At 39.6% G+C, this 61,766-nt stretch overlaps 1 protein-coding gene across 7 annotated transcripts; it reads right to left on the bottom strand.

The window, feature by feature from the left end:
* Positions 1-26,822: 26,822 nt before the first annotated feature.
* On the bottom strand, positions 26,823-50,412 carry kiz (kizuna centrosomal protein). 7 transcript variants are annotated; one of them, XM_034858348.1, is made up of 15 exons: positions 50,152-50,412; positions 49,495-49,557; positions 48,833-48,995; positions 47,630-47,704; positions 45,587-46,184; positions 45,230-45,503; positions 42,217-42,336; positions 40,969-41,133; positions 39,811-39,961; positions 37,695-37,851; positions 37,188-37,250; positions 35,873-35,962; positions 34,858-34,927; positions 27,938-27,984; positions 26,823-27,133 (listed from the first exon to the last, which is right to left on the bottom strand). In XM_034858348.1, exons 1-15 carry the CDS (start codon positions 50,229-50,231, stop codon positions 27,030-27,032), a joined length of 2,220 nt encoding a protein of 739 aa, XP_034714239.1. In that variant the 5' UTR covers positions 50,232-50,412; the 3' UTR covers positions 26,823-27,029. The 7 variants fall into 7 exon arrangements, 6 of the variants coding, with proteins under 6 accessions (XP_034714239.1, XP_034714241.1, XP_034714242.1 ...); XM_034858350.1 differs by having other exon boundaries at positions 48,833-49,012; XR_004654825.1 differs by lacking the exon at positions 37,695-37,851.
* Between the last annotated feature and the right edge of the window lie 11,354 nt (positions 50,413-61,766).

A 61,766-nucleotide genomic window follows, 5' to 3' on the forward strand; every position in this document is an offset into this window, starting at 1 on the left:
GGGGGGTGGGGGTGGGATCAGGTCTGAAGTACACTAAGCCACCAATCCTTATTTACGGTGATAACCTGGTATTTTATCATATTAATATTGTAAACTAATGTATTCATTTAGACGTATTAAATAAAGTAGGGACTTGTATATTTGGCTAACACACACGAATGCGTTTAACTGTATAATATTCGTCATTGCGTCCACTTTTACGTTTTCTTTATTCTTTTGTAAGTTAAAAAAAGGAACAAATGCGTGATGGCTGCTGTATATGTTTCAAAACCAAGTGAACGTTAACAATAAATAACTTGAAGTGTGAGAGCTATTCCTGAAGAAGTAATTTTTTAAAAGGGATCTGTTTTGGAGTGCATTTTCATTATGTTGTGATTGAGACCAAATTGAGCAGGAAAGCAAGGTCGATGAGGGAGCCAGCATTGTTCAGGTGACATTTTGGAGGGCTGCCTTTCATGGAGGGTGTCTGCAGGAGTCTGAGACCGGGAAACCACCCTTTTAAAATAAAATGCCAACATCCCCCAGCAAGTTTAATAGTGAAATTCATTTATGCACTGATGTATTAATATTTTCCCCTTTTTTAAAACAATATCCACGAACATAATGATCTTACTGTGTTTATTAGGCCCAGACCTTCGCCTCAATGCAATTGGTCAATTTAATTGTAAATGCAAATATATTATTTAAACTAGTGGATTACATGGCTTATTATTATGATGCTGCTTTGACGTTAATTACACTGTAATCATAGGGCATCATATTATTATTATTATTATTATTATTATTATTATCGTTATTATTATTATTATTATTATTATTATGCACAGTTGTTATTTTGTCATGTATCAAAACAAAAGTTTTCTAACATCCTTTACAAAAATCAAATGATAAAAAAAATGCTCCTTCATTTAACTTGAATTTATTTTATTTAAATTCCTCGCTTTTTACCTAAAGTGAGTTCGAGCGTAGCGTGAGTCTGGATGTGAGTGAGTTACTATTTTGATTGTATCATTGATGAAATGAGAACATGCTAGTGTTAAATATCCTTTATTTTACATAACATACATCACAACCATAATATAAAGATCTAACGATTGTTAAAAAACGACAAATTCGCAAGCGTTTCTGTTTATAGTGTTATTATTTTAACAAAATACCAGTTATGTCCACATTACTTTCTGATGCTTTGAAAAAGCAATTGTTCATGTAATAACCAGCAGCGAAATAGATTTTAAAATTTTCACACACACACACACACACACACACACACACACACACACACACACACACACACACACACACACACACACACACACACACACACACACACACACACACACACACACACACACATATACACAGATCAGCCTCATTCTGATCAATCTCTTTAGAAGATAAGATGAATGATTTGTGCAAACAAACTCCAAAGTGTTTAAGGTCATCACTTAGCATCAGTGTCGGTTCCCCTTTGCTTCTGCCCTCCAAAACCTTTTTTACACCTCGCAGTGGCTGATTATAGGATCTAACATTTCATTTCCTGTGGTCATTTAAACACGTTTGGAAATTACTTCTCAATCCCCTTGCTGATGACAACCTGTGATGATGATGATGATGATGGCTATCAGTGTGTCTCAATGGAGACCTTGGAGAGCCCCTATTTCCAACCCCTTCACATACCTGGCAGCTGTATGTATATATGCTATCATCCCTACACTCAAAGGAAGCATCAGAGCCAATATGCACCTGACATTTGGAAATGAGCACGACAACTCCATCAGAAGGGAGTTTGATAAGAGCATTTAAAAGAGAAATGCATTCCACAATATACACTTTCATACTGCAAGGTGTTCCTGATAGATTTAGTCTCTAAATTGAGGGCATGAATGAGCTGTCAACAAAGATTTTGATGTTGTGCCACATGAAATAAAAGTGGAGGTGAAGCCATTCTTTTCTCTTTTCAATAGGCGTAGTTATGGCGCACTAATAGGCTATGCTTGGTAATCACTGGCCATTGTGCCTGGTGCTTCTCTCGGTTTGTTGGGGGGTACCTCTCTTTGTCAGGATATATGAGACAGGCTGGACACTGTAATTGGTGCTGGTATCATCATTTTCTGTCTGGAAAGTTTTTAAAGGCTGCAGCCAGGACTAGTGTCACTACCATGCAGAACATCCACACCCACAAACATGTGCACATACATACATAGAAAAGATGTTCGTGCATACACAGCTCTCATTCACATATAGAAATAAAGCAACCAAATAAGTCATACATCATATAAAAACCGCCTCCCATAATAGAGAGCAGATATTTCCATGAGAGCTGGAAGGAGTCTCTCACTACCTCAATGCCATGTATACTGTTAGCATACAGCATGAAGCAAAGCATAATCTGTTTCACTGATGTACATCATTTTTTAGACTCTTCTTCTCAGGTAATTGCAGATTGCACTGCATAATGTGAATGTAGAAAGAAGCCTTGTCTGAGACTCTGCATTCAATTCCCTCCAACTCCCTTCCTCCCCATTATTCTACTTAATATGTCAGAAGGTCTGATCGCAGAGAAACCTTTTCAAGTCCTATTGATGTGTTCCTCAATTGACCATGGCGACCTAGCAACCTAGAGAGCGCTAATTGGCAAGGGCTCAACATTATTGGCTGCATAGTTTACACAGAAACATAGGCCAAACATATAATCCTTATCATACATTTTTTTTTAAAGTTTTGCCAGTGTACAACAGGAGAGGGAATTAGTTTGTGTTCTGGGTCTTAGCTAAAAAAGCAATTTAAACAGAAAGCTAAAAGCAGTCTGGTCTGGTTTCTGAGTGGTGGATGAGTAAGATTTTTCCTGAAGACACACAGGTCGAAATAATAATGTGGCTCCACTCCACAGAGGATTTCAGATAATTTGTGCTATTTTGTATCATGACATAAATTAATATGTATGACATACAGACATTCTGAATAGATTTCAAATTAGGAGTTATATAGAAAGTTTACTCCCACAAATTCCTCCTCCTCCTCTCTCCTTCCATCCCCAGAAATAGTACCCAAATCTTGCCCCATGTAAGCATTAGGAGAGGTATGCTTTTCATGTCACTGTGCAAATGAATGCGTTGAATTGGCAAGTTTTGAGAGACACAGAGCAAGATTTTAATTAGTGTATTGCCCTCACATTCTGCCAAGGAGAGACAATCTTTCTCTTTTCTATGACAAACCTGTGCCTGCTGGATTTGTTTGGCTTCCAAAGAATGAGTCACTGCAACTCTTTGCCCCAGGAAGCAAAAAGTTCCCTAATTCTAGTCATTTTCAAATGGAAAAATTAGACTGCAAACAATCATCTTCCGACAGAGTGAAAAAAAACATTTCAAGAAGGTCAAAGGACTCTGAAAGCAATTCTCACTCTAATAGATTTTCATGAAATTAAATACATGAAACCACATTTTTTCCGTTGCCTTTAGTTTGACGATAATATAAACTCTATGCACATGCTCAGCCACACACACACACAAAATGAGAAAAGGAGAGGGCACAAATGATATTTCCAGGACTTGAACTGGCTAATTCCATTGCTTACTATGAATACTATTTTAGCAATATGAGGCATTGCAGGGCCAAAGGAAGCTTTTGAAGACTTTTCACAAATGTCTGGGGGGGTGGAGTTTGGTGTGTGTGTGTGTGTGTGTGGCAGTGTTGAAGGAGGGGGGCAGCATCCCTTATTAGAAAACCATGTCACATTCTCTCCTGTGCCGACCGGACTCGCTGCACTGCCAGTAATCCCCCCTCCAAGTCCCTCTATGCATGTTATTCAATTCGCTTATAAGTAGTTAGAGAAACTGTTTTCAGTTGCCACTAATAACTACTGACCTCCAGTGACACAGGCCAACAATAGGTTTGTCAGGCCTGAAACGCACAACCAAAGAAGCTGATTAGGAACTCAAGAGGTTTGAAGCAAGAATCAATGGCTGCTCTGTCCTGCCACAGTGCTTCCAGCATGGCACTGATGATTGTGGGACCTCCATTAGTTATGCCTCATTAAATCCCACAATTTCGTCTTTGAGAACATTAGTTCTAAAAACAATTCTAAAAATCTATTACAGCCATGAAGCGCCTCCTGATGTGCCACTGTGTTTAAACTCCAAGACAGGAGAGGCTGGAGAAAGACCTGCTTTAATGGGTAGAGATGTGTGTTGAGATGTGTGTGAGTGTCTGTGACATTAAACACATTACTCTCAGTCCACTTGTGTCCTCTTTCCTTCCTTAAACATTACTACATTTTAAGCCCAAAATTAAACACCCCCATGCATTTTGTACTCCAAATTCTTCATCTAAGCCCAAAATTAAACACCCCCATGCATTTTGTACTCCAAATTCTTCATCTAAGCCCAAAATTAAACACCCCCATGCATTTTGTACTCTAAATTCTTCATCTAATTCTGTCTATCCTTCTTGTTTTATTGACAAAATGTGGAGACAATGCGACGCATTACATCAGTGTCTCACACAATACGTTGGTGTCATGTAGATGTTTTGTCATTTTACACTACCTTCAATGACTATAGAGCTATGTGTTGTGAAACTATGGTGACACACCATTAACACAAGGAATTTAGTATGTTGTTATTATTGTCAGGTTGGGAGTTGAATAAGTAAATGCTTTTTTACAAAACATCTGCAACATTTTGATCAGCCTGAAAATGTTAAATCTGTCCTTAAATGTCTATTATCCAAAAACAATTCAAGTAAAATGGGAACACACACACACTGAAATGGCTGACTGTAAACATCAGTAACCAATTTCTTTCATAACATGAAATTAAAGCTCCATAAGAGATTTGTAAGCCATTCGAAATCCTCCTGTACTCCTGTGTTTGGCTGTTATATCTCCAGGGCCATACATGACATACTTCATCCTTGGAATGGGTTTCGATCTTCCCATAACAACAAAAGAAAGATCCAGCAAGCATAAAAGACATTTTATCGTCACCTCTAAATATGTCGAGTTGATGTGAAAATGAGTAAGACATAAATATTTTTTTGTGTTCAGAAATGGGAAAAAGACACATTTGCAGGACAAAAGAGTTCATCTCTGTCCTTCACTACGCTCCTCTTTACTTTTGAACCAGCAAGCCGTTTTCTCCCAGCTCACCGTTGCCACAGTAATGGCCAGCTGCCAGTCTGCGGATTACTGGTTAATAGGGCCACGGCTGAAGAGCAGTTCAATGAAGGTAGGCAATGGATAAGATCAGTGCGTGTCGGCTAGGGCAGAGTTATCTATGTCTGTGTGCCTGTAAGTGTGTGTTACTTTGTTTCATGTCTTTTCATTGTTTTATTTATTTTAATGGACACAATCTAACCATGTGGTTAATGTAGTTAGTTGCACACAGTCATGCATTTTAATTTGACGTAAGTTGGTGTGCATGATGCAAAGACACAACACACAAACAAACACAAAAGAGTCAATAATCATGCAAGTACAAAAAATGCTCGGGAAAATTCAAGGACGCTTTAAACATGCTTGTAAAGAAAAGCAAAACAAAGCTTTCAGAACTAGTTAATGGGGGGCAATGATCCAACAACAAACAGCCAACACACACACATGCACGCACCCACGTAAATACACACAAATTGACATGAATGGCAAAAGACAACAGAAACATCCACCACACAATAGCTACGTCTGTCAAATTAAGCCCAGAAGGACATAATCTTTCTTCAAATATAACATTCTGTAATCTGCCCCCTCCAAAACACGCAAGCGTCTCGATATAACTGTCCCAGAGGGCCGCAGGGGGCAAAGAGGACCACCCACTTTCTTTTCAATTATCATCTTGCAGCAACCTGTCTCCTCTCCAGCATTCAGCAGGAGACACTGACTGCTCTCCAGAGGGAATTACAATTGTCCCTCGAATAAACTTCCAGACTGTAGCTGACAATCTGAACTCTGTAGAGCCTGTGACCCAGAGGACAAACAGGATTACGCCCCAAATCCCATGTTCCTTTTCTCTCTCCCCTTTTCCTCTTGAGTTGCTGTGGTCACAGGGTCTCAAGGTGGAGGCAGGGAAGAGAAATGTGGGGACACAGAATACCCTTCAAAGTCTGCAAATACACAATTTATAGGTATAAGTGACATCATTATAATTCAATAGCCATTAACTCCAGTTTGTACTTTTTCTCTGATAACAAAAATGTTGTTGTCATATGCCTCACAAAAGAAGTTTATTTTCTGGATTATTTAGTTTACTACAATGAAGTTTTGTTCATATTTTGGGGTTAAGCTTAATTAATTGTGATTAAGTTTAGGATAAGGGTTCCATTTAAAGCTATAGCATTGGTTCAAAACTGTGGTCTGGATGCCCCAAAGGCCCAAAGGTGTCACAAGATAAATCTGTGTAATGACATGATTACCAGGATAGGAGAGAAACAAAAAATGTATTTTCACTAAAAATAACAGTACTTTTTCTGACTTCTGAAATGATGTCCTTTTTCTTTTTAATAGTGGGCAGTTCACCTTTAGGCCATAAAAAAACTAAAAGTAGGGAAAATCCCTTGACTAATCCCTCCCTAGTCTACTGATATAATAAAACCTGTGACAAGGTATCACACATTGACATTGTTTCATATTAAGGGAATATAAGTCAAAAAGGCTGGCAAACCACTCATCTAAACAGTCACAAAGTATTTCATGTTTCCATAGTACAGACTAAAATGTGGATTGGGCTTCAACATATGTTATTGTTTAATTACTACGTAAAGTTTTGTTTTCAGCTCAATAATGTAACACTCACCAAAAGTGTGGCATTTTATACTAAAGGTTTGGTATATTTAGAATAGTTTTACCCTTTATATTTTAGTTTATGAATGATAAACTTTGGATTTTTGTGATTTTTGTAAACTATCTGCATCTACATTGTTTTTGTGTTGAAAAAGCAAGTCTCCATTCTTTTTCAGCGGGCTAACATTAGTGTATTATTTACTTGTAAATTGTATCTTCTGGGAATTATCTGTCTGTTAAGACCTCATCAGGACAAATAACAAGCACAATGAGAATTTGTCTCAGGGACACCAATTAGGACACAATCCACACGGGACAAAGGCTCTGTTTCAGATGGGAGTCATACTGGCCAGTGGATCTGGAGTGTTTATTTGCCCCGCTGTAGCCAGCTGGTCATACGAAGGCACAGAAAGGGTACATTGACTCTACCCTGCAGGGGGTAGTTGTACTGCAAAAGGGAAATGGGACTCTTTTTCAAATCTTCTCTCCACAATGCAGCACACCCAATCAAAGAGCTCCAGATCCTTTTGGGTGGGTGGTGAGTGGACAAGGACGGGAGGGAGAAAGGGAGGGGGGGAGTTTGGGCAGTCAACCCCTCCTCCTGCCACTGTCCTGTCTGCACGGCCAGCCACACTTCACAGATAATTAGCGGTCAGATCCACTGGCCCCTAATCAGCAGGACATGTTAAAACTGCCCTAATCAGGCCTAATCCTGGCTTGGTGTCACACACACAGCTTTCCCCTGCCTACTTACTCCGTCTGCTGTATTGATTAAGGCATCATTTGGAGATTTGGTGTTCAATACACTGCAATCTTTGATTGGACCATATGTGTCTGGATTACATAGAACATTGTTTTCAAATGAAACTTTAAGGTAAAGTTTCTTTAGGTAGCACGGGGGGCTGTCTTTCACCAACAGAAGGGAATTCTATTGAATAAATGTTATAGATTCTCTTTTTCAATCCCAAAATTGTGGGAAAGAAGTTGAGATTGCAGGCTATTAATTAAACAACTGAATAACTATTACTCAGGGGAAAGACAACTAAAATATAATTTGAAAAATGACTAGGTACCTTAAGTAATAGAGCTGCTTTGCATTTATAAGCTGCATATTCAAAGTACCGGTATTTACATTCTGAATGATTCTGTTGTAAATATGGCCTTGGGCCATTGGGGTATCTCTTCTGTTTTTAGGTCATTTGTGTGGAGGAAGTATAGTGAGAAGCGTATTTCCATAAATATAAACTATGTTGGTTTGCATGTATTCTATATTGTATGATTGTAAACAAATAAAAAACAGTTTCTTTACAATGTCCTTTTTCCCTTTCACTTGTGGATTCAGGCTCTGACAGACTTTATAGATCAAAACCTTAATAGCAATATACTTCAAGAAATTTGTTATGAAAACTGTGAGCTGGAACTTGTTTTTCGTCATGAACTAGATTTTCCATCACCTCTCATACCTTTACTTTTTATAATTGATTTTTTAAGTGTGTTTATTTGAACGGCACCTATCATACATAAAATTTAGCTCAGAGACTTTTAGAGTATATAGAAAAGAAATACAAAACAATCCTAAAAATAGAAGTAAAGATCCCATAAAAAGGCAGAGAAATGAAAGTAGTAAAAATGGTAGTATTAAAAGATGAAAACACACTACATTAACTAAATACTTTCCTGAATGAGAAGGTCTTTGGTTGCTTATTTCAAAAATGTCACATAGCATGCAAACATCAGGCAATGCTTGCGAACTGGTTTAGGCAGCCAACTCGAGCTGCACTGCGAACACCTACATGACACACCGCACTCCTCACAACATTTACCAAACACACCCCCAGCCCCACCTATCAGGATCAGAGGACCTAGGGGCTGATTGGTTGATAAGGTTTTAAAAGGTCAGAAATTGTAGGAAGGGGATTTAATATTAAGAGCTTTACATGAAAGGAAAATGACCTTAAAGTCCAATCCAAGAGAAATATAATATATAAATACAACACAATAATAAAACTATAGGTCAACATTTCAGTTTTGCTGTTGCATTATTTAAAGTGACATTCAAATTTTAGACCATCATTTGATGTATTTACTGAATTACTGCAGAGGCATATTTACAACTCTTATGCAACACTTTCAGTCATTAGTCATTAGTCTACAATGTTAATTAGGATGTAATGCACAGACACTCAAAGATGGGTGTGAATAATAAGAAGCTTCTCCTACTGCAGATTATGCCATAATCATTCATTAGTATTGAGCTTGTTGCCAGAGCTGACAGGATGGAAATACAACCATAAAATGAAATAAACTAAAACATCTGTCACAAATTATTAGTCCATTTTTATTTAATTTGCTGCTTGTACAGGCTTTTATCCTCATCTTGATATCATCCCCACTGATAACATAAATTGTGGCTGCTGTATTTGCTTGATTCAGTCGTTAGAGACTACTCAAAAACTTTGGGAGGAAAAATGAGGTCATCAACATTGACAGTATGGATAAATTGTAATCCAAGTGCTGAACTGTGGAGAATGGATTAGGAAATTACCATACTTTTCAGCAATATAAGGCCATAAATTAAAATCTCCAACAACTTCACAAGTGACAACTCTTCTAATCAGGGGGACAATCACAGAGAGGCCTAGCTGTTTACTGATTGCTCTAATCAAAAATGGCTTCTTCAAACACAGCTAATTGGTCAGTTTACTCACGGAACGGGGCGGCAAATGTAGAGGGGCTACTGTCGTGATTTGAAGGACCCAAATATCTCCCATTTGCATTGAGTGCCACCAGAATACACTTGACTCCCACAAGTTATCAGCAAACCAGACAATTATTCATCAGGCACAAATTGGCACATCAAAGTCAAATCAGAGAATTACCGTCAGGAAGACCCCAAAGCAAGGGCTGAGAGAGGAAAGGTGGCCTTTGATTGATCGCGTTGCCCTTCGCTCAGTCTTTCAGCCCTATACTGTCAAGCTTGGTACCTTTCAGAAAACTTTGAAGTGCTTTGCAACATTCCATGTCAAAAAGATGAACAGGAGAAGTATCAAGGTACACTGGATGGGACAGTAAGCTGCTTCTTTATTTTCTCTTGCTAGCTGTCACAATGGATATGTACTGTATGTGCATAGAGTATGGTAGGGTCACATATAAAACTGCTATTGCTAACTTCAGAGAAAAGATGTGACGTGACATGGTTCAATCTCCATTGATGTAGTGGGATATATTGTAAGTGCACGTAATTAATCATTTTGATTGTCTTATAATTATAATATGTTATATGGTATATTTCATGTTATAATTTGTTTGTTAGAATGTCCTGATAGGTAGAAACTTTCTTTCAAATCAAGACAGTGTAAAACAGATTTGTTGGTTTGTTGGCTTATAACAGAAAAACTGCAGGGTCAAAATGCATTTTTGAGGCTTTATTTGAAACCTGAATAGTTTGCGTAAATGTGCTTGTTTAGCATTTTTTTGGTCGTTGTCTATAATAAGTCATGTTTGAATAACAATAACTATGACAAGCTTTATACCACACCATGCACTAAACCACACATTCATTCAATATTTTTTCAACAACACTTATATACGGTTTCAGATCTCTCGGTCTTTCCTATGGGAGCAAGGGAGCTTTCAGGATGTGGTATCACTGGTGTCCCCAAACCTCTCCAGAACATCTCCAAGTAATCACATTGTGCTAAAGGCTTTTGGTAAAAAAAAAAAAAGACATACTGAAGCTTTTCATTCTTTTTTTTTCATTAATCACATTCAAATGAATACTGGCTCTGGAAGGGACTTGGCTTCGTTGGAAAGGGAATTTGATTGGCTACATTTGTCAGGATTGACAAAGTGATCATGGATGTGTTATAAGAACTGGATATAGTGTTCAAGGCGGAGCCCTATTCACAGAGCTAAAAATTACCCAGTTGATTGGTCCTACATCTGCATTGTGCAGCCCATAGAACAGGCGCTGAAGAATTTAATCGGGCAGCTCTTCTAGACTTTGAAATCTAAAACCCGTCCAAACGTATGTAACAGAGTCGCCAGCGACCCACTGAAGCAGCATTTTCGGACTCACAACAGATGGATAGTTTGAAAATAGAACCAGAGATATCATTTTTTTTCATTTCACAAAATCTGCGCATTTACCCATTTAATATCTTTAAAAACAATACAATGAATTTTATCACAAAAATACTACTTTAACATGCTTATTTGATCACATAGCTATGTGACTTAGTTAAAAAATGTTTTACATATTGTTAAAAAGTTATTTCATGAAAGGGTTAAAAAGTGCAGTTTAATAAATACGTTTAAAAGACATAGATGTATAGTCATACATATTTTGTTTTATTTTGAAGAGTTTATGTTTGTAAGAGTGATACTGGTCATCCATTGGTTGAGATGGGTGGGATCACAGGTAAACAGGAAATGAAAGGGTGAGATCCGTAGAGAACCGGTAAGAACTTGTGGAAAGCGTGATGGCTTGACTGTCAAAGTCTGAACACGAGGAATGTCAAAGGTTGCATAAAAAACATGTAGTTGTTTTCTCAGACTACTTTCTACTCAACAGTCTTCATCCAGATATGCAGTCTACATGTTTTCTGTGAGCAGCTAAATACATTTGTACTCGAAGTTTATCGGACAGTTTTTCACGTGTTGCTAGCTTAGCCACTGAGTTGTGGACGTTGTTAGCACCCATTAGCAAAGTGAATGGAGTCTTAGCCACCGTAGCTAATCCAGCTAAGGCTTTTGGCTCCAGTCCAACGTTTTCATCATGGAAACAAGAACATTTATCAGATAAGTTAGTGCTAAGAGCTGCAACGTTCATGGTTCGATACATTGGAATAAAAAGACCTCCTCATCTTCGGACACCTGCTTTTTAACGTTCTCCATCAAAGACCAAGAGACGGGCTAAAAGCTTCGGACAACTGCTTGCCAACCCATTCTGCATCAGAGTTGTCCACGTGCAGACCGGACTCTGAAATTATAACCAAGGTACCACATTTTATTTCATTGCTGTTTTCTGAGTTAAGTAGAGGAAAATACAGTGGAATTCTCTGTTTTCAAACCTTGCATCAGGCCTGAAACGGTGTGCGTTATGTTCGTGTGTCTGTGTGTGCTTGAAGTGTGGGCCCACTAAGTTTATTGTGAACTTGAGCTGGAGGTAACCTGATTTAGGTGTGTTTTTACAGTTCAAGGGAATAATTATTGTGGTTATACAGAATTCCCTTAAATGTGTTTCCACTTGAAGGGAATTCTCATTGTTTGCTGTAAATTAAGTTATTAAAGGGAAAGAGAAAATCTAAGTTTAAAGGAGAATAATGTATGCAGATTAGTGTCCCAAATTCCACTATGGCCACGCCAAGACCCGCCAATTGGTTGGGGTTAGGCCTTTGACCTGGTTAAGGTTAGGCTAGCTAGCCGGTTGGTCAGAGGATAGGACCTGTACAAATGGGGGGGCTAAACTGCACGTATACCCTAATGTTTATTCAATTTATGTATTTTGCCCCAAATATTGGATGTGATTACAGTCTGTTTGGTTATTTACTTTATTAGAGGTTTTTAAGCTAAGGTTTAAAGCTGAAGATGTGTTAAATGATTGATACATTTACATCATTGGCATTTGCTAATTCTTTAAAAGCCATATCAGTGCATTCATTTAAATGGGTTAACCAAGCCTAATAGTTTCCACATATGATTTAAGATGCTAAAAGAACTCTAGACATTTAGAAGTGTTAATAGGTAAAAGAGAAATGGTACAATATTACTTTATTCATTTTTTTATAGTACCTTAACTGATTCAACAAACTCAGTGCCCTCCCCTCACTAAACTGGGGATAGGTGGGCTACACTACAAAATTAGGTAGCATGACAAGTGATTTGCAGGTTGTTATTGCTCACGCTATTTTAAATATTGCACTAAGCAGCATTGCACTGAAGTGGAAAGCCTGTGTAAGCATAGCATCATGTAAGATGAAGACATGAAAGCAGCAGTGACAAGTTGCAACTATTACTTTGACTTGGTCCAGCGGTGTAGCACAAAATCCTGGACCCTGTACACAGGCATCCTCTGTGGGATTTTTAGGTGCCACTGGACATTCCGCCAAGTTGGCATTTTAAACTAAGGTTGATTTATAAGGACTATGGTTGACTCCTCCTCAGATCTCTGCAGGGTGAATTCAGACAGCTAGCTGTCCAATCGGTCCAATCTGAGTTTTCTGTTGCATGACTATAACAACCTTTGAACGTACATGTTCAACCAAAACAAGTTCCCTCCCAAGCTTATTTTGCAGAAGTGCTGTTGTAAAAAAAAAGAAAGAAAAAAAAGAAAGAAATCTAATTGATTAAAAAAATTAAATTGTGAACAAGGTGAATCGAGATTGTAATTTTATAACGATTAATCGTGCAGGCCTAGACTCTGGGGACAGCAAGTGGACCTGTCCCAGACGACCTGAGAGGTCTTGGTTGGTCATAGTGTAGTAGCAGCAAATCAGAAATGTATTTTCGTTTTTTGTGATCCACTTTCTTGGTCTTAGTGAGGACTCAAGCAGTCTGTCTGATTGATGTTGTAGGGAGACATGTAAAGACTGTGTTACAGTAGTCAAGTCTACTGAAGATAAAAGCATTGACAAGTTTTTCCAAATCCAGCTTAGACATAAGTCCTTTAACCCTTGATATATTCTTAAGGTGATCACAGGCTTACATTGTAATTGTCTTAAAAAGATGGTTCTTTGCACCATGACCTTGAGCCAAACACACTACCCAGATGCTTTTTTCCCTCGGTCTAACATTGGTCGAGTAACACTATCAGCCGAATGCTTTAGTGCAGGCACTAATAGAACCAAGTGTGTTTCTCGTAAATCATCCCCTCTAATAATGCCCGGATTGGTACCAAACTTTTTTTACTAGCTAATATACTGGTCGCACATGTGCGACTGGATATAAACTTCAGTTGCACACTCTCATATATTGGTCGCAAAAGCAGGAGCCCTGTATTGCACACAGATTAGAAAGCAATGTTTTTCATTGCTTTCTAATGTGTTTCAGACCGATAGCTCTGGTTCAGGCTGGTCCTCATCCTCAACACGTGCCTTTTTCAGTCACGGAAAATACTTTTCAATAGCCTAGTCATCTGGACTGAAGCAGCACACATTGAGCGTAAGAGAAAAAAAATGATTTATGAGTTTATTTGATTCACAGCTGCTGTATATAGTGTTTTGACTTCAACAACCCAACTGCAATCACCCAACTAGTTAACTTTCTAAAGAAGATGCAATCGCTTGTGTGCTAAGGGTCAAGTTGGGTTTTTAGGGTATTTAGAATATAAAATATTTTTATAGCACTTTTAAATTTGTAATAACGAGATACCAACCTTTTGTGAACTTGTGAATTTCACCAGCCGTCTTCTCTGCACCAAATAGGCCAGGCTTTGTGTGTGTATGTGCATGGTGGTGTGTTGTGGGCATTGCAGGGACAGGAAGTGCAGCCATATGTGGCAGCCAGTGTTGATTCTGTGGCGCACCGCCAGAAATTTGTCTATGTGTAGGAAAAACTTTATTGTGGTAAGCTAGTTTGATTTTGCAGTAGACAAATGCTACAGCCCTGCCAAGGTCTATTTACAGAGCACCGCGAGCGGAAGTGCAGGCAAGCAGGGTTAAGACCGTAAACAAAAAGAGAGGAGGGCTTACCTTAGGCTAAGGCTAACTCCTTATCGTATATCGCTTCGCAGCATTTTCCTCTTCTCATCTTGAGTAAACAAAATGGAAGATCTCCGGTTGCAGATCACAACTCGTAAATGTATCAAAAACTGCAACATCATGCTTGTCACGGAAACATGTCAACAACATCGCTGTGCAACAACATCTGCGAATATAGTGTGACTCTACAAAAGCGAGACAAATGAGTGCATATGACGTTACATACCCATGCAGTAACTAATCACTCACTGTCCCTCTCCCTCTCACACACATTGGCCAACTCTGGCTCCTCCTTTTTTAGCATAAAATAAAAAGTCATAACATTAGCAGGTTGTGCGAGTGGTTACAAAAATTATTTGTAACGTCTCACATAATGGTTGCAAAACGCGACCATCTGGTTACAGTCTGGAGCCCTGCTCTTTAAGAACATATTTGGAACGACACATTGACAATTAAATGATGCGGCGACAAATGTTTATAATCCACATCGTTGATTATGTCAACTAATTGTTGCAGCCCTAATAAATGGGCTGGCGTTCTTTCCTTGCCACAGAATAGGAAACACTCAGTTTGAGGAACAATTGATGTCACTGAAATTTTTTATTTAATATTTGTTTACTCATCTTCGACAATAACTTGTCAAAAACCTTCCACCTAAAAAAATTATTTCTCCCCAAATCCGATACATGCATTGTGACAAAAGCAAAACAAGGAAATTAATTTATTAGTTTCGTTTTTTACAACACCCTTAATTACATCCTTGAAAAAAGCAACAGGTGAGAAATTAGTAATAACTTTATCAATATTATATCAAATACATTTAATTAAGGCAGGGGGATGGGGGATGTTTTTTGATCATGTACAACAAAACATGCAAAAATGAACTACTCCATTTCAATACTAGGGATAATGCCACCCGGCCAGCCATGCCATAAGACTTATTTATGAACTTCGATAGTTATATGAAAATAACCTCAAAATGACACGCCACAACGTGGTGTCAACATAAAACACAGCGGTTTCAAGTCCGGGAGCGACGCTCACTTCTTTCTGGCACAACTCAATTACAATGGCCCCTGAAAGGAACATCATCTGGCGGTGCCTGTAGCTGGCTTGCAGTCACCTATTGGCGGCTTTAAAACTGCTTCTGGTAGCCGGCCTGCAACCAGCAACTGCTTTGTTTATAACCAAATACCTGCAAAACTAAGGACATTCCCATCAGCCTCAGCTGTGTTTTGTTGTTAGTTGCAAGTTATTAAATGCTAGCATGCTAACATCCTTACCTAAAATGTGAACTTGTTAGCAATATAATATAACTGAACTGAAAATAATAATACTTTGCCTCGAGCAGAAGCGTGGTGTAGTCTTTGTCTATCCATGTTTGTAGTTTCATCAGTAGTTATTTTGTTTTTGTTTTTTAAGGGCAATATCCCCATACAGCACTGATCAAATATATCAAAGCAGGGGCTAATGAATAGGGTACTGCTTGGCCTTCCTTTGCAAAGTATGGAGCTTTTGAAAAGAGACCTATCTGAATGGCATACATTGTTCATGTGAATGTTTGCATACAAGAAGAGCTACGCTTATGTACCTGTGCCTGACTGACTGACTGAGTGACAGACCAAACAACAACAACAACATTTTTCTTGAGTCTGCATTGAAAGGGTGGGACAAAAGATGTTTCAAAATCAATCCCTTAAAGACAAGATCTAAGCATCAGTTGAATAGATTTTTTTGTACCTGATATTACCAGTCCAGTTTGAATACTTATCTATCTATCGATCTACCTATATATCTTTTTTATTTATATACTTGTTGAAACTGAGTGTCACATATGCATATACAGTAATCCCACTTATCAATGTTTTAATTAATATAATTATATAAAAATAATTTTATATAGTATTTGTTGCTGAAGCAATCCAACGGGTATTTATGGTCAGGCCCACAGCAGTCTACTGTATTTATTGCAAATACTGTTTTGATTGTACATATCTTTCAGGCTAAAATCAACTTTTACTCTACAATACAAAGCTATGCTGATTGCCACATCTGGTAGGGTACACATCGGTTATGTTGACAATGTTAGATGGATGGATAGATGGTATTAATCCCAAATTGGGAAATGACTCTGTTAAAAGTACCAAGTTACCAAGGACATACACACATACTCACTTACTTACTCACACACAATCCAAAAATACAAGAAATATACTAGAACTAATAAATAAGAAAAAACATGCCAGAACAACTACTGAAAAATATACTTAGATGATGAACAACATCATAGAATGTACAATGAACAAGTGTAGCATAACATTTACAACCTAAATACATAGTTTATAACACAAAATAAAATATATATAATTTTAGAGTGATCGTTGTGCAAGTAGCATAACAGTGCAGTATTACATTACGTGTCATTTAGCTGGCGTTTTTATCCAAAGCGATGTACAATTGCTATATATATGTCAGAGGTCGTATGCCTCTGGAGCAACTCGGGGTTACGTTTGTTGCTCAGGGACACATTGGCTGATGTATTGCAGTGGGAATCAAGCCCAGGTCTCCCATATAACCTGTCATATCAACTGCAACACCTTCAATATTGAAATATTTTATGTAATGATTGAATGTAATGATGACAATGCAATGATGACTAGTAAATCAGTTGAATACTATCATACCCCTATCACATAGCGAAAGTCCTATATTTCTTCTCCGACGCAGTTACTTACCAAAGGAAATAGGCTCTCCTCAGTCTGGGAACAGCTTGTTTGTATTGTATTGTGTAACAAATATTGATAGCACTCGTATTTTGATGCCCAGGGAACCAAATTTGTAGGGCTAATTGTCAAAATACCTCTTCTACCTCAAGTACTGCAAAACTTGAGGGCACTTGTTTACCTCTTCTGCTCTGATGATTCAATAACTCCAAACAAGTTTGCAGCCTCAGGAGTGATGGCTCCTACATCCTTTTATCATTGTGAGAGACGAGAGGATGTGTAACTCTCTGAAAGATACAGCTGTGATCTAAAAGTGTGTTCTCACCTACACTTACAATGTGTCACATGAAAAACAATGTTGTACATGTGATGTTATGCTTTAGGCTCACACTTGTTATATAGAGTATTCGCCTTGTGAGAAAAGCTCCTTCCTTGGTTATGTAGGCTAGTGACCCTAAAGCAACTACCCATAAAGCTTAGCAAAGCCACAGTTCACCTGTTTGCTTCAATACCTAATAACAGCTTTGCAAATAAACGGTGGCAGGCAGTCAGGGGTCTGTTGATTCAAGTTGAGCATTAGCATTTCTACTCCATGCTAATGGCTGACCCTGTATTCCCCCAGTGAGGACTAGTGAGCGTGCTGGCTCCCAGATAACAGCCTGTGTTAATGACAGGGGGTCCAACCATTCCCCCTGCTGTGTCTTGGGCTAATCTGCTTTGATCACCTTTGCTAGCGACTCTATTATCAACAGATTTCAGCCATCAACAAGGAATTACATTAATGTCCCTTCCTGTGACCCAGCTGCACCGAGCACCGATGTGCGTGTGCGTAAGTTCGTTAACACTTGTATTCCCTTGGGAGAATGGAAGAGGTTGTGAGGGTGGAGATCGGTAAATGCAATAACATTCACCATCCTGACATTAAGCATTGTCTTGATTTCAGAGACTTGTACGCAGAGCAGAGGCAAGTCACTCACCCAGAGATCACCAAGTTCCCGCAAGGCTAGAAATATAAGACACCGCAACAACTCCCTCAGATCATTTAGTATTATTTGTGCATTCGGGGAAAGATGCAGAGCAGGAAATCTGTGGATGTGTGGCAGGCGGGCACCGACACGTCTCTAGTGGCTGTGGGAGAGCGTACCATGAATAAATTTAGCGCTGTCCCCAGGAGATTGCCTTCAATCACGAAGCATAAGGTGTCAATGCTGCGCCCTGTGTGCATGGAGCACCAAATTACCTTCCACCAGATTGCTGAGCTGGGTATAATAGGAATTGGGGAATGGACTGTTGAGGGCGGACTGCTAATTAATCTGGCCAAAGTCAGAGCCCATGTCCTGGGCCCGCTGACAACTGGTCAAGTTGAGGCCAGGGATGCATACTGTCAAATGAGAAAAAGTAAGCCTTGTGAGAACAAACTAACAAAAAAAGCATACACTGTTGTGTTTGTGTTTATAACAATCTTTTGGACAATATAATGAAATGTGTACATTTGCTTTTAATTGTGATACCTCTACTCATACTGAATGTTAAATGGTATTAACGACGACATGGTGCATTACCTGTCCTTAATCAAAATGTGACCATCTATTTTTCATAATCAAATGTGTTTTTAACGTTTGTTATGCTGTGCAAAAATGTCTGAAGCAACAGTAATGTGGATCCATAATCATTAAAGCATTTTTTGTCACGTAACAGCATCAAATGTTCCCAGTGAATCCTATGGTGTATGAACCATAACATTAAAGGCCATATCCAGTTTTCAGCACAATATGAAATATTAACATCATAATTTACATATAAATTTCCATGCATCTAAAAGCAACAAAAAAACTCTTTACCAAGCCATTTTCCTATTTTAAATAATAGGTGGTTTTCTGAGATCCAGTTGATTGACTAAATAAAGACATGACTAGTGCATTAAAGCAATTGTTTAATGCCACTGAATCATGAGGTATGTATCATTTTGCTGTAAATGGTTATTAACTGATACAGAAACCATGGATTTGTATAATAGCTGATAATCATTCTACCTCAGGATGTTTTCACCCTCATACACAGGGTTAAAGAATTAGAGTGTAGTCAATTACATTTAGCAGGTCACAGAAATTGATTTACTGCCTAAGGAATTTTTTTTTCTTTTTTCCTGCTGGGTTTTGGGTCTGTGGTGGCATTCTGCTCACATAATCAAGGATGAGCGTTGCCTGTCTACCCAATCTACTACTTGGTCCCACAGGGAATGATGACTTGCAACAGGAAAACCGGTATGCATACTAATTTACCTACTTGGCTTTAACAGCTTTTGCAAGCCAATCTCATAGGAATTTGTAGAATATGATGCCTTTCCATCTTTTCATATTAATTACCAAACTGAAAATAGGGACAGCAAGAGATGGGGATGGAGGAAGAGTGTGAGGGAGGGAGAGAAAGAGAGAGAATCATGGGAATAGCTCTAAGCAGGGACTCTCTGCTCTCCATCGTAAATGCGGTTAATTATAATGTGATCTGAAGCATCTTGAGCAGGAATCTGGCAATCTAGGTTGGAGCGCTGACCACAGCTCCAGTTTGGGTCTCTTCATTGTGGCTCAGCATCGCTGGCCCTTATAGTCCCCTCAGTCTAAAAATCACAGAAGTGGACTAGATGAAGGGGTAAAACTGTTTATAGGATATGTTGAGTTTTTATCCTGGACTTTTCACTGTGCAAAACATACATCTCATCTGTAGATATACAGAATGCGTGTCTGGTTATACCAGTGTGTTTAAGTCCGGCATTTACTCCAGGTATGTTTGGAGCAGATTATTCGGACTCTTGAACTCTTACTTGTATAAAAAGGCATGGTTCTCATCTGCCCGGTGAATTAACACCGGGCAGGTGAGAACATTGCCTTTTTAATTTGAGTCAATCCACCAATACCTGGGAATATTTCAGACGCCAGTTATCTAATTTACCAATTATATGTTTTTAATTATATTTGTTCAATTTATTTTTAATAATTAAAGCTATAATAGTATTCCATTTGAGGGAACATTGACCTGAAGTTTGTAACGTGACAAGCCAACTGACTAGCCCTGGTGGGGTCATTTTGTCATGTTAAGAGATGAGTTGTATTTCCAAAATCCAAGGGCTGTTGTCTTCATACTGTTTGTACAATTCATTGGAAGTGCCAGGGGGAAAACATTATGATGAAAGCAATCCAGTAGCCTGAATATAATACATCACATGCATGTGTGTAGGGAGTACTGACTTGAACACACTAAACAGACAAGCATGCTGTATATCTACAGATGTACGTATTGTACAGTAAAAAGTCCAGGATAAATACTCAACTTATATCGTGAACAGCCTCAGCAGAGAGGAAACGTAATTTTTGGTTCTACACAGAAATGGAGACTGTGGTCACTACGGTCATTTTACCATAGTCTATATATAGCAAAAATATAGTCTTGTAATCAAAAAAACCAAAGCCCTATGGACATAGTAAACCATAAAGACCTGGTATCCAGCTGTAGACGAGTGCAACTCAGTGCTTTTATATATGTTCACTGAAATCCTTCATGACACATCACCATAATAAGGGTTTTAGGCGTCCATGCTGAACAGATTTTCACTTGGCCCTTTGTGTCGGAGGATCTCACCTGGTCTTTGGAGTGGGGGCAGAGGGGGGGGGAAACCTTCCTGCCCCAACTATGGAAAGACAGCCTTCCTCTATAACCCACTCTCATTCACAGACATCATTCATGTGCTAATCATCCTTGGACCTATTGTTCATCCACTGCGCTTTCAGATACTTGCTGAATCAAGTGATAAATATAATGACAGGGCTGGAGATATGTTCCATATGCTGAAAAGGTATAGTAAGACATCATAATAATAATAATAATAAGCACTCAATACTAGCTGGAAGAACATAGGCAACCATTTTTTGTGTAATACTAATATTTCTTTTCTTTTCTTGACATTGTGCGCTTTCTCCAACATGTTTGATAACAGATCAAAAATGTACTCTGTAACGATGTGGAAAATAAAACAGAAATCGCGACACTCCGCTCCACAAACCTGTGTCGCGGAGGGAGAAGGCAGAATCGCGACACACCCCTTCCAACTCCAGAGTTATCCTTCTTGTCCAGATCCATGGCGTCCACTTCTTTAAATTACTAGTAGTCCTTTTGGTGCCTTATTCCTGTTTTGTCTGGTAAATTTAGCTGACTGTACAGACGGCTAAAAGGAAAAGAGGGGGCACGGGTAACGCTAACGGAGGTGTAGCCAACGTTACGAGTGGCCGCTGTTCTGACTCGGATGCCTGGGTCTGAATTCCATTTAGCTGCTTCCATTTCAGGGTTCCGGGCTGAATCACTTTGTCTTTTACTCATTTACTACTTCTGAGCGTAGAGCTACGTGACACATGCCACTACATCGCTGAGGACTGGCTGTCCTATAGAGCATGCCAGGCAGACACAAAGCTGACAACCTCACCGATGGATGCGGTGCAGATGGGCTCATACATAGGCTACATGCAGTGAACCGCTGTAGACTTGTCGGGCCCACGGACACAAAAGGATTTCCTGAAAAGAGGATGCGCATGAGTACAACAATGCACGGACCGTCGTGGCCTTGCGGCCGGTACAAGTCGATACAGACATTAGATACACTAACACGGTGTAACGCCGATGTCCCGCCAACCCGCGCTGGACTCGTTCATAATGAATCAGCTGTCACTCTGTGAGTAGAGAATCCAGTCTGCAGTGTAGTTCAGACACTTCACTGATAAACTATAGATTGGTTTTATGGTCAAAGACAGTTTTTGTATAATTAAATTCAGTCTCTGCCAGAGATGCCTGCTTTCAAAAGTAACGTAAAAGTAACGATTAACGTAAAAAGTTACTTTCCTAAGGGGGTAACTAAGTTAAGTAACGGATTACTCTTTTAAGAAGTAACGAGCAAACACTTCAAAGTCAGGGAGCAATCACATCATTGTTATTCATTCTCTGTGGACGATGTGTGTACCAAATGTCATGCCTATCCATCACATTATTTATTTAGTGTTGCATAAACACAGCACCTGACTAAGATAGCCGTCCTTGCAACCATGACGCTACCATGACCAAAATTTCCCAGCTTTGCAAAATAATATGCTGTAATATTGCACATTGCCTTTATTTGGAGGGTTAAGAAACTCAAATCTGTACCCTTCACCTACATCTAGTCGGGACCTGTAGCGGTCCCTGTTTAAAATTGTTTGAATGGAAAATCAAATTGAATCATGGATTAGAAGAATTGTGATACAATTGTTTCGGTAGAGTAACACAAATGAATGTTACAATGTCAGGTTCAAGATATATTCTTGTCAATACGCAACCAAATGGGGCTGCAGTTGAATTGCTCAAATTTGTGATGTCTCAGTTCAGCATGGCATGAAACATAAGCCATGGAAAGACAGCTCGATTAAGCTTTGCAAACTGGATTTTTTTGTTTCAAGATTCAAGGACAAATTCACTTCTCTTCGCCAAAGTAAACATATTACCAACAACTGTTGATCGGTAGAAAAGATTGTTTAACTTTATATAATGATGTTTGATCTCTTTGGAAAATCCCCAAGCTTGTGTAATCAAAAGCACAGCCTTTTGTCTCTAACACACATACCAAAGAAGCTGGCGAGGAGGCCACATCAGAATGAATGAATGAATGAATATTTAATTGAGGCCTATTGAGGCAGAAGATCAAAATGACCTTGCTCTTAATGATTATTCAGTGATAAAAATAAAAGTAGAGGAGAATGGAAGGCGCACACTCGAGAGCCTCGGTTTGTCCTGCAGGCAGGAATATATTACAAACGTGAGAGCGAAACCATAACATCGAGGATGAATGTTTAACTGTCCCACTTGCTTTCATCTATGTCCCCACACCTACAGATAACATTAAATTCTTATTCGAACGGAAACCCTGAATGCATTATAAACATTTTAAAAGCAAAGTAAGAATTGACATATTTTTCAAAAATAATCAATTTTTTACTAATTTATTAGGATTATTTATATGCATTAAATTTACTATAATGGGGATACATCCACTAGTTCTTTTACTAGTAAGACAAGTGTCTTGGGTAAATTATTTAGACACATGCGGGGGACTCGAATGCCATATACCAATGAAAGAACAGTGACCCCCCTTCTTTTTGGAAGTTGTCTGGACAAATAGCAGGTCGACCTGGCTTGTGAGGGAACAAGACCCTCCTCTCAACTTTCCAGACACTGATGGCAGCAATTGGTGAGAGGGAAAAAAAGCTGAATTGATGTGGACCAAACATGAATGGCTTTAAGCTTAGTACTTGATAGCGTGCCAGACTGAAAGGAACAGGCTTCCATACTTAAAAAACAGTAGTTGTTGCAAGTTCACATTCTAAATGTGTTAATTTGTGTATTATGTAACGGAAATGTAAATTATCTTTGGTCTTTAATCTCTGTTCCAGGTTTTGTGACACTTTTTATGCGCAAAAATGACATTCCGGACATACATCTGAAACACTGGCCAAATATACTTGGATGTCACATCATGTCTACAATACACAGCTACAATGAGCTAATCATAATGTAACACAATGTGTCAGCTCTAAGATTTAAATATAAATGTCAAATGTGGCTGCAACAAACAATTATTTTAGTTATTGATTATTCTGATTATTTTCTCAATAAGTTGATAAATTGTTTTGACCTTTAAATGTCAGGAGATGGAGTGAACAACGTCCATAACAGTTCCCCAGGTCCATGGTGGGACCTGATAGACCTTCAGTTTATCATTAAAGAATAGAAAAAACTAAAATATAAACTGGAAATATCAAACTTGTTACAGATTAACTTTCTAACAATTCATTTCTCTCAGCTCTAGTGTGAGTGCATCAGAATCAAAGAGCAAAGGTTTATTTCAAGACTTCAACATGGTTCAACATTCAAACATGGAGGTCGAAGGTACAATTTCTCTGACATTGGTGGACCATAATTCAACATTTTGAATAATGAAGTCAGGGTTTCAGGGAGGTCTTTAAAAGTCCCTCAAAAAATAGTAGGCCTAAAAAAGTCTTAAATTCATTGAAGTATTGTTTTCTAGATCTTAAATAATTTTAAACAGGTTAATCTTAATTTTCCTACATCCATGCAACGCTACCTCTAATGGTCATTGAAATACTTTATTTCCATGGTGTTGTAGTTCTTTCTATTGATAGTCCAAATATTTTCCGCTGTAAATGTAAAAATACTTTTGTGACTCTGCATTTTGTTCTACTTTAATGTCATGATAAAGATCTTAAAAAGTCTTAAATTTGACTTGTTGAAACCAGCAGAAAAAAGAAGAGTTCATCACAAACGTGATAAGCTGGATACGCTATTTTCTCATTGATGTCTGATGTGTGGGCTCATTACTGAAATGTTGTCATACAGCCTACGTGTTTTTTTTTTTTTACACATTGTATTTGTATATTTAACAAAGCTGTATAGTATTAGACCTTGACCGTTGTTACATACGATGGATCTGAGGCTCTATGGGCACATAAAGAACGAGCCATAGCATTTAGGAAAGCCATGAGAGGCATTCACGTTACTAATAGAGATGGCTATAAAAAAGGAGAATGATAACAAAGCTCTTCAAGGAAAGAGAATCTGAATCGAAACATTCTGTATTTCTGACATTACTTCTTACTGATTTTCTGTTTAGGTAATTTAGCTATTTATTTTAAAGAAAAATGTGCTTGCAGTCAAGCAGTCTGTTGGCCCTTTGCTCTCACATTGAATATTTTAAATGTTACACTATTCAAGGACAACTGAGTCTAAATGCCTTTGAATCCGATAAAAGAGACAAAACCTTGAGTTTTCTTAGTCCATGCCCACCCATATATTGTGTAATCCATCCCAATGTCATGCATGTCAACTTTTACAAAAGTCTGGATTTCTGCTACAGTCATTCTTTAAAAGTGTTAAAAGTGGGCATATTTGTATGGAAGGCATAGAACGTAATATACAATATATGAACAGATACTGTGTTTGTGGACTGTTTCCTTGTCCTTTAATTTTAGCATGAAATTAAACCTCAACAATGTCTACAGTGTCAATATAAAATAAATTATATAGCCTCTCAGAAATTAGCGATTTGGATTTAAAGATCATAAGGATTATGTCAATTAAGCGTCCTGAAAAGAAATACTTTAGAGCTTGATAATACTGGAGACTACAATCCATTAATTTACTTAAAACAACAGCAGTATCAGCGTGACATTATAGCTTTAAGGGTTGTTACACTCTTATTGGTTCTGTGAAGTGAACAAAGAATTCAAAAACGTGTGGCATGTTTTAAAGACAAGGCTTCTCTCAGGATTAATAAGAAATGTTCAGGAGCAAAACCGAAAGAGAAAACTCTTGCTCTCTGCATTAAAACCACAAGTGGTATTGTAGGACTACCATGAAAAAAAAACTCAAAATGAATCACCTTCACCAAATCACTGCTGCAAGAACTGAGCTGTCTAATATCAACTTGAACATGATGGATCAAGTAATGTGACAAAGCTGATACTGAAATTGATTCATTCATTGTACAGATATCATCCCTTAACCGCAAGAGAAAACCGTCCACATACTCCAATGACTGTCTCAAAACACACACACACACACACACACACACACACACACACACACACACACACACACACACTAAAAAAAGAATCATCCTCATCGACTCTGTGGCATGGAATTAGAAGTTCTTTTAAAAAAATATTTGTGTTAGTACACATTAGTACAATATAACTCTGTGTCCAGTGTGAGCTATCTGTCACACACAAGTATCTGTTGACATGCTCCTTAACATGGATATTATGTTAGGGAGCCTTTTAGCAAACTCCAAATTATTCTGCCACAGTCGGGGCCGTCTGAAGCCATTATTTGTTAATGAATGTGGAGTCCTACTTTACAAAGGTTCAGGCATGTAAAGTCACCTAAAGCTGACTAATGGAATCCTGCTGACACTGAATGCCAGTGGCTTTTACCACATCCCAGAACGGCAGTTTTGTAAATTTACATAACAGACATAATGAACTATAAATGTAAACTTGGGAATGTAGCCTCCCATAGCTCAGAGTTAATAATAGATGGAGAATTTTCAATGTGCTGCAAAATGATAAATTGCAGAAGACTATTGTGTGGTTTCAGCAACAATCCTGCTACTCGTGACTCATTTCCACAATAATACAGGAAGGATTTGAACATACATCTTTTGTTTTGTTTCTGTGGCCTAAGCACAATTATTAAAGAAGCAGCTGGGAGAAATATGCGTTTTATTGAAGGTTCTAAATATTCAGAGTTTGTTAGCGCTGCAACACTTTGTGCCCTGGGAGATGGGCCTCTTCAGCAGGTTCACAAGTCGCGCAGCAGCGTGCAGAGTGGCCATTGTGCTTTGTCATTTCACAGGTGACTCACATCACTACACTCGAGCAGGCTGGAGGTAGAGCACTCGGAGATGCTTGCGGCATTCAAAATGCATGATTTTCAGCCTAGTGCAAACAAATCGCTTTAAAAGATCAGTTTAATCTATTTCGAGCTGTTATTATGAGCAGGGAGAGTTGTTCAGATAAAGAGACTGAAGCAGGGTTAACATCAGAGTGTTGGACAACTCTTCACATACTTTACCCAGCATGAGAGCTGTCAACTTTATTTGTTTTTACGATGCAGTGTGCATATGATTTACAAAGCAGACCACTAAAACAATGGTCAGGGGGGTGAATTACTGTGAGCCAAACCGCCTGAAATTTTCAGCGATATAATGTAGTGCATTTAAAAAATATCTGCAGGGAAATATCAGTCACAGAAGTCATCAATGTCATCGTTGTTTGTGTTGAAAGGTTGAGGACGTAAGGCTGCTTCAATCTCTGAGTAGCTGTCATCTGATTCCGCCCAAAGAGCTACACAAAAAGGAAAAGGAAGATCACATTATTATCAGAGCAAAATGTTTATGCTTTCATGCCTCAAATGAGGCGTAACCTTTTACACCGTCTCTAGAATTTCTGTAACCATGAAAGCACTGAAGTGAAAACCTTGAGTTTGACTGTACAATAACAATCTTAACATTCTACCTTTTTATACAGTCTAATATGTGTTAAATCTATGTCTTGGTCACTAATGGCAATAAAATATGGCATCTCGAAGTGATCTGATCACAGCTGTACAAATCTAAACACACATGAGAGTGTAGCACCCAAAAGTACAACTGCTCAAGCTATATTCAGAGTTCTGCATTCTTCACTTATTTAGCAGCTCAGGTCGAAATACACTTATGTGCTCTGTGTCAATTTAATCTATAGAGCAGTGAAATGAAAGTTGCTACTTAAGAAGAATTGAGATGCAATCTGACACCAGTGGCCAACTGCAATCTGTCTCTGCTGGAACCAGACATTTGGATATAGCTTGATTTGGAAATAAATCATATACTGTATATCATAGCAAAGAACCTTGTCAGGCTGCTCCCCATTAGAATCAACAATGATCTTTCTTTGCGTTATCTAGAGCATTTGTTTTAAGGTTTGATCAGTGATGTAAGTAGTAGTCCTAAAGTAGCTCTAAAATAGGACTGTTTAAGTTATGTATTTGGGGATTTAGGTAGTGTTTACAGCTCAACATTTACAAAATGTTCATGCGAGTGAACGCATGAACTTGTAATTAACCTTTTTCTGACACATGCAATTAAAATGGACTTTGTCAATACTCACCTTTGGACTGTAGAGCAGAATGAGCCTTTGAGTTAGTCGTCTCTTTCCTGGAAACACACAGACAGATATTAGCCTTGTAAAGTTATTACCTTAAGCATTAAAAAAGAGCTGTTTTACACCCAAAAAAGGCAGGTAGACAGTGCAGCAGAGGGAACTTGACTCCTGTTCTAATTGTGCCAAAGGACTTCCAGAAGGCCCTCCGCTATTCAAAAATAGTCCAAAGACAGGGTTGCCAGGTTCCCATAGCTCTGGTGATATGGCTATGTAAATGTGTGACCTCCAAAAAGGCTTTGATCTACCTCAATGCATATGCAATTAGGTGTTCCAATTTTAAAGGCCTCCTTTTTTTAATTTACATCATCACAGTGTCTATTCAAACCCCCACAATATAGCCTCATCTTCTCCCAGGTTAGAACACGTATCCATATGGCTTATTTGTTTGGACCTCCTATATCATGTTGGTGCTTTTCTTGGAAATGGGAAGAAGAAGAAAAAGATGCAGTTTTAAGCAGATGAGCTCTGGCACACAAACAAATGTGTTGTGTGTCTCCATCTGCATCAGTTCCCACCCATGACATCTTTGATTGTCATCCTCTCAATCACCCTCATCACCTCATCTCCCCGTTTGCTAAGTCCTGGCACATGTGACTGTACATTGAATATAAGGACCAAATTACTCTGGCTGCATTCCAATTGCTATCTTCTAAACTATATATTGCTGCTTTGCACCACTCAAAGCAGAAAAAAAGATGCAACGCCCATTCCTAACTGTGAGCAGATTGCTTGGTGCTGAAAGCACTATACCATACACCCAGTATAACCATTAGAATATAACCTTTATATTCAAATGCTGATAGGTATTTGTACAGGACATGTGAATGATTCTTGCATCTGTTCATACGGGCATGTTGAACCTCAGGCGCTTATAATGCTCGCAAATCAAAGCAGAGGCTGAGTAAGAAAAGCGGTGCCAAAAAAATGAAAATAAAGCAAAGACACAATGACAGATAATCAGTCTTCGCGTGTAATCTGAAGGTGCACTGCATATGACCCCGTTGTGTTGCTGAAATAGAGGGGTTTTGTTTGCCAAAATGTGTATTTTAGGAAATGTATAATCAAATAATTTAGTGAATAGAGCCTATTTTTAATCCAAAATGATGGCAGGTACTGTTTTTGGTTTGGCAATATCTCCCTGTTATGTTTAGGAACAGCAAATACAAGCTTTTTTACTTGACAGAAACATTTCTGACAGATCCAAATTAAACTGACAGACGGCCACATAAAAACATTTTCAATCAAAGAAAATATAACCATGTACTTGTTTGTGACTGTACAAGTGAAGGTAATAGTGGACAGATGAATCCTAAAGTTTTTTGGTATACACTTTTTTGGAAGGTAACATAAAATTTAAAATCTTATATCAAGATAATAGCACAACAGAGATGTTGACAGAGTTGGAACAGGCTAGGGTGGACAGGACATAAGGTGAGGACTATATATGTATCATACCTTAAAAAACATCCACATGCAGCTTTTCAAACTGAATGAGAGATGAAGGCTAGATGCTAGAGCACAACTAAACCACAAGGACAAAACTGCATCCATTTACAACTGTTAGGCAACAGATCTCCAGCAGACCCTGCAGCAGCAAAAATACAGCAATAATCTATACGATTACTTCCTCTCCTTTGCCACAATAATAGCTGATACGGAGAGTAAATTGGGCTTTTCTTTTCTTGAACTTCCCCCCCGGGGATGGGAATAGTCTATCAGCTGTTCCACTTCAGTGTGGGACAGGACTGATTTCAAGACAGGGTTATTACCATAGAGAGCCCAGACTGTATCTGACCCCACCAATCTAATATTCCGTTTCCATAAACATTTATGCCAGTTCATCTTCTGCTGAGTTTCCCTTAATTGAGGGAATGATCTGAATATGTAAGACTGGGCTGGCCAGTGTTTTACAAGCTCTGGTAGACAGAGGTGAATGTAATGTGTAAAATGATGCAAATTACAGCTATTGTAATGTCCTCTTTTTTTCCAATGCCTCGCTCATTCTCTTTGTATGGCCTTTACAATTCATATTGTTGTTTATCTTAAACAGATTTTGCTACGCCGAGTCCACGACATCCTTTAAAATTGTATGATGGTTTTCAGACACGACACAATTGCAGCTTGATGTCAGTATATCAACTTAATCAAATCTGTCTTTTTATCAATTTACACCACACTGGTTTTCTATGACCTGTGTTAACAGCATTGAATTTACATATTTTGACATTTTCAAATCGGGTTTTAAAAATACAAGGTATGCAGGCTAGTGATGCAGTGGTATACAATGTGCAAATACCAGTGATACTAATAATAACTAGGACAACCATTTTGCTCCATATCTCAGGCATATTATATGCACAAAAGGATGAAATTGACACCATTGATCAGGAATAGTAAAAAATTGATGTTTCTTTAAGAATAACCCAATGATTATTCAGCTGGCACTCTGATGGAAGTTTAAGTTTTGAGACTATTCTCTTCATTGCTAGATCCGGTGTAGCATTCCATTTTTTATATTTGTGACGTGTTGCATCTTTTGCAATATGTTCCAATGTCTATACTGTGTAAGAAATAAACAACTACTACTACAAATGTATGACCAATACAAATATGACCAGTTAAGCCATTTTAAATTGTGCCGAGACAGACCTGTTCAGCTCAAACAACACGCTGTACAACACATTTGTAACGTACTACAGTTAAAGCAGTAGTTTAAGTAGCAGAGACTGAAATTACACATTTGACCACATTTGAACTAGGTTTACTCTAATGTCCATTTTATACGAATGTGTCCAGTGTTAGTAGTATAATTAAAAGTATATGTTGACAAAGAAACGCACATGGACAAAGATACCTTTATACAGAACATACTGCTCTTTCAAACTGCAGTCTAAAGTAATTGCCCATCCATGACTAGGATGGGTTTCTTGGAGTCAGTGAAGACAGATTTGGGAATATGAGTACTGACAAGAGCAAATAATGCTTACAAAGCATTTAATGCTGCCTTGCACACACAGATAGCGAGGAAAACTGCTTTTATTTACCCAGGCTTTTTTTAAGCTTCTGCCACCCACACATAAATGCTAATAGCACAATAGCACTTTTGCACAGCGGTGCTTGTCTAAAGGTAAAGGGAGACCCATCACCTCATCATTCCCATCAACTCCTACTCCCATCCCAGGTATGACCCTGCAGAAACATTGTTTAGGCTCCGTTTAGATGTACTCTAACAGGCCTGAATGGTAGCAGGATATAGCGCTCAGTGAGAGGCAACTGTGAGTGCACTATGAGTGGGCACTCTCTAACATGTGAGTGCTCTCTGCTGGCTATGAGTAAGTACTGCAACTCAGAGGAGAGGTATTGGGGCCAATGATTTCAACAGAGCGGCGCTCTCCTCCTGACTGGTGGCAGTCTAGTGGAGATGGCACAAGGTACATCTGGTACAAGGGATGGTTTTGTGCACCATAACCTATGTGAGGGTAAACACATTTTTACTGGCTTGTCCAACAAGCCTGCATGCTCTCACACACAGTATACAAGTATGATCCAACACGTCAATACACATAATATCACAGCAAGACTAAACATGACACTGAGGGTTATGACAAAAGATGGCCACTCTTTTTACTATTGAATGTGCTGTTGACATAATTTACTACAGTATATGTCTTTTTTCCTTCATTAGCCTAGAAACCGCTTAAGAGTAAATGAATCAAACAACTAAATTAAATTAACAACATTAAAATACACCAACAAAGCGCACTAAAGTGGTTGAAAGCCAACTTCATTTTGTATGAAGTAATCAGGCATTCTTTACTGGTTTAAAGTAGCCTATGTAGGACAGTGACCTCCTCTGGTTAGAGCCTCTTAATGCTGCCTTCCTCTAGAGTCACTGTCTTGTTTGTCCTGTTTGGGCCTAATTGTAATCTTATTCATTGGTTTAAACTCAAGAAAAAGAATTATCAAAAAAAAGAATTAAAAATAAAAGAAGTTCAGTATCCCATTTGTTGGCGGTTTTTGAGAGGATATATTCTCCAAAACAAAGTGCTGACTGAAGTGCACACTTAGTGATGCCACAACCCTGAGCTACTCATCTGCTGCTCATTCATTATTTTATTGTCTGTTAAATTGTGTACATGTTTCCCTTCATTCACTGTTTGATTTTAGAACAGCACTACATCTTTCACTACCTCTTTGTCCATTACTGCCTCTCTGTCTCCCTCTATCTCCCGCTCTCTCTTTCTACGTTCCCTCCCCTTTAGTTCTTACTCTCAGCTCATGTCCCTCTCACCCTTCCATCCCTCCTCCCGGTGAGCTGTCAGAGATCTACACACCTCGCCTCCCCATGAGAGAGACAGACAGACAGAGAGCATCTGATTTTGACATTCTGAGTGATTGGAGGTTGAATGCTTGAGCACATCCTGTTGTCCAAGGCAAAGCTGTAAACCACTAATTGTTGAGTCAAGGTTTTTGTCAAGCAGGCACAACAATCATCACACCGGCTGATGGATGGAAGATTTGGTTTTGTGTGTGTGTGTCTGTGCACGTGTTCAAGCATTTTTTAACATCTAAAATTGGGACGGGGGATGAAAAGGTATGAAAAACTAAAATAAAAATAAGAAAGGAGTGGCATTTGAAATGCCTACAGTAGAAAGGAGCACAATGATTCTTTGCACGAGAGGAAGCAGTGGCATGCACTCACATACAAAAGGGAACAAGTGGTCTTTACATGGAGTGCAGCTGCTTATTAAGACTCACTCCTTCGTGCATTATTCCTTTCATCCTCACTCAACCACAAAGTGATTTTACTTTGCCACTCACAAAGACAGCAAAAGATTTCTAATGGACAAATCAGTCGCTTCCCCACGAGTTATAATACAATAAACAGTACATTCTATAAAAGTATCAGACTGAAAAACACTGTGTGGGAGAGAGCAAGGAAGAGAGGGAGAGAGGAAAAAAAATAATATGAAAGACCAATTCTCTCCAATGCCATAATAGTGAAATGAGCACATATAAATGTGTTAAGAGTATCTCTTTGCATCTTGTATAGACTGCATGTATTTAATCTGTAAAGCTTATTAAGGCCCTAGTCATTGCTATGCAAAGCAGCACCCAGTGCTTTTCTCTCGCTTTTCAGCCGAGTGCAGTGTTTGACCAATAGGACTGGCCCCCCGCCTCTCATTCTGCATTCATAACATGCAACATTTGCACAATGTATCTCTCAAAGGCCCTGAATAGAAGGCCTTAATACTCATGTAAACAACTGCAAACCAATTACTTAATGAATCGGGCGCAAACATAATGAGGAGCCTCACAAAGGGCTATAAATGCATTTTTTGCACCAAAGCCTCTGCTTTAAACTACAATCCCTCTGCTGTAGTCTAGGCTTAACTAGCAAATCATAATTATTGTCTAAGACAACAGAGAGGAAGCCATTTTTGTATTTTGAGTCCAGCTCCATCCTCCTTTTGATGTCACTCATCAGCTCACTGACAAAATGAAGCAAATAATTAACAAGTAGGACGGAGAGGAGGGGGAGTGGAAAATACAGGAAGACAGAGAAAGAGTGGCAAATAGATGAAGAAAGGGCAAGAGCGCGAAAGAGAGACACAGAGAGAAAGGAGAGAAGCAGGGCAAACATGCTGCAGTGTTATGCTTCTGCTTAAGTGCAGGACTTCCAGACCACTTGTGGAAGCAATAAACCACAAGAAGTGACTGTGATAAGTGGAATGCTTAAATCTAGCGTCCAGGAGAAGCAAAGAAAAGACAGGGAAAAATCATATGACCAAAAAAAGGATTATGTGTCATGGTGACTGGTAGCTCTGGATGCTGCTTCCTTTCTAACCCTAGTGAGATTACATTGCCAGGCATGTACACGACCCATTTCTCAAATTTTGCTTATGTACACAACTTGTGTCTCATCAATGACCATGTCATTCTCTGTGTCTGTCATAAAAACATTTTCTGCAAATTTCTTTTAATCACGTATATTACAAGCATCCCATGCACATTCATGACGGGAGGACAGGCACCATCTGAGAGGGTCTGGACCCAAAATTGGCTCATGTTTATTAAAGAGGGTGGTCACTGGGGCTGGCAGGGGCAGACATCAGCAGCTATGAGGACCACAATAGAGCCAGCCCATTAGGCCCTTCCCTGGGCTAATAGGCAGACTGGGAGCGCCTGCCTGCCAGGCCAGGGAGATACAGACTTCAGCCCTTGTGTCAGCGTGGTGCCCAGTAATCACATGAAATCAGAGAAGATTATTCCTCATAACGTTTACCCAGCCATTACTGCAGCCCAAATAGGTTCACAGTGAAGAGGTGCTCTGAGGACCCGACATGCAATTGCAGATTTGATGAAGTCGTGTTGATATTCAAATGTAACCGTGATGATGTTAGCTTCCACCAAGCTATTTATCATTAAATCTTCTTTTCCAACCCACTTAGGGCTCTGATTTCAGCAGCCTAAATGCCTTTCAAGGGTGAAAAGGGAAAGGACATTTGTCCTTGTCACCACTTGAGTCTCCTTCTTCCAAAAAAAGTTGTCCCTGATTCTCTTCTTGAGATGATCTGTTTGCCTTCTGACAACAAGCCCGAAAACAGTGAGATTATGACTCCAATTTATTTTTGTGGGGCACCGTTTTGTTTTTGATTTCTAAAACCTTGCTGAACCCAGCAAACAGTGAGTGAGAGGGGCTTTAGGGGCCTTTTGTCTTTGTAAGCGAGTTAATGGGTGGTGCCCCCTTGATCTTATGGAAATGAACAGGGAATTATGAGAGCAGCCATGCAAATGTACATCAACCACTTTGGTGTCTGGTGGCCCATTTCCTGTGGCCCGTTGAATAATAACAATGTTCTTACCGAAGGTAAGGGTCTTGATGTGAGGAGCGTTTGGCCCTCCCCAGGTCCTCTTCATGGCCAGGATTTATTCCTTAAAAGAGCAAACAGTGCCAGATAAAACCATTTGATTTGGACATCTCATGACAAGCTAAGCTACAATGCATATTAATAATAGAAATGTATATATGTATAATATAATAAGCTATTAGTCTAGGTTTTCTGAACCTAACCTAATTTTGAGTAATTATAGACTTCAACATACATAATTATTCTCACGTAACTGTATTCATATCACGCCCCAACACCAAGGTTGAGATATCCTGTCTTAGCCTCTTCTATATATGTATGTGTATATGTTTGTGTGTATATATATATATGTGTATATATATTTACACACATACTGTATATGTACATGTGTACATATACTGTATATGTGTATATATACTGTATAATGCACACACAAACACACACACATATATATATATATATACATACACATATATATATATATATATATATATATATATATACATACATACATACATACATACATACACATATATATATATATATATTTGTAATTTTCTTTGTGAATGAATAATGTATCGTAAATAAATAAATGTTGTTCCTTAAAATAAAGGGGGTATAAGTATACACATGTATATACTTATGCCCCCTGTATTTAAATATATATAAGGAAATATAAGGAAGAACATTTAACTATTTACATTATTCATTCACAAAGAAAATTTGTGTCCTTTTTAAAAGGTTGGATTTTCCTATGTTTTTCTTATTAAAATCAATTTCCAAAAGCTGTTTATTTTATTCCTCTTTTTAATCAACTTTAGCGTGTGTGTGTGTGTGTGTGTGTGTGTGTGTGTGTGTGTGTGTGTGTGTGTGTGTGTGTGTGTGTGTGTGTGTGTGTGTGTGTGTGTGTGTGTGTGTGTGTGTGTGTGTGTGTGTGTGTGTGTGTGTGTGTGTGTGTGTGTGTGTGTGTGTGTGTGTGTGTGTGTGTAGAGTGGACTGCATCTCTTACCTGAGAGGCCATCGTCCTCCCCCTTCTCTTCAGAACTCCCTAGCCTTTCCTGCATGGCTGATTGTTTAAGTAACTGATATGCTTTTGTCTCTGCACACACACACACACACACAGTCAAATATTTGCTTAAAACACAGGTTTCCAACTTTCAGAGGTTTCCGTGTTTGATGAGACAACACGCTTCAGTAGCTGAGTCTTTTGGTCTCACAGCTGAACAGAGTGGGTGAAAACACTGTGCTCAATCAGTTAAGCTGTTGATTCTAGCCTACAGTATGTAAGCAACAGTTTCCATGAGACAGCAATCAGCATCTCAGATTATCTACCAGCAAAGCAATGATTGATATAATGTTTTTAAAACACTCATAATTACTTTCCAGTACACTAAAGTAGGTATTGTATTGGACAGGAGCTAAGACACTGCACTGACAAAAATCAACATAGCAGAATTATATGATAAATGAGCTATTGTCTAAATGATAAAATACCCATACAAAATCAAATGTTAGAGCAAAAGTGGGATCTTGTATGACTGAGTCTGATTATTTTACTTGATTTCATAAGTTTATCATGTTCTAAAAACCATATGATATTTGCAGTGATATTTTACTACAGCCCTTTCTACAGACATTGCTCTTACATGTAAAAAAAAAAAAAAAACAGTAGGTAAACAGATGTGCATGTCTGGGCAAATACTATCATTGTGACATTGATTGACCACAGCAAACCTTTGCAAAATCTTCTCAAAATCATGTTTTTTTGTTGCTTTTTGCTGTTGATGGCTCTTTAGATTAAGTGTAGCTTGGAAACTGGACTCATTTTGCTTGCTGTGCACCTTAGGGATGCAGACACATGAAACACCCGTAGGAAGTCTGATAGCCAAGGGTAATATAGGATTGCTTTACATTTCAGAGGTGCGGCTTAGGGATGGGCACGCCAACTGCTCCCAGGATGCCTTCACATCTAGTATTTTTCAAGTCTAGCCTTTCCAAGGCATTGTTGAGAAGATAATGAGAGCCAGTGACAGATCTCTTGCGCTTCCCACCCTGGCGTCCTGACAATTAAAGCAGCCGCATTATGTCGGGCCAGCAAATTATCAATTTTGCCAGAATGCTTCAGACCAGGCTGAAAACATAGCTAGTGTTTTTTTCTCGGCCATAATGAGAGAGAACTAGCACAGCTCTTCAGGTGGGACTTTGACCCTGGATTCACCTTGATCATCCTGCCTAAAAGAGCCCATTATTCACTGCAGTGGGAAGAAAACAAACCACAACATAAGGATAGTGTGAATGCTGGGGCACCGGCGATGCCTTTTTACCTCTAATAGGAACACTTTCCACAGGGCTTTCGTCCTGGCTGTCCTCTTCAGTACTTTGTAGTTCTGTAAGAAAGGGAAGCGCATAGTGAGAAGCAGTTGCAGGGAGGAAGGGAGTCTAGGGATAGAAATGGGAATGGGGGGGTCTTTCTTTAGCTCTGAATAGAAGCCTGCAGGAAAACGGGGCTGTGAGGGATTAATAAAAAAAGCTCAATGGTGAAATTGATTTCTTTCATAAAAGAGATGGTTTGCAAGAGATGGTTTGCAAAAAAAAAAAAACATTAGCAGTCTACATCTGTTCCTGCTAATGTTCTTGTTTTATATTTATGTGCAAACACAGACTTATCTCAGTGTGGAATGTAGCAAGACACTTGCTGAGGGGAGAGTTTTTGATGGTTAGAAAATGCAACCATTCCTCCATATCAAAGAGCCAAAACCCAGCATTCAAATAATGTAGTCTAATTAGCATATCCCATTATTACTATTTTAATACTAGTAATCTTCAGTAACCTTGGATCTGATGCTTCTGTACCGGCCTGGTGGGCTTCCCATCACTGTCAGCCAGGAGAGGAGGAGGACCACACGAAGACGACAAGTCACTCTCGTCCTCTGCTGAGGGGCACTCCTCACTGGACCGGGACACAAGTGTCCTCAGCAGCACTTTGGCCTGTGAGCAGCACAAATTAAAACCACACTCTTGATTGTTCCCATTTTGTGAAGGAAGTGTCAAATTGAACTCTCGCCGATTAGGCAAGTCATTTTCTTTGGCCATGGCTGCTCGCACAGAGGTGCAGCTGTAGTGCGTGTTCAAACGCCAAGGGAAAATAACTTCAAATTCTCTCACTCGTTTAACTAAAAAGAAAAAAAAAGATTATTTCACACACTTTCCTGCTCTCAATCACACTTTTTTCTTACTCTCCCTCTCTCTTCTCATCCATGAGATTAGAGAAGCGCCTAAAGAATGCAATCACCCTGGCGTTAATGTGCAACACGTTCCCGATATCTCCCCTCTTGGCTGAGAAAATTGAGACAAACTGCTCTCTTCCTCCCTCTCCAACTCTTTTAAAAAAAAAAAAAATCTCTGGTGGAGATGAGGATACACAATTAAGAGGAGCTGTTCCGGGAGATGAGGAGCAAGGAGATGCCACACACCGATTTCCTTTCTCTCCTCCGTATCAAATCCTGCCATCATCATCTCTCTTTTGTGATCAAAGACTGCCTCTCAGCCTCAGATGGCCATTTGCAACTTTTAATGAGCACTAATAGGGAGGGGATGATCAGGAGGATTTTGACAGTGACAAACTTTAAGTGCATTTTAAGTTGTTATCAGTAAGTCGCAGTGAAGATTGACAATGTACATGCTTTCATTTTCTTTGAGGGGAAGAGAGGCATACACATGCCAGTCTGAGCTTGGCACTTGGTATTTGATGTTGCTGCACAACAAAAAAAGTCTTGATCCTTGTCCCCGATATCTGTCTTTGTTCTTTTTTTAGATTTAGTCAAATGTACTGGGGTTGAGGGCTCTCGCAGACCCACTGCATTTTAAATATCAATGAATGCAACTGTTAGCACTTGAATATTCAAAGGGCCTCTTTGAGTGTGTGCATGCGAGCTGCATGCTCCCATTTGTTGGAGTAGCCAGGCTGTGTGGCATTACGTGAATGGAAATTTCTGTTTGCTCTTGTGTGAGGAGAGTAAGCTGTTATATGAGAGGACAGAGAGAGAGAGAGAGAGAGAGAGAGAGAGAGAGAGAAATAGATGGAGTGAAAGAGATAAAGGGGGAGGAAGATTTTCACTCAGGCTTTTCCTGATGTACTTCGACACAATGATGTAGATGGCCATGCCTCTCTTCCTTTTGTCCGTTCATATTTTCAAGAGACTCTACAGTCTTCCTCATTGCGTCGGGGACACTGGAGCAAGATCTCTGAGCCACAAGAACCCCCACAAGATGAGTTCGCAAAAATGTTTATAAAAACCTGCATGAAGTACATAAGATCACTCCTGCATATAGAAGTGTACATTTTCTGGTATATCTCTTAACATTATCTTTGCATTTAAAGTGATTTTATTTGTTATGTCTTTCTTTGTTTATTTGAGCCTGATCTGCACAAGGTCAATGAGGGGGACATTTAAAATAATTTTGTTCGTTGGGGTAAAGATCCCAACGGCTCCCTCGTTCAATTGGACCCAGCTGATGGCTATACTTTTGGCTAATGCCAAATTAAAAGCAAGTGTTTCTCAGATGAATACGCCACATGAGATGAAAGAAGCCAAGCAGAGGCTGTAATTTGCGATTAGTGCATGGGTCAGGGTTTCCCTTCTGTCTAGGTCAACGTGTGGAGCAATCTGATGAGTCGGCAGCCAGGGCTTGGTTTCAAACACCAGACACAAAGAGGGCACTCAGTACCAACTACAGCGCTCTTCTAAAAAAACAAACAAAAAAACGTGCTTAAGTAACAAAAACACTGGCCTTTTTTGAAAGAAGAAGAAAAAAATGGCAATTTACTTCTGCAGTCATATGTGTGTGGTAATGTCTGCTTGCTTTAGGGAGTGGGTGTTGGGTGAATGCAAGTGTGTGACCCCCTATTTTGATGTGTAGTGGCAGTGTATGAGCCTCCAACGCTACCTGGTGGCTGTAGGCGGCATGGCGCTTCAGCAGCTGCGGCGTGAACAGCTGGACCAAGCGCTCAGTACTGAGGACACGGCGCTCCTTCAGCAGAAGGGCGTGCTTGAACCAGCGATCCCACAGCCGAACAGCATCAGCAGGGAGGCTGGTGCTGGGGTGAGGGTGGGGGCAGTGGGTGCGAAAGAGAGGCTTTCTTATTTAATAAACAGTGGGACATCTGTAAATAAGTCACAATGTTACTTCCTTATGGTGACAGATTCTTTGATTATCAAGAAAATTTAGAAATCTTACAAGTTTGCCCATTAGGTTAAAAAAAAATTAATTTGTCACACTATTTCTTTCATTAGGCATTCTCAAAAGGCTGCCAGTTTGGCGCCAATCCATCTTAACACTTAAAAAGATATAGATCATTAATTAATTCCAGTTAACACTGAATAGACACAGACAGTGATATAACACCTTGAAAACTAGATAAAAAGGTCAAAGAGCCAATAGGCATCTCCATAGGAAAGAGAGGGACACTGCTCTACGTGTTTCTTTGGATTGAGTATATAGCAGCGAAGGTCTCAGTGAAATCAATAGAGTAGTGAAGCAGAGCATGGATTTGGCTCAGAGTATAACTACTCATTATCCAAAGGACTGGAAGTCACAGATAGGGCATTTTAATTTACTCATGACATTCACCTGTGCAGCGCACAAGGAGACAGTAAAGATGACCTTTACATTTGTGGACAAGGGACACCGTATCAAATGGTAGCGTGCAATATCTCAGTAACTGTTGTGTGTGCCCTGTCCCTTACTATTTTACCAAAAAAATGAAAAAATAATGCACAGGCAGCCATCCACTCTTTGTCCAAATAGTGGAAAAGTCTGTTCTCTGTTTCTCTATGAAAAGACAAGAATGGTCTATTGAACTCTGTAGCTTTCAGAGCATTGATATTTGTGCTCTGAATGACTCCATTATAGCACTTCTTGTTAGGGGAGTTAAAAAAAAAGTAAATGTCTACAAACACACACACTATATTGTATCATATACTGTAACTATTTCTTCCATTTCTTCTATTTCTGAAAAATCCCTACAAATAAATACAGAATAAAATAAAAAACACTGACATTATTCTTTGGTGCTGGATTCACAGAGAAACCAGGAGGCCTTACCTTATTTCATTAGGCTCAGTGCTGGACGGGTGAGCTCTCACTAGATCCTGTGGTAGCAGGCAGCCCTTTGCTGTGCTCCATGACAACCTCTGAAGCTCATGAAGGATGACTGCTCCACATGCTTCAAGGTCCTCGTCATTCAAGCCCGCTCCACCGTTACAAAGGCTGTCCAATATATAGAGAGCAGTCAGCTATTGCCATGGAGCCCTGGGCTCAACCCGTGGGTCAGGAGTACATGGAGTACATCCAACAGCTGCTAACACTTGACAGACACACACACTCACTACGAGTATGATCATACACGTCAATGCACATACACACTTGCTCACATAATATCACAGCAAGACTAAACATGACACTGAGGGTCATGACTAGAGATGTTCCGATACCGATACCAGTATCGGTATTCCCTCCGATACAGCCTAAAACGCTGGTATCGGAAGTACTGGAGGTTATGCATTGATCCAATACCACATAATAAAACCCTAAAGAAAATGTTCTTTTTCCATTAATACTGACCGTCAAACTGGATGATTAAAGAAAGTTCTGAGGCATTCATTGTTTGCGTTTGTTTATGTTTCACAAAGAGTTTAACCTGAGCAGACTGACAACAAAGATAGAAATCATATCACATCCATACAGGGACAGCAGTACACACTGGTATCGGATCAGTACACGTATCGGCCGATACGCAAGTTCAGGTATCAAGATCCGTATAGGGAAGAAAAAAATGGTATCGGGCCATCTCTAGTCATGACACAAGATAGCTACGCTCTTTACTATTGAATGTGTTGTTGACATCATTTAAAATAATTTTTGCATAGATGGGGATGGGGAAGTATCAACTGGGTTTAAAACGAGTGAGAAAGCTTTCATATGCCAGACATTTATCCGTACTTTACAACACAAACTCCAATTATGGTAAATTAATCATGCTATGAAATATGAAAGCTTATGAAACAATAAGCCCAGCCTAATGAAACACATTCTCCATCTCCCTGACTCCCAATAACAATTCAACAGGGTGGTTACTATAACAATCCCATGTGTTTGAAAACCCCTCAGAAATAAAGACGTATGCATGTTGGTGATGACACTTCATCTAAAGTAAGAGCCCTTGGCAGAAGGGTAATATTTTTTCCTTGTCTGTACAAAACTGCTCCATGGCCGTAAAATAAATATACACAGCATTTAATTTAGACAGCAAGAGATAAGATTGTAAAGTCTGGGGAAAGAAAGAAGGCATACCTGATAATTCTATTGAGTTGTCTTCCATCAATTACAGAATCCCCGTACACAATGGTCTGTTCACCATGAAGTCGTCCTTCGATGTTGTCCAGCAGATTAAAGAGTCCTTCCTGGGAGAGACTAAATACACATTACCCATTAAATTGGTGAAAGGAAATAAAAATAGTCCACGTGATCAATAGGCCTGCTGTTTGTACAAGAAAAAGAGAGAAACAAAAAACAGGATCCAATTTGATTCAAAAATCAGTGATGCATTTTTCCAGGCAATTTCCTTGAGGTACTCAAGGACTGCTGCAGGAATCTGATCTTTAGAATGGTACTGCCACATAACAGGACTTCAACAATGGATAAATTGCCACATGTAATGACAGATTGTATCGGGAACGCTTGTGTAACCTGCCATTTAAAACTAGAGCTTGTGGAAGTCCCTGCCTACAGTAAAAGTGAAACAATAAAAATAATAATTTTAATTAAAAATAATTATAATAATAAAAAATAAACTGTATTAATAACTCTGTAAGATCACTACCACCATCTCACATTTAAAATGTCCACAAAAAATGGGGGCCCTTAAGATGATTTTGGTGAGAGATTTACACTTTAATCTGGTCCTGTTTGAGGCTGCAAACTGAGAAATGGATGCCTAATGCATGTGGATATTGGGAATCCATCTCTTTCCTGAGCATTAAGCTCTGGGTGGCCCCCATTGAATTGAATCCCCAAGCCGAGAGATCCTGAGCCCCCCGACATAAAAGGGGCCAAAAAGAATTTATGACAATCTGTAATGGGTTCCTGGGTTAGGGGTCAGCAAACAATTGCTCCCTCTTTTTTGCAGGTTGTTTCCTGGTAACATCCTGATTAAGCTGGCAGCTTGAATTATATCCATGACATTCTGTAGTGTGCAATGCGTCTCTGCTAGGTCCTCTTCAGGTTGTCTGAAGTAGCATAGGCAAAAAGCTGTATCTTTTTTTTTTTTTTTTATCGTCAGCGTGGGCCTTGAAATAGTCATCTTTCTCTTTCCACTTTATTTGTCAATGCTCTTCAAAAAAGAGACCTTTAGAGAGGGAGAAAGTGAATTAGTTTTTCTGCAAATCTCTCTCTCTCTCTCTCTCTCTCTCTCATTGCATTGCATTGTTGCCACCTTTCATGTCAAGGTCTCCAACCTCACTTTAGATGCTTCTGTTGTTTGCATGTCGACATCATCAGGAGAGTATTGTAAGCTAGGAGGAAGAGGTCAGCCTCTCTGCAGCGATATTGCTCTACACAGTGTACAGTACTGGCTCTGGTGTGATTTACCACACTTACGGTCTAACTGTTGAGTGGTAAGACGAATCTCACCGTGCTGGCACAGACAGCAAATATAACTCACAAAGGAATAGAAAATAATATACCAGAAGTAAAGACGTTGCCTGACAAAATTTGGGATATGCTGTGAGCACACAGTTAACAGAGTACTGTGTGATAATGCAAAATAACTTTACTGAGACTAAACCAGTATGGACAACTTAACGCCCTATGATGTAGCAAAACATGTACATTAATTTTAGGCCAGCGCATTTTACATTCGACCTCTAGAGTTGTAAAAAGTATAAGATTTTTAAGAACTCAACTTAATATTGTATGGCATGCTGTCACCAATCAGGCAGCACCATCCTGCAGTTCAGGGACGACATATTTCAGAACAGGACACGGTGAGGCCATTATGATGAGTCTCGAAGAAACAACCTGGAGGATATTTCAGTCGCAAACCCTCACTCACCCCAGCAATGCTGGAGGAGAAATATAATGGGATAATCTAATGAATTGCCCAGGCTTGTTTTTCCTGACTGTGAGCTGAATGGAGGGAGCGATATAAACTCTAACCTTAAGAGAGAGAAAGAAAGAAAGAAAGAAAGAAAGAGAGAGAGGATAGAGACTGGATGCTCTCTGAGCTTTACATCAAAGCCTCTGGTTTTCTCCTCATACACAGAAGCCCTCCGTGTTAACAATGAAAGTTGCAGCCCCCACCATCGTCTCCCCGGCACAGGCTAACTGCAGTTCCTCTTGAGTTCATACTATAAACAGTATAGTCGACCACACAGACACAGTCATGCACAAACAAACAGGCTAAACTCAGAGAAAATCAAACCCTTCATACTCCTTTTGAGACATTTTTAGACCATTTTATAAAATATACTAGATAATGCTAAAAAATAATATAAATGTGATTGTTTTGAATAACAGTATTGTGAGCATGTTTAACTCTGTACCAAAGATAAAAAAGAAAGCATCTGATAAAATAAAAGTGAACCTAAATAAGTATAATGACTGTTAAGCAAGAACGGGATCAATAGAAAAAGGTCCCACACACCAAAAAAAAATGTCTTTTTCTACGGTATATTGTAGGGGAAATGCAGAGGCTCTGGGCTCAAACATTCACATGGGATTTTCTGTGGCTCTAACCCCATCCAAAATGATCCTTCAACTCAGAGGCCATCATCACGCTAAGGATTTGTGGCTATAAGTGCTGTCCACATGCCCACCCTCCAGAACACTCTATGGTGCCACAAATTTCCTTCTCCACTGGGGACTTCCTGAGGTCTCTCAACCAGAAAATTGCTCTGTTACAGCATTATCTTGGATTATGGCAATATTGTTGGTGACAGGTCCTGAGCTCTCCCTATAAGATGCATCACTGCCACTACTGCAGCAGCTGCTGAGCTACACAGAGCATGGTGGTATTGACCGTGGCTCCCACAATCCTCTTTGTCAGTCTCTGATGTGATGGTGACAAAGACCGTATGGTGTCTTCCCCCGCTCCTCTCATTAACAGCCCTTTGTGGTTCAGCATGGCTATGCAGAACATTCTCCTTTCTCAGCTCGCGTAGCCTTAAATCTTTGGTTAAAAAAAAAAATACTGACTGCATTGTTTTAAAAAATGCAATGCCATAAAGCATTTAAAATGTTAGTTTTTCTCCATTGACACACTTTGAAAATTCCAGACAACAAAGTACAGAAGTCATACATACTGTACCTTTCCACGGTTACTGGAGCTAACGATTCAGAGTTTAAATGTGGTGTGTTCTTGGACCCATCAGAGTGGAGGGATGATTCAGGACTGTGCTGATTGTGATCATCACTCCCTCCAGAAGTGTCATTCCCCTCAGGTGCCACACCCTCTGGTAGATCCTCACCCTCTGGTAGATCCTCTTCCAGTTCCGATTGTGTCAGGGAAATGGAGAGATCACTAGCACTGCTTTCCGACCACTGCACATCAGAGCTTGGTGTGCTGACACTCTCACATCTACCTGAATGTAAAACACAATAAAGATCTTAGAAAAGACAAAAAAAATATATTACAAGATAATAAGCAATGGATAGCATTCCAAACCTGGAATATCTTGAGCTTCTTTTTCCAAAGTGGTCTGACTGTGACTTCTCTCTCCATCTTCCATTATGGGTGGCTGATGAGTCAACTCTCGGGAGTCAGTTTGTTCTGCAGGGGAATTCTTCATGATTATACTGCTGCTGGGAGACAGATTCTTCTCAGGCCCAGTCAAGGTCACCAGAGGTGAAGGTTCTTGTTCATCATCACTTCCAAAAGGCACATTGGCAGCTGCGCCTGTTAAGGCACTAACAGATGGGTGCACCGCCATCGTTCTTTCATGTTTGTCACTCAAATTACAGCCGTCAGGGGAATCGTTTGAGCCTGAAATGTCATCTGATAAATGTGCTCGGTTGCTGGCAGCATCCTCTCCGCCAACTCTGAAGTCCTTCAAAAGGCCACTTGGTAGACGTTCGCGGGAGTGCATGCTGCGATTGGGTGAACGATGCAATGCTTGGTGTGAGTGTACACTTGTGGTGCCAGTTTCAGTGTCAGACCCTCTGGAGGTCTGGCAGCCCATAAAAATTACCGCTGGTGGTTGTGTAAAATCCCTAGCTGGGTGAGAGAGGAAGCTGTCCTGGTGTAGTCTATACACGGCTTCAACCTGCAAAAATGGGGGGGTGGAAATGAAGTACATATAGCCTATTCTTTTTTTGATAGAAAAATTTCCATTACCTCATAAAAATTGTATTTGTTTTGTCAAATACAATTCTTCAAAGACTTTAAATGGCTTGCTTACGTGGAAGTTGAGTTGAGAGCAGGGGACTGTAGATGAAAAATAGCCATTTGGCTAATTCTGGCATTTTTAACCCATGTAAAATCATGTGTTTTATTAATATGCACTCTCCCCCTTCATAGATAAATTGAGTAAGCCTATTTAGAAATAAATTCAAGTACGTTAACTATCCCCTTTACACATTTGAATAAGTGTAGCTTATTTGGGCCAAGGTCAGAATTCATCTTTCAGAAGAATCAGGATCAATGTTTTAACTTTTCATCTTATTAGAAATCCTTTGGACAAGTTTTGATTCATGTCTGCAATGTCACCAAGGGGTGGGGGGAAGAGTGAAGCAAAAAAGCCTCCCTCCAAACATAATAACAACAAGGATGGCTTCTGTTTCTTTTCTGATAAGCGTCTTAAATACCAAACAGTTAGCTGCTTAATAACATTCACTGTAAACCATGCAGCCTGCCCAGCAGATCCACAAAGTAGTTGTAAAAAAAAAAAAAAAAGAGGAAAAGTTAATTTCTTGGCTGAGTGATTCCATCGGTGGCTGCAGGGCAAAGTAGAAAGTGTTCCACTAAAGTAGCAATTGATTCTTCTATCAATCTGTGGCACGCGTGTGCTCTTCCAAGGAATGTATTAAATATGAAAATCATATCCCGTTATCATCTGTCTCCAGCTTTCAGCCCGGTAAGCTTCCCTTAATGAATGCTGCAGCCTAAGGGACATGCACACTGCCAGCCAATGGCTTGTATGCATAATGGAGTGACGGTACCATTTTGCTCATTACAATATCGACAGGCTGACGGGGTTTTGCACACAGTTACAAGTGACTGCTCTAGACAGCATGCTCCAAGTTATTATGAGATGTCTTAGACATTTCATCTAAAAGAGCTTTAACTGCTTTAAGTGAAGGGAGAAAGCAGCTATGGACTTGAACTACATCGCTTGTACAGATGCACAAGCTAGGATTAGACACCTGTGCTATTGCAGATACACAGTTTAAATGTAGACTCCTCTACAGATTTACCCAGCATAATGTCTACTCTCTTTTGTTATTCTAAACCTGAAAACATAGCTTAAAAGAACTGAGATTTGCATAAACCTTGTAAACATTTAAAAAAAAATAAGGATCCAACATTAAAAAAAAACAAGATCCATTTTTAAGCCATAAAAAAATGTCTAAAAACCCACACACACTAGGGGTCACACGATACATAGTAGAAGATGTGTCATATGTGAAGTTCATGATGTACAAATATGTTACTTCCAAAACCATTGTACCGCACCAATGGTTTACACTTTGTTTCAAATATGAGCATTACCTTTGCTGTGCTGAGCTCCTTCTCTACATTCTTCTTTGCTTCCATAAATCTAGAAATCTTTTTGAAAAAGTCAGCCTGTAAGAGATGCAACGACATGAATTATACACCAGGATAAGAGTAAGATAAGAGCAGAAAAATGACAGAAAGATGATAGTCATAATATTTAACTGACAGGAAAACTGACACTTCATGCAAACACTAGGAATTGTCTGTTATAATGCTGTGATAGCATTGTTGAATATTATCTGCATATAGTATGAAAACAGGAAAGCAAAAGGGACAACGTCAATCACAATGGGTTTGCTCAAATAAGGGTCATCAGTGTTGCTGCTGACACCCTTAAACATTTATCTGACTGGCCAGAGTAACTGCCTTAATCCCAACTCAAAAAAGAAAAAGAAAAAGGGGGGCACTTAGATTAGCTAAAGAATGACAGACCTTATCATCAAAACAATGGCAGTTTACAGAAGCAGACCATTGAAAAGACAGCTTTAATATTTTCTCGTTTATCCAGTCTTGTATTCAAATGTTTTGCACAACCAGTACTCATAACGATTACACTATTTGTCATAAATGTATGAACCCCAGCACAAAAAACTTTACTTTACTCACTGGCCACTCCATGTTTTTCATTGCACCAAAAACATCAGAGTTAAACCAGAAAAGTCAGGGTGATTTTCCACAATAGAAACAGAGAGCAACAGGACAACCAAAACAACAGCAAACATGTAGGACTCATAAAGCATCAAGAGGAAATAAACCAACTGCTTGAGGGGAGAGAATGACTAAACCTCTGGAGCACTTCAGAGTCTCTATATTGGGCAATTAACTCAGTGAGTCATAATTAGCCAATTTTGTTAATTTGATATTAAGCTGTCAAGCACTGTCGTTGAGTTTTAAGTGATAATCTGACTGGCTCATTGTTTTCTCCCTCGTTTATTTGCTTGTCGTGATGAATTGCACAGTTTCAGGGTTTACTATTGTCACGTCAAGCAATTGCAATGAAATATTTCAACCCTGTGTTAACATTACAGCACATATGCTATAATAATAAAATAAATATAAAAAGGATATTATTTGTGAGTTTATTTTCCAGTATATTTGGTATTCATTTTTTTTTACAGTATTCAAAAAATGGATGAATGATTATTCAATTTAAATAATAAAAACGTTTGTGTGTGTGTGTGTGTGTGCACACTATACCTTTTGTTGTTGCAGGGGGGCATGGTCAGGACTATATTCCTTCATGCTAATTTCTATGCACTCCACATCTCTCAGAAGCTCAAGGTTTCTCATTTTTGCTCGTGCTTCCCTGTCACAGATTTCGTTGAGATAACTGCGCAGTTTGGAACACTTTATCTGTGAGCTGAAGGCAATGGAGAACTATTATTCAAAAGAAATATTATCACGGTGCATTGTCAAAAAATAAGAGCTAGACATTTCACAAGAAAAGGTTAAGCACAATGTGTTTTAAATGTTAATCTTATTTTATCAGCTGTTTTTTTCTTGAATGTTAATATTCACAAGAATCAATTTAAAGTGAAAACAGGCTGTTCAGCTTACATCAAAATGGATACTGCTTTTAACACACTTGTGGTGATAAAATATTGTTGAACAAAAAAAACAAATTAAGATTATAACACATGCCAGTGCCTCTTTTCATTTTTCCAAATGAAAATAATAACATGCCTATGCATCTATAGAGTATGTATACTGATTACATATACATGGTGAACACTAAAAGTGAGGGCTTAGTGCAATATCTCATTTATCAGAGTTACATCTTAAATTTGAAAGTCCAGGAATTAGAACAAGGTATGTTAATCTATTTTCGATATACAGTAATTTGTATAACGTTAACTTACATTCTTTTATCAGATCTGGAGTAAGCAAACAGTTCCTTCTCCAGCTGCAGCCTCCGTTTCTCCCTGCACACACAAGTCAGGGGTACTGTCACCCACACGGACCACTACAGCATCTCCGGGGTTTTGCTAGGCTAATTGAGGGCTAATTATCAGCATATTAACGGTAGTTATTTATTTTGTATTCATTAACACTATGTATGCTAATGTTGATATGCAAATTGGCTATATAATATCAGCTACATTCGTACGCTAATGTGGATAACGTTATAAGAAATAGCAAACTAACGTTTACGTTTCATACAAAATAAACACGGGCTCGGTAGCTTAATGTGAACTTTGACTAATAGGCGGACGCTAACCTTTTACAGATACGTCAGATTAGCTTCCCATTCATCTAACGTTACATGCAAGAGCAAGTGTAACATTACTGTTAGCTGAAGGTAGCGCCTGAAGTAAATAGGCTAATGAACAAGCTAGGTATACAGCATCTCCGTCTGCCCTGACTTGTCTGTTTAGCTAGCTAGCTAAGTAGCTAGCCTGTTATCTCCTTGTGGCAAACGGCAAGAGGAGGCTACCCGACGGGCGGCAGAGATCACAACTGAAGTCCGCGGTCTCCACTATGCCGTGTCCCGTTAACCAAAAAGAGGGAAACCATACCTTATGTGCATGTTTTGTTGAATCGATGTTATCTTTTCATAATACTGGTTTTCGCTGGGAGCCATTCTTGCCATTTTCATCCGCTTTATGGCGCTACTGCAGAGCCGAGGAAATGAAGAGGAGAAGAAGGGCTGCTGTTTACATTGGTTACCATGAGCACCACTTCCCAGAATACCCTGGTGATAAACAGAGAGCACGTGGTGCGAGCATATTGCTCTTTTTCACTGACACTCCCAATGTCGAAGTCCAGTGCAGATTTAGTTGCGCATGCGTCACTTTGCGACAAGCAGTCTACAAGATGCTAACGAAAGACTTCTGTAATATCAATACAGAATAAAAATGGACATACTTAATGAAGTTTGCTCACTGCTAGCTACAAGTTAGTCATCAACACAACAAAGGTTGTCAGTTTAATGGAAGTTGTGAGCTAACGTAAGCTAACAAACAATCATAGATAGCTAAAGCGTTTTTGAAATGATTTCCATCTTTCATTGTTTCTAATGAAAAAAAGTTTATTATTTCGTGGATTTCACAAATTTCAGTGTGATACGTTACCAACATCGGGAAGTAACTGTCTATGGGAGTGACAATCTCTTAACGTGTAGGGTACAGAGCTATGCTGTGTACTACAAAATAGTGGTCTGCTGTCACAGAAGTGGTTTGAGAAAAACTAGTATCCCCCCCAACAAATAAACTGAAGTTTCTACGGTCGTGCTTAATGTTAATTTATATTTTGTGTTTTGTTTACCAAAAATGATTCATACACGATGCTTCCAGGATTAAATAGTTAGTAAAACCCCACCTTTTGCTAACAAAAAAATGCATCTTAACTGACTGGGTTAAATACCAGCCATTAAAAGACTTTCTTTGTCTAAATTTGATAAGCTTCCCCCGCTCTATTAGATTGATGTCTCATTTACCCAGATATGCTGTATCATCCCTTGATCTTGTCTTTCATTATCAAAGTTCATCACTGACAGTTCTCATAATGTCATGTTTTGACTGCATACCATTTTATCAAAGCGACAACACTACACATCCTTGCAGGGATTCTGAAATTGACAGCCCCATCCAAATGCACACCCTAATCAAGCAATTTTCCCAATTCCAGTCCCATCAAATTGCTCTTTAGCTGTTGAACTGGGGAGTTCTGTTGTCCTTTTCTAATGCTAATCTGCCCTATTCAGCATCTCTCTGTGAGGCTATTTGTTGTGAAATAAATCCCCTTGTTTGCCCCCTGCTTGTATAATTGATATTGTTGCCAGGCTTTTTGTTTGTGCTACTGAGAGCTGAAAGGCAGTACTTTGGAGGTGATGAAGAAAATGGGACTTGCAACATTGCTGTACCAGCTGAATTTAGCTCAGGTTGATGCCAGTCATCAAAACTTTGTTGGGTATAATACCATGCATTCATGTTTATATTTTCAGCAGATTTTGGTTGTCAAAATAGAGATGCCATTTACTCACAATGTTCTCCCTTACTTTGTGCATTAGGCAGAAACCTCCCCAAGCTGTACTGACACCAAGTGAGATTGCATCAAAAGTACATACACTCAAGTTAAGGTAAATGTTGGTGAGTATGATTTCCGGCCTTTTGCGTAGATAATGCATATAAAAACTTCAGAGCTCAGAACTTCTCTTTTCTTGATCTTATTTGCATGTTTCTTGAACAGCATTCATTTAAACTTTACAGTGAGTTATCTACAGTACAGTCTTGTTAGAAAAACATATATAGCCCAAATGGTGCAAAACTAAATACAGTTTGGATAATACAGTATAGCCTTTAAGTGTTTATCAGTAAAAACAAAAAATTGCCGGGCATACACTTTTCAAATCTGACTACATGAATAACTGTATTGAAAATATCATTTTCCCTATTTGCGGTTTTACACTGTGTTTCTGCACTGTTTCTGCCTAATGCTCCTCAGAAGACATGCAATGTGTATGGCCATTGATATGCCCTAACAGAGGTCACAATTTGCATGAGAATTAACAGCTAGTAAATTAAATTGATATTCAGTGCACATCTCCGTTGAATCCTTCAGACCTTTGTTCCCCTGCCTGGCAGGGCCCATTTTCAGCCCCTAGCTAGTCAGAAACATCTGTGCAGTTAATAATTTGATAAACAGCTTACACAAATGCTAAATTATCTTCTCCACTCCCCTCCTTTTTCTTTCTCCCCTTGTGTGAGACTTGGAACAGTTGGCTCACCTTTCTGTGGTGGTGGGTTTATCTGTCTTTTGTGGCTGTTCTTCCACAGTTCCACAGCTCTGGTTTTTATGGCTCTCCCTTCACTCTTTTCACTATCACTTACATACTGAAGCAGTGTTTGGGGTTAATGCAAATCCTAAATTCTCATCTATGAAGAAAAAAGGCGTCGGAGCTGCCTATTGTGGAGTGTTTAAAAGAACTGTGACATTTATCAACACATTTTAACATTTACAATGCCATTGTGTTTCCATTGAGTTAAAGCCTATTGTTTGCCCAGAACACGGGGGATTTACTGTGAAATTGCAAATTAAGGTCTGGCATATTTTTTTCCAGAGAGCATTCTACATCAGAGTGCAAACGCTTTCAAGTTCCATGTGTTAATTCAATGGTCACTTGTTTCTATAATTGGCTGATGCCACTAGTGAAAGAGATTTGACCAGGCTTTTATAATCGTTTCAAAAAGTAGGCACTTGTAGTTGGCAAAGGTATAGTTTGATTGTAACAAAGTTATATTATAAAGATTAAATGTGTCCAGATGATGATATTAGTAGTATATGTTGAAAACTACGTTTGATTAAAAAATGTTAAAAGGATACAAAATGTAATCTTTATATGTTTGTGTGTGCATGCACACATTAGAGTAGGCTGGTATTTAAATTCTGATACCGTCAAACCTCCTCCCTATTTTTCCTCGGTATACAGTATTACCAAGACTAATTTAAAACGATGACGTAAGGCTCAGACGGTGTCACCAAACTGTTGGCTTGTGCCTACACCATTCAGAAACTGAATACCAGACACTACTGAAACACCTCTACCTTCTCATTAGGTCGGAACCTGAAATGCTGCCAAACTGCAGAAGTTGTGTTGTTCTTCGAGACCAGGTCACTCGGTGCACGACTTGACATCTTCCCCCCTCTCTCTCTCTCTTTCTCTCTCTCTCTCTCTCTCTCCCTCTCACTCTCTCTCTCTTTCTCCTCCACATTGTCACATGATGACAACCACACATAAGCATTTTTAGGCATTTTAAATAAATTATATTTAATATTTAATGCTTGTCTCCTATATAAGTCCATTGCATTTTTTTAATGACGGTATTGAAACTGGTATGTTGCTATTTTTAAGACCCCGCTCTATGCCATATTACCGTCCAACGCTAGCATGTGCCAGCATGCCTGCATATGGTTTATTTGTGTGTCTATGTTTTGTGAGTGCGTTTTTGTCTATGAGAGGACAGCAATTAGTTAAGTGCTATCAAGTGGATGAAAAGCATGCAACAAATCCCCTTTATAATTTCATGGGAAAGAAAACTGACAAAATAGAATGGTTTGGAGTGGAACTAGTTTGCAATGCTTGCCTTTTCATTTGCAACTCAAAAAGAAATTGAACAGCATGAGGCTGTGCTATGCTGTGTTAAGACACTTTTCAAATGTAGATATGTTTCTATAAACCTTTTTTCTGTAGATGTTGTCTATTCTATCACAAATGATGAGTGAGGAGATCAGAATCAGCATGATGCTGCACTTGTTGGTTATTTGAATAAACATCAGGTCAGTCTCGAGTGCTGTCTGAGAGCACAATGCTTCAGTGTGGTTTTGAACAAAGACTCCCAGGTCTAACGACAGTGGCTTGTTGTTGGTCCACGCTAGCCTGGCTTGTGATGTCATAGTTTGCAGAGTGAATTCATTCTCTATTCATTTTTTATTCTTGCGTTTGGACATCTGCTCCTTTTCCAATCATTTTTACATGCTCGCGGTCCAGGGGCACAGCCTGTCAGTAGGCAAGAACGACAGCAAGGAGAGGATCATGTCTCAGTTTGACAAGAGTTTGTGAGCCTGGGGTTTGACTGACAGCTGATAGCAGGGGCGGTTTGGCGGTGTGACACAGCAGTGAATAAGGGCAGCGTGTGTGGTTTTCAGATGATGAGGTTCATGTAGGCTGGGCTGTTTGGGTCAGGCTTCCCACAGCCAGGGTGTGATGTTTGCGCCTGTAGTGGGCCTGGGTGGTTACCCTGATACCTGGCCTTGTTAGGACTGTGCCCTTCCACATCCATGTTTACCAGCTCAGGCTCGGTGGTGACGGCTGTAAAGCAGCAGGTGACTTGCACTTAAGTAAACCAATTACTGATGATGAAGTAGAGGGTAGCTTGTGTTGTTCTTGGTCTTGTCTCACTGTGCATTAGTATCCTGTCTGTTCAACTAAATTTATTGTCAGGTTTTGAATATGGTAAGCAATGGTAAATGTAAATGGACTGTATTTTTATAGTGATATTCTTGTCTTAATGACTACTCAAAATGCTTTTACATAGTACAGTAACCATTCACACACATTCATACACTTTGGCTGAGGCTGCCGTGGAAGGTGCCACCTGCTCAACAGATAACCATTCACACTCAAGCACACTCAAGTAAATTTTGGTTTACACTATTTAATGTAGTTGTGGGTCTGTTATTGGCAGTACAATTGCAACAAAAAAATTGATATAGTAAAATTGCAATAATGGTAGATGTCATCAGCAATTTAGATACAGCATCCTACATACAGTACCAAGATCTGTTATTGTCTGAGCACCAGAAAAGACAAGCAGCCAGGAATAGACAGCTCATTATATGAGCACCTCTTTCTATACCCAAAGAGCCAATCCAGTCCTGGATGGCCCATTTGACCCCCTTCTACAGGAGAGGCCCACAGGGCATATGTCACATCCACATTAAGGTATTAGGGAATGCTTTATTTGTTTGTGTGAGGGGCATCATATCCTGTCTCTTCCGTGGGTCACACTCGTTTGACACTGCTACTGGATACCATTGTGCTTATGTGGGTTTAGTCTTCCAGGTGAAATTATCCTTAGATTTGAACTGAAATTGGGAACAGCAGAAGCAAGGATCAGCTCGGGCCAGGTCCTTACCTATTAAGCCATCGCGGTGTTGTAAGGCGAGGCCATATAATGAACCCTGTCACCGCTACCACTGCACCAATATCCCCACAACACAGCATGCATATTGATTGCATATTGTGAGTGCGAGTGCATGTGTGTGTGTGTGTGTGTGTGTGTGTGTGTGTGTGTGTACGTATGTAATGTATGTGTGCATGCTTGCGCAAGCTCACCTTTTTTAAGCAAGGAGCAAGGGAATCGTGTTACTCTCTAACTGATTAGAAAGCTCATGCATAGGAAATCACGACAGAGACACTGCTCCCCATCTGCCCGCAGTGCAGGTGAAAACAATTTACACATCGGCAGGCTAATGGATACATTCATAGGGAGCACAGACAGAGGGAAAGAGGGATCAAGGGGGAGAGGGAGAGAAAAACGGAGCGAGAAAAAGAGAGGGCTTGTAATGGGCCCAGGCCGATGCAGGCCAGTGGCCCTGCTCATGCGGCCAAGCTTGCTAGCAGCGTATCAGATAACACATAATCACTGGAGTCAGGGACTAATGAATGCGGTCGTGGCCCACCAGAGCAGGCTTTTGCCCGCACTAAAGACACTTGTAAACAATTCGGCTGGGTGAAACATGACAATAATATGTTGATTCAGCAGGTAATGAGGTTCTCCCTGAATCAATACCCCCGGCTAACCCTTCTCCCAGGTGGGCCAGTGAAGAGCAGAGAGCCAGGTTGGTGAGCGCACACCTCTACCGATGACCTTTCTATGGCACTAAGGACACGAGGCAGTCTGAAGAGGACTATTCTCATATTGCACAAGGCGCTGAGTGTCAGAACTTTCATTCGCAGCAAGCAAATGAACAGGCAGACGCTGCATGCTAATGAGTGGCAGGCTATTTTCCACCTTTTTTATCTGCACATTATGCTCTTGACTTTGGAGAAGGTGGGAATTAGGTTGGACCTCAGTGTCAGGCTGCCTGATGGCTCCGCTCAGGAAAAACTGGTAATTGAAGCCGATGGCTGCCGCGGAGGAGGTCTGAATTTGGAAATAAACAGTTTCAAGCACTGCACGTCATTTCTAGAGAGATGACAGGGGGAATGGAAATGAGCTGTCTGGATCTAATGTGCTTTTCGCAGCAGGAAAAAAAGGGGGCTATCTTTCAGACAACAATTCCACTCATTAGGACTTCAGTGCCACCGTAATGACAAGAGACCAAGTTGCTAAATTCAGAGAGGACAATCATGAAATGTTGGCACCCAGACAAACCAAGTAAACAAGGACAGCGTTCTATTGCTGTCTCCCCATTGATTCACAGTTTACATTTTTGGTTCTGCAGTTTTATGAGCGGAGCATTTTCTATACTATGTATTCATGTAATAGCAGATGCTAAATGGAATAAGTTGTCATAGGTACACTAGTCACAGTAAACAGTGTATAGTGTAATAGTAAACTCAATGCAGGAGATGTTGGTAACTTGAAAGCTTATTTTCTCTAGTTCACTCCTCTGCAATTTTGGCAGATGTGGCCTTTTCACCTTCCTCTCATTTGGCCCCAGTCCACTGTACCCCCTGTGGCTACCACCAACTTCTCAGGCTCTGCTATGCTCTAGTGTAGCGTGCCATGTGTGTGTCCACTGCATTGCTCCCCCTTAGGAGCTACTGCTTCTCCTTATTTCAATTTCCAAAGGATTACCAACAACAATGAGTTTCCACAACAGTAGTAAAGTTTCTCCACGCCCCACTCTTACACCAACTCGTACCCTGGTTGGCTTAACAAAGACCTGTACCCCAACATGTAACTTGTGGACTTTTCAAGCAAGATTCTATTAGTGGAATGATGCTTTGCTCATTAAAATCTTTCAAATCGCTGCTGGGTTAATCTCTCTCTCACTGCATTAGGATTAATCATTTGTTTATACACTCTCAAATGACAGCAACAGTTAATCTTTGATGCTTTTTATTGTGGCATGTAAAAAAATGCAACCTTCCATGGATGCGGCTTGCAACCTTGATGTAGCGGGCGAAACCACAGGGGTTTCTTAGAATCCGATAGCCTTCATGCTCATGAATAAAACAGGGGGTTTAGGGGGCTTCCTGTGCAGCTAATTCACTGTGCCGAGCTTCCAATCTGTTTTTATGGTACTTGGGCGGAACAATTTCTCTTCCCCTGCTTCAGGGCTGCATACAGCACAGAGAGCGGATTCTCTGCAGCTCGTACAGGGATAGTAATTTGCCATAATCAGTCATTGTGCACTGGTGAGTTCAGCAAAAGCTGAGTTACATGATACTTTGTGGTGCTTCTTCAATTTTATGCAAATAAACAAAGCAGCACAGCTTCTAAAATTGCCCTTCATTTCTTATGTGAAAATCTGTGTCGGCATGTAACTGCCAATGCAACTTTCATGTAGCTGTTAGGTATGAGTAATTTATGTATTAGCTAGGCTCTACTGTTCTTTTATACGAGTTGTGTGTTTAGTACTTATAGGTAGTATAGTGATCTTTTATGACAAATAACATAAAATTAACCAAACAGAACCTCTTGCTAAAATACCAAGCAACACATCCCTCACTGCAATTAGGAATGAGGAACGCTGTTCTCTTCCTTGTGATTCGTGTTTGCAGACTCATTACCAGGCCCTGCTGGTTTCTCCAGTACTGAGAGGAAGTTAAACAAAGCGCCACTCACGAGCAGCCCCTCCGTGGCGACAACATGCTCCAGACCCATCGCCAAATGCTAAGAAGTGAAGGGCCTGCGAAAACAAACCACTACGACACCCTTCACTCTTTCTTCTACTCAATCGCACCCTGTCACCGCCCAAGCCAACCACTAGTACCTTGAGCTACATCAAGAACTGAGAAAACAAACCACCGTGCAACAAAGCCCCAAACCACTCCATCTTAATTCTAGCATGCACCTCGTCATGTCACAGATAACCACCCCACCTTCATTTCTTGATTTGAAATCAGTTCATCTCTAATTATTCTATAATACTTCAATACAACAAACAATAAATTGTAATTTTTAATACCGGACTTGTACAAACAAATGCACATAGATACACAGAAATGGTTGCAAACACAAAGCAAATGTACATAATATTTATATGGTGTTTGTATAAACACACACAGACGAAGAAGTAAAGGAGCAATTAAATGCGCACAGTTACTGTGTAGACTGGCGTACAGTGGAGCTGAGCCCCAAGCTGCCACAGTAACAGTTCACCTCGGCCAATTAGATGTTTCATCAAAGCCTGGACAGGCATAAAGCTGTGGGTTCACAGGCAACATTGTTGTGTGCGTGGTCAGCAATCAGCAACGTCCCCTGCTGGGATTTGCCGCCGTTGAAGCTGTAGAGAGAGTCACCTCACAACAGCCAGTACAGCAGCGGCCTGCCTGCCCGCTGTGTGATCTCCTCCTTGTGTGTGTATGTGACTGAATCACAGACCTCTGGGATGGAACTAATGAAATGTTAAATATATGTGTATATATATAAATATATCTGAACCCCCAGCAAGTATCGGTCCTCTTTCAATCATAATACATGTGTGTTTGATCCCCATAGTACCTGAGTGCGATGCAACCAAAACAAATGATAAAAAGTCAGTTATTTTGCACAAGTAATTAATAATACAAAACTGTTGAACCCCAGCCAGTTAGCAAATAGCTTTATCCTCTGTACGTAGGTTACGAGGAAGACATCCAATGATTACCTTCCTGGCATGAAGTTTTACATTCACATGTTTTTGATTCAGCAGTCCTAATTAGCATAGCTAATTTTCCCATTGACTTCAGTGAGAAAATTAGCTCCGGAAATTAGAAAAAGGTTTGGTATTTTTTCCACTGTTGCATTTTTTTGCAGATGTATATTCTTGGCTCCTGTAAATGAAGACAAACATTTGATAGAAAATGATGACACAAACATGCCTGGTATCATTTTTGCCATCATATTTAAAAGCATTTGCAAAGATCTCACTCCTTCTCTGATACTTTCTCTCAGTAATCGGTCCTATCTAATGTAGGTACAGGTTATCTTGTAAGAGCTGCACGAGCCAAGAGAATGAGTGGGGAAGAAGTGTAGTTAAGAGTAAGTCCAATGTATAATCTTTGCACAGGTATATTGAGTCTCCTGGTCCTCTCTGAAACTGAACAGCGGTCCGTTTCTCTCCTCAACGGTAATGCTGTGAGTGAGGCGGGACTCAGTCCAGGATGGGTTTCCCCGGATTAGGAGGGGGTCAGGGCTTGAGTGCTGCCACTCTCCCTCTCAGCAGCCGAGCCACAGCTCCCTCATTATACCTGAGGAGTCAAAACATTACCCATGGTGCACTGGGACAGGCCCACCCATTGCACCATAAGGTGGAGTCATTTCCATAATAGTGATGGGGAATAAGCAGATATTTCTTATTATTTGAGAAATACTGTTTGAGCAATACTTCGAAACAGCAGGAAACATTCCATTTGATATTGGTGGAACTTAGTATGATCACTTGAGAGCACACTCTGTCCTCTGACTCTCCCTCTCTAACATTCTTGTGAATGTGTTTATTGTAGGTCACAAAGTGTATTTCAGTGTATACATGGCAAATAGACCTTGCCTTTGCACCACGTAAAGGCATCCATTAACCAATCACATCAATAAGCGTTTGTTAATTTATGTATATTATTTTTATAATTTTTTTTCCTTTCTTTCAGTGAAACATACTGTAATTACAGATTATGGAATGTTAAGGCCTGGCATGTTGATTAGTGTCCAGTGTTTGAAAGGCTGCGGTTCTCAGTGAATTAGAGAATGATTAGTACATGGCAAATGTACTTCATTCTAAATATGTTAATTAACAGTTTATGCAGTGGGTGCAGTAGTTAAAAGCATAAGTAACCTCACACAAGCTTCAAATGTAACCACACTCTAAATTGCTTGCCGTGGGTTTCTTTGAAACGCTATATTTAATTAAATGCCATACAGTAGCCATTTCAGGGCTAATGGAACTTATATTATATGTAAGAGATCTGGTGAGGAGTCACTTAACCGTCCATTACGACTGCGGGTTTCAGTTCTGCAACGCCGTTTTCTAGCCACATGTAAATGATGGGGATTAAATCAGCATTCTAATACAATTTAGGGGCAATGTGTGAATTAAGAGGAGATTTGAAAACCAATGAGGTAGATTTCATTGATTGATACTGTGGTTTTTCTTCACCACATCGCATTGTAACCTTATGTACTTTCTAAAATACAGTATTGGCATTGATCTATGCGATCTAACATGGACCTTTTTATTTTCAGAATATGACTTGATATTTTATTTTTCATTTCAATTTTAATGTACAATATCGCAAATTCTGTGTAAACACAAGACTAATCCAGTAAGACTGTGTGGCTCCCCCGGACCAATAACAGAGCACAGAGCCACCTAGTGTTAGCGCTCAACACACAATAGACTCCTCTAGCAGTCTCTGGTCACTACGCTACGACACTGAAAACACCAGTGTGTTAGAGTACATTTATGCTTACATGTTTGATCATTGTCAAGAAAATCCATTCTAGGTTGATCTCACAGCATACATTAAACCCAATGCAGGAAGGATGCTGTTAATTAAAATTTGTATTTGGGTGCTGTGTACCGCTAGTATTCTAACTTTTGAATAGTTTTGAGCACAACAACAAACATTTCCAGGGCCTATGTACACATGCATGTGTAATTATGGCAGGCTTCTCCACTAATGTTACATGGTTTCTCATATCTTGGTTAAGGGTGCCCCCATCTGGCCAATAGCTCTCTAATGTGTGCACAGATTTTGTGAGGCAGGTTTGGGTGCCCCTTTGGTTCCTCCTACCCCACGGCTCGGTCTTTGCACCGATTCCTGTTGTGGAAACTAAGTGTTAGATGATATGGACAGTGTATGTAAACTACCTATGCTAATTTTTTATTGCATAAGATAATTATGATCATTTCAGACAATTCATGTGATCATTAGTGTTTATGCTGTGGAATTTAACTGAACAGAAAACACCCAGGAGTTGTGTAAGATTGTTTTCGTGCTCCAGAATTTCAAGGATTTATTACTATTTCTCTCTCACACACATACATCCAAAGGGTTCTTTCAGCAACAGTTGTTTGGGGGGAAGTCTTTCTATATTGGGCAAAATAAGGGTGGTGGTGTAATTTGCAGCCTTGCCATAGGAGCCCATTTTCGTGTGCATGGTCACTGGGCGCTGGCTGCTGTTCATCAGTGAGGAAGTTTATGAGGTTGAGGAAAAACTGTAATGATGGACACTGAGCGGCGGGAATCAGCTGCTCAATAAGCCCCCCTAATTGCTTAGCAACAGTGTTCCAGGGTCTCTCATTTGAGATCAAGAGTTTAGTGGACTGAAGACTCCGCTTTGGAGAAATGGAGCTTGTGCCATTCGATAAGACGGCGGAGAAATGGGCTCTATCTTCTACTTCCTTTGTGCCCTCCCTCCCTTTCCTCCACCTCCTTCTCTCGCTCCTTCTCTTTCTCTCTCTGTCTCTCTCCCAATGACCC

The sequence above is a fragment of the Etheostoma cragini genome, chromosome 20, assembly GCF_013103735.1.
Source record: "Etheostoma cragini isolate CJK2018 chromosome 20, CSU_Ecrag_1.0, whole genome shotgun sequence".
NCBI lineage: Eukaryota > Metazoa > Chordata > Actinopteri > Perciformes > Percidae > Etheostoma > Etheostoma cragini.

Excerpts from the sequence above, each read along its gene's own strand:
- kiz (XM_034858348.1), bottom strand. The coding sequence starts at position 50,231 with ATGAAAATGGCAAGAATGGCTCCCAGCGAAAACCAGTATTATGAAAAG. Across the intron at positions 48,996-49,494 it reads TCCAGATCTGATAAAAGAAT|CTCACAGATAAAGTGTTCCA; the intron begins GTAAGTTAACGT and ends CATTGCCTTCAG. Across the intron at positions 41,134-42,216 it reads CAACTCAATAGAATTATCAG|CCTTTGTAACGGTGGAGCGG; the intron begins GTATGCCTTCTT and ends TATATTGGACAG.